The following is a 72,089-nucleotide window of genomic DNA, read 5'->3' on the forward strand; positions in this document are numbered from 1 at the left end:
TCTTATTTTTCATTTTTTGTTTTGATACTGCATTCTTTTCCAAAGGTTTCTGCTTTGAACATTCACCTTTTTCTGTAGAATGCAAATTAGTTTTCTGAAAATTTTCTTTTAATTTCAGAAACAATTTCTTTTTCTCAATTTTTTTCATTTTCATCATCAGATTTCTCATCGCAATCTTCAATTTTGACATTGTCAAAATTTATGACATTGTCACTTCTTGGAACAGAATTGATTGGTTTTGGACAAGGGTGATTCAAAAACTCTGATGAAGTCACAAAACCTTTCATTTTCTTTTCAAGCTCATCAATTTTAGTTCTTGAATTCTCAGCTTCATTTTCAAGCTGAGATATTCTTTCAAAATGAGACTTGATTGTCTTTTCATTTTCAATCTTAATGTTTTCAAGAACAGATTTTTCAGTTTCCAAAACATTTATTTGTTCTTGAAATTTTGTTTCATTTGCTTTCAAATTTTTGTTTTCAAGTTTTATCCAGAAATCTTCATTTTCTGAAGATTTCTTTTTGCTTTCAAACTCTTTTTCTTTCTCTTTCAAAACCTTGTTTTCTAATGTCAAACTGTTCAAATCATTTAACAGTTTAACATTTTCAGATTTCAGCTTCTCACAATTGCCTCGCATTTCAAGAATCTGTTTAACATCTGATTTCATCTCATTCTTCAAATTTTTTGATCTCCAATGCCAAACTTTCCACATCTTTCAAAAGTTTGTCATTGTCAGCTTTAAATTTGTCACATTTAGAACACACTGAATCAGACTTCGAAGATCCAAACTTCACAGATTCTTTATTCTTTGGAACTTGCTCTGCCTCTGTTTTGTATGTTCCTGCACAAAAGATTTTAACGGAATCAAGAGGATTCGCATTCTCATCAATGTAACAACCCCTCTTGTGATCGTATTTCAAATTTCTTTTTGCTGCCCAACATACATAGATTCTTCTGTTAATTTCATCTATCACATCTAAATTCAATTCATCTAGATTCATTTTTACTTTATCCATCAATTCTTTCTTCTTTTTATAAATTTCATAACTGTGAGTTTTAAAAGTTTGCTGATGAATACTTTTAGATGTAATTTTGAAAAACTTTAATCCCTTTTTAAATTTTTCAAAATTTCAATCCATTCTGCAAGTAATGCATCTGCAAACTTTGCTACTTTTTCAACATCAGACAAATATATCTCATGATTCTTTAACTGTTCTAGTAAGACATCATATCGGTTTTCTAGATCATCCAATTTTTCATCTTTCAAACATAAAAAGTACTTAAACCTTTTCTCCCAACCTTCCTTTTTCACATCTCTATAACTATTATCCACATACCCTTGATACCAATTATTAAATCTTTCAAAATAATAGTTTTCTTTTTCATCAAACATTTCTGCCATATTTCCAAAACAATCCCGACAAATTTCACATAAATGATCACTTTCAAACGAAATTAATTTTCACAAACTCAAACACACTTCAAGCGAAATAACACTTCCTTCAAGCGGAATAACACTTTGAAGCGGAATAAATTGGTTTCAAGCGGAATCACACCAATTTTCAAGCGGAATACCTTATTTCAAGCGGAACAACCGATTTCGCTTGAACCTTCTCAAGCGGAATCAGGTGTTCTCAAGCGAAATCACTTATTTCGCTTGAAATTACTACAATTTTTCAAGCGGAATCAGATGGTTTGTTCAAGCGAAATAAGGTTTTTGGTCATTTTTAGTCACTTTTAGCTTGAATTTGGGTCTCAAACTTTCAAGGGTTTGTTAAAAATGTATTTTACACGTTATATGTGAAAATCAGTTCATTTTAACTGTGAAAACTTGATTAATTTTGAAAAGAAGGTGTAGAAATCAGAATTTTCCAGCGAACACGAGCTAAACGGTAAGAACTCTTCCTCCTGAGCTCTGATACCACATGTAGGATCGTGAAACGACCTTAATGAGTCGATCAGAAGAGGTCTTAGACTGAATCAGAGGCGGAATTCATTAATTCAGTCTTTGTTTAGCTTGTATAACACTAGAATCACTATTAACTGTCTCTTGTATTGATTAGAACGCGATTACAGACACGGAGACACTTCGACAGCACTTCGGCGTCGAAAACAAGAATATTACATCTGATCTTGCTTGAAGGACTATTTATAGGCATGTAATTCCGCTTGAACATGCTCAAGCGGAATTACATCTCAAGCGGAATCACCACTCAAGCTGAATCACTTGATTTCGCTTGAAATGGAACACGTGATTTCGCTTGAAATGACCATGTGTCATTTCAAGCGGAATTACCTATAAAATCCCATTTCTCATTTTACGTGCACTGATCTATCAATTCTAACCTAAGACTCGAACGAAGATGAAGTCGACTGACAACTGCACCAACACCCTTGTTAACACACGTGGATGACAACCCACGCATACTATGTTTCCCTTTGGGGAAACCGTGAAGAATCCGAGTGTGTGAGACGAAAATAGGAGTTACATTCTCTCTACACAACAATATGCAATGTTGCAAATGAGGGACTGCCATGTATCCTTTTCCATAATAAGGTTTTTTTTAGCTAAGTTACCCTTTTGCACTCGTGAGCCAAGTTAAATCCATTCCATTTTGGGTTTTCAAATCTATTACCAAATACCAATTATTAAAATTTCTAATCTATTTATTAACATATTTGGGATGTTACAAATACACATATGTAAGTATAAAACTTATGAAATGTTTACTAACCAAAAAAAAATTCATTTGATAATTTATCCAATGTATCAAGTTATTAACTAATAAATCTAAATCCCTATTCACGGTTTCAAAGACATTTGTTCACACCTCAACTTTGCATTTTCAATACAAACTCCTCATATTATATTCTATTAGAGACTAGATACGTAAGGAAACTATACATACCTAAATCGAGTTAGACACCATATGCCCAATCAAATTCAATTATTTTGGAACAAAGGTAATTACTTTTCTGTTTTTACATTACAATTGGGATTTGAAATCGGAAAGGTACTGGATTCAAAATCGGATTCTGAATCTTTTCATAAACATATAAACCAAATATAAAGATACAAATTATTATGTATCTTTCTAACCAAATACGTTAAACCATTCATATACTAAAGAGTAAATTACAAAAATCATCCTTTATGTTTACACCAAATTGCAAAGTATCTCCTTTGTTTTCAAAAAGTACAAAAAGCACACTCGATGTTTGCAAACCCTGGCATGTTACGTCCTTTAACCATAACTTAGTTAGTTTTCATGGTTAAATCTGACCAAGAGGACCCCACATGAGGGTATTTTGGTCATTTTACCATATACTTAAATAAATAAACATAAATAAAACTCGGAAACTCTCTCTCTCTCTCTCTCTCTACAAACTCTCTCTCTCCCTCCCTCTCTCCACAATCTGGTTGTGCAGCACCTCCATCGAATCACCATCATCACACCGCCATAGCACCACCACCGCCATCACACCACCACCATAACACCACCACCACCATCACACCACCATAACACCACCACCGTCATCGCTACACCACTCTCTCTACAAACTGTCTCTCTCTTTAAAAGTTATAGTAGGTATTCAGATCTAAATCTTTCAAATCGGATCAGAAATCAAATCTAAATCTCTCAAATTGTGCTACACACAAATTTAAAATTACATCTGAATATAAATACACGTAGACTCATCGATGTCAGGCGACCTCTACGCTGTTCCTTCTCGACATCAGAAATTCCAAAGTTATTGTGTTGCGGTGCTGGTGGTGGTAAGAGGATTTTTTAGGGGTTTTAGGTTGTGTGGGGTGGATAGTGCGGTGGCAGGTTGTGGTGGTGGTGGGTAGGTAGTGGTGGCTGATGATGGAGGTTGAAGAGATGCTGGTGGCTGGGGGTGGTACTATTTGGTGGTTATAAGAGAAAGAGATAACGCCTGTGTGTGTTTCATATATATATATATATATATATATATATATATATATAGTAGGAGTTGGATACAAAGCCAATTTTTCCTACAAAGTGTAAGAAGCCACATCCTAATGGCATGTGGCAATTAGTTATTTTAATGAAAAGGGCAAGAATGTAATTTGATATTTATTTTATTTTTGGGATTTATTATTATAACAACCCTAAATAATATTCTAAAACACTCCGTAATCGAAAACACGAACTCGCGTAACACTATTTCAATTGAAAAATGAAAAAAATAAAAATTTTAGTTCTGTCGCGAGCCGCGACAGACTAAACAAAACCTTTCGCAGGGCGCGAAAGGCTCATAACTTCCCGGACACGCCTAGGGACACGTGTCATTGATGCGTGTGTAGTGTAATATATTTTAGATGTATATTTTAAGACCTTTTTACACTTTTAGCCAAGTTTTAAATTTATAAAACACGATATTCACTAACACTAAACACACATATGGGCAAGTGCACCCATCGTGGACGTGGTATAGTGTTGGTAAGATACCGAGGTCGTCCAAGGACACAAGAGCTTTTAGTACCGGTTTTGTCCTCAACGTCTAATCAAATAAAAAAGTTAGAAAAGATTTTTAAACTAAGAAAATAAAAACTAACTAAATGCTGAAAATAAAATAAAAATAAAAACAGATAGACAAGATGAATCACTTGGATCCGACTCGTGTATTAGTATAACCTTTGATTATTTTCGCACTTTTGCACTTATTTAAGAGATTATCTTAGTTATTCTAGTAGGCCCCTCTTTTGAAGGCGACGTTACCCTCAACCCAGTAGTTTGAGTCAGCAAGGATACAATCCTAAAGGGTCGGATTATTGAAAGATAATTAATTAAGTTATTAATGCATAATGTGGTAGGCCCCTCTTTTGAAGGCGACGTTACCCTCGGCTAAGTAGTCTGAATCAGCAAGGATACAGTCCTAAGTAGCCGGGTTAAAGTTTTAATAGTACTTTAACTTATGAGGGGGTCAAAGAGTTTGGACCCCCGCCATCCAATACCGTTGGGCATTGAAGGAGGTCCTACTAAATTTGACCCAGGTCCTTTGCAGGATCTATACACTGAACAATGGCAAGACTCTTACCAAACCGTTCCCTTAACCCCCGACCAGGTAGCCAACATACCTCCATATAGACCGTGGAGATATGAATGGTGAAAATCTTTTATTTTATATAGACAGTAAAATAATGCCAAGACACCACGGACAAACGATAAGGAAAGATCACCTTCAATATAAGCAACTAGTTATTAAAGTCATTAATACAAAACCAAATAAAAAGTGCAAAAGATTAAAAATAAAAAGTATTATACTAAACACTTGTCTTCGCCAAGTGATGTAAGAGACTTAGGTAAACATGGCCTTGATTGTCAAGAACTCTTACGATCAATCTTGGATCCCGAGACAACTCACACACTCTATGATGGACAATGGATGATGGTGGTGGATGATGGTGTTGTGATGGTGGTGGGTGGTGGATGAAGTGTGAGAGAGGTGGTGTGCCAAGGGATGAGTTGAAATGGCTCCAAGCACTCCTATTTATAGGCTGAACAGAAGCCTGGGCACGGCCCCGTGTCCGCTGGGCACGGCCCCGTGCCCGTCTGACATTCTCTCTCTTCATTAATTGTATTCGCAATTACAATAAATGCGCCTGCAACAGTCTGAGCACGGCCCCGTGTCCGCTGAGCACGGTCCCGTGGTGGGCGATGGAAGCTTCTACAGGTTTGTCTTTTGTGCCAAGGCTGACCATGACCCCGTGTTCGCTGGACACGCCCTGTGTGGAGCTGGACACGCCCCGTGTTCAGCTGGGCACAGCCTCATGCTCAGCTTTCTTCTTGTTTTTGCTTTGGGAGATGTTGTTGAGGAGTCGGGCATGCCACGTTTCTTCCTTTTCTTTGTATTTATGTTGGATTTGACTGCATTTTTGCTTCTTTTGTTCGTTTAAGCTCTTTTAACCTTGAAAATACAAAAGGAAGACAAAAGCACACTTTTTCCAACATTAGTACTTAAAAAGGGTTAGTTTTTTGCCTCATTTGTTGTAATTTATATGTTGCATTTTACACACATCAGTCATCCACGGGTTACACCTACCTCGGTGACTGGTCAACCCTAAGCCTAGCTAAGTGGCTTTCGCGAGCCGCGAAAGGCTTAGCTAAAGGCTGTCGCGGGGCGTGACAGGGTCTGAAAATTTGTATAAATAAAGCAGTCGAGCCACAGTTTCAATTTGTTAAATTCTCTTTCTCTCTCAAGCTTTCTAAACGAAAATTATACCCACAATACCCCTAATTTCACAAAGCTCTGCCCCGTTGTAAGTGTTTTAACCCCTGTTCACTTATTCGATACCCTGTCCGATCGATCTTGAACCCAGCAACGGATGTCAAGGCGCTGCCTGATAAAGGCTATGCATTGTAAACTACGTTGGGGTTCTGATCTCGTGATGTATTGATAAAGTTGAATTGGGTTATTATACTAACACGCATGCATTGTATATTTTTAATAGTAACTCAGGAAAATCACCAGAAAATTTTATCAGGAAGCTTATAGTAAAACCTAGGTTTACAATGTGAGTCATTCTCTCTTTTTATTTAAAATGCTTTACAAAATCCTATATGTTTTTCAGTTATACTTACAGTGATCAAGTCTTCGTATTCTACAAATTACTGCCAGTATTATGGCGTTTTGTATACATTACTCTATATAACTTCACCATTGGACAAAGGGTTAGCCAATGGGTGATATGACCAAAGTCACAGATCTGTCGAGTGATAAGTACTTTGGAGTTTTTGTTAGATAAATACATTGTAATCTCCATCTTGATACTGTAAAATATAACAGTGTGTCTTTTTACAAAATGGAATGTACTCGCTAATATATCTTGCTAACAAAATATTTTTAAAATGCGTTTCAGGTAACTTAATGTGGAGCTATTAGAAGCCAGCTATGGAGCACTGAAGGCTTAAATAAAGTGGCAATAATTACCTGAATAAAAGATGAATTTTATATTTTCAACAACTAGGGTTTATCCCTATAAATACATTATAAATGGAATATGGGTTTTAGCCCATTTGTTTAATATAAAAATTTGGTGTTTTACAAATTCTGAAATTATTTCCTACCTACGATCTTGATGATGTAGTTCCGCTACAAATTTAATAAACACCGATATCACCAGTCAGGCTCGCGGCACCCGCTCCCAGGGTGGGGTCGGGGCTGCGACAGAAGGTGGTATCAGAGTCACTGGTTTAAGCCATTTAGGTGTTCTTTTAATACCTAAATTTTAAACAATTGTGTTAGGAAATTTATATAACTTATGTGTAATTCTGTGTAAATAAATCTTAATAATTATATTATGATTATTATGTTATTTTAATGATTTTTGAGTTCACAGTATGAGTGATTAAAATACATCTGACGCCTAGCGTCACTTGTCCTATTCTCCGATGGATGAAGGACCATCTGAGACAGCATCCGGATACGTAGCTAATTCTGAGGAACCTTTTGTTTTTAGAGCCAAATCTGAGGAAGCCTTTCCACCAAAGAAAAGGGGATGGTTCAATAAAAAGAAGAGGGAAAAGAGGAGAAAAAGAAGAAACCAACAAGCAACAATAACCATAGCTGAAGGAACTGCTTAGATTCTAGTAGCTAGACCTCTGTGGGAAGAACTGGATAGGAGATTAGCCAATCTTGATATGTTCCAAACCGCATAAAATATACTCTACCTTAACCGTGTAGCAGAACCAGAACCTCAGCTATTACCCTTATACCCTGAGCAACCCATAGCACTAGTACCAATGTACCCAGAACCAAATCAAGAAAACCCACTGCCAATACCAGCTTTCAACCTAAATGAAATACCTAGGTTGCCAGCACCAAACCCACTAGAACAATGGTGGACTAACGACTGGATATTTCAAGACCCGATGAATGACCCATATCCCTACACGCCATACGGAGAACCCAAACCAGCTTACAACGAACCCGCACCAGCCATAATGCCACCCATGAATCAAGAAAACGTAGCAGAACTTCGCCACTATGGTGAAGATCTGATTGAGGAAGGAAATAGGATACGTTGCATAGGAGAGAATCTCGTCTAGAAATATGACGAGAGAGAAATGCGGTACTGAAAAACCATGACCTAATACTATATATATATACACACACACTTACTTTTATTTTAATTTGATATAATATATATAATATAAAATCCACTAAAAATATATATAATATATATATCACCTATATATGTATCGATGAATAAAATTTCTAACCTTTGGAATTTCAATTGTTTGTACTTGATGCATTATATATATATATATATATATATATATATATATATATATATATATATATATATATATATATGAAAAAGAGTAGAACGTCGCGATGTCTGACGATTTTGGTTCAATATGCTTGAATATCTGCTTGTTTAATTTATTCTGTGATATTAACACCTGATAATGTTTACAATTCAGATGTCAAATGAAGTAAATCAGGAAGTCCAGAATAATAATGATAACGGGAACCAAGTGGATAAGAGTGCCATAGAACACATAGTAGCTCAGGTAATAATAGATGCCATGCCATTTATTATCGATATTCTCAAAAAGGCAGAAAATAATAAAACCATAATAGGTAGTAAACGTACTCACGACGAGCCAAATCGCAGTGTGAATGGAGATAACGGACTTCTCATCAAAGCTCCAATCCCAAAAAGAAAGAGAACCATCTCATATGGTTGTTATTACAAAGAATTCTGTCATGCAAACCAATAGAATTCTCAGGCAACGAAGGAGCTATTTCAGCTTTACGCTGGATAGAAAAGACTGAAGCAGTCTTAAAAATAAATAAATGTGCAGATGAGGATAAGATCATGTATACTTCTAATCTTTTCAAAGATGAAGCATTAGAGTGGTGGAATACCATTCTACAATCAAGAGGAAGTGAAATAGTCTACAACATGGAATGGAACAACTTTAAGGAAATAGTTGAAAGGAAATTTTGTCCTCCTCATGAAAAAGAGTAGATTGCCAATATATTTTTGAATCATATAATGATTGGGGTAAATTGTAGGGAATTTACTACCAAATTCTTTGAATATGCTAGAATAGTACCAACACTAGCCTCGCGAGAACCAGTATTAATCTCTCGTTATATCTGGGGATTAATTAGTGAGACCAGAGATATGGTCAAAGCAGCTAGGCACAAACAATTGAAGAAACAGTGAAACTTGCTAACACTCTGACAGATGGATTAATACACACGCAAGGAGAAAATCAGAAAAAGAAATCTAGGTCAAAGGATTACCCAGGAACTTTGTTCTGGTATTTCCTTTCATGGGAAAGGAACAGGTTCATCTTCTTCACCTTTCTGTAAGCTCTGTAGACAGAAGCACACAGGGAAGTGAGCGGTATCCTGCAACTTCTGCAAGAAGCCAGGACATAAGGAAGAAGAATGTAGAATCAAAGCTAGTACGAGAATATGTTATAACTGCGGAGAGACAGGTCATATATGACCAAACTGACTAAAACTAGCTCCAGCAGCAAACAACAAAGCAAAGGCAACAGAAGGACCTAAGAAGAATGCCAGAACATCCATACTGACAGTCGAAGAAGCTAAGATGATCCCTGATGTAATTGTCGATACGTTTTTAGTTAATGATCTTTATGCTAAAGTATTATTTGACTCTGGTGCAAACCAAAATTTTATAAATACTTCTTTCTGCAAATTTCTCAATCAACCATTAACTTAAACTTCACCAAGACTGTACGGTGGAGACGGTAAATGGAAATTCTGTCAAAATAAGCAAAATCCGTCAGAAAGGAAAGATAGAATTTCTAGGTCATAAGTTTACCACTAAACTGTTACCAATGAATCTAGCCGGATTCGATGTCGTATTGGGAATGGATTGGTTGGTAGCCAATTATGCACGAATTTTGTGTGATCAAAATTCTGTAGAAGTTTGTACGCCAACTGGCAAAAGGATCACAATTAAGGGAGACAAGCCGACAAGGTCAACAAAATTTATCTCTATGATGAAAACTGCAAGCTACGCACAAAAAGGAGGAATAATGTATATGATTTCGGCCATCATTAGCACTAAAGGAAAAGAATTAAAAGATATTCATGTAGTATCTAAATTCTCAGATGTTTTTCTAGAAGAGCTACCTGGATTATCGCCAGATCGCGAGGTAGAATTTAGAATTCACATGATGCATGAATTAAAGAAACAGTTAGGCGAATTATTAGAAAAAGGTTTTATACAATCTAGTTCATCACCATGGGGAGCACCTGTGCTATTTGTCAAAAAGAAAGATGGATCGATGCGTATGTGTATTGATTACTGGGAATTGAATAAGATTATGATTAAAAATCGGTACCCACTACCGAGAATCGATGATCTATTTGATCAACTTCAAGGAGCCCGATTCTTTTCCAAGATCGACCTACGCTTAGGATATCATCAACTAAAGGTACAGGAAGAGGACATTCCTAAAACTGCTTTCGGAAATAGGTACGGCCATTATGAATTTACAGTCATGCCATTTGGTTTAACTAATGCCCCAGCAGCATTTATGGACATGATGAACATGATATGTAAACCATACCCGGATAAATTCATTATTGTTTTTATAGATGATATATTGATTTACTCCAGAAGTAAAGAAGAACATGCGGAGCATTTACATACACTTCTGACATTATTGAGAAAGGAAAAGCTTTATGCTAAATTCTCAAAATGTGAATTTTGGTTGCAAGAAGTGCAATTTCTTGGACACTTAGTTAATCATGAAGGAATTCATGTGGATCCTACAAAGATTGAAGCTATTACCAAATGGAAAGACCCTGAATCACCAACGAAGTAAGAAATTTTCTTGGATTGGCAGGATACTATAGACGTTTCATTCAAGATTTTTCTAGAATAGGCATTCCATTAGCCAAACTAACTTGCAAGACAGTGAAGTTTGAATGGGGACCAAAACAGGAAGAAGAATTCAAGATTTTGAAGCAAAGATTAACTAACGCACCAATACTTGCTTTACCATAAGGAACTGAAGACTTTGTAGTCTATTGTGATGCATCCAAGTTAGGATTTGGATGTGTGTTGATGCAACGTCAAAAAGTAATTGCTTATGCCTCTAGACAACTAAAGAAGCATGAAGAAAATTATACAACCCACGATCTAGAGTTAGGAGCAATAATTTTTGCCCTTAAGATTTGGAGAAATTATCTCTATGGTAGTAAGTTTATTGTCTTCACAGATCATAAGAGTTTAAGGTATGTTTTCAGACAAAAGGAATTAAACATGAGGCAAAGACGTTGGATGGAAATCCTAAGCGATTATGATTGTGATATTCATTATGATGCAGGAAAAGCTAATGTAGTAGCCGATGCTTTAAGTCGAAAGTACCATGAGAAGCCAAAAAGGGTACATGCTCTCAGATTAAACCTACAAGTAGATTTAAATGAACAATTGAAAAAGGTACAAGAAACAACAATCAAGGATGATGCTGAAGGTTTGAAAGGAATAATTAAAGAATTAGAAAAAGAAGCAGGCGGAATTTGGAAATTCCATTATAAAAGAATTTGGGTACCTATTCAAGGAAACCTACGAGGCCGAGTTTTAGAAGAAGCTCATAAATCCAAGTATTTGATGCATCCTGGAAGTGACAAGATGTATCAAGACTTAAGGAAAGATTTTTGGTGGATAGGATTGAAAAAGGATATAGCAAATTATGTTGCTAAGTGTTTAACCTGTTCACATGTTAAAGCTGAACATCAGAAACCTTCAGGATTACTTCAGTAATTGGAAATGCCAATTTGGAAATGGGAATTTGTAGGATCGATTTCTGACCCGAACGAGTCGATCAGAAGAGTTTATCTCTAAACGAACGGCGGAAACAGACGTGTAGAGGTCAATTCAGCTAGAAATACACTATAAACTGTTGTATGATTGATTTCAAGACGTTTTACAACCTGACAACACTTCGTTGCTCTAGCCGGAAAGTTACAAATGGTGAAAGTTTGAAACCTATTTATAGGAGGGACCCTTTAGTTTAAAAGTGACCCTTTAGTTTGAAAGTGTTTCAAACGGACAGGACACATTTCAAACTAAACCCCCTTCAAACTAAACCCTTTCAAACTAAACCCTTTCAAGCTAAACCCTTTCAAACTTTCATGTTCATATATAATAAACCGAGACTCGATATAAGACGAAGACAACAGATGAATGCACCAACAGACTCCCCCTCAGATGTTGACGGAGTCTTCAGTGTCGAGTCTTCGCATCTTCAATCTTGATCAGTCCTCTCGAACTCTTTGAAGTATTTGACGTTATAAGAATCCTCAAATCTTTCTCTTCTCTTTTCGTCATCATCAACAAACTCCCCACGAACAATCTCTAATCGGATGTCTTCAGACTCCCCCTTTCGATATGCTGGGATCGCGGCCTGGCTTGTTGAAATCACACAGTCTTCAGGTATCGGAACCTGGCACTCTATCTTCATATAACCTGCACATTCTCTACCCAAAAATAAATTTTCTGATGATAACTTGTAGCAACAATCTCACCAGCTAATAAACCTCTTGCAGGAATAATACAATCAAAGAATGATTTTACAATGTTAATCTTTGATAAACCACTTGAAGATATATTTAAATTTTTCAAAACAACACACTCTCCCAAAACCATTTGTTCATCATGTTTAGCACTCGGAATTTTGAAAATTAGCTCTCCAACACCAGTTGTCGAAAATCTTTTTGATTTTTTTCAAAATTTATGCTAAAACACACTAAAAATCTTTTTGGATTTTTGAATGTATAGAAATGAAATGCAGAGAAAACAAAATATTTACAAACAATATTTTTGTTAGTTTGTGTAAGAGGATCATATCAGTTTTGTGACAAATCACTAACACCATTAAGCTTTAAACATACTCAGTTCTAAACAATTTACCTAGATTGTCAGTATATTGGTCCACTTTAAATTTTCACACAAATTTCAATCGATTCGAGATACGATATTAGTGTTTTAGAAACTTAAACTTAATTGTGTATCACTCCACTCGAATATACTCCTGTATCCAGATCCCAATATTCAGTCTTACAGGTGAGTATACCACAGATGATATCTGTAAAGGGGTTATGTGCGAGGGCCGTGAGAGCTCAGGTCGATACTTCCATATACGCAGAGAGATGACGGCTTCGACTTTTGGTGGGTCCCCTTTAGAGGATCTTTTGATTACAACAGCAGCGACTATCAATTTTATTGTCTCATCAGCTTGCTGAGGGCGATGCTATGTTTCAAGCATTTTGCGAAAAGCATTATCTGGAGACTAGGTTAGTACTTCCATACAGCAGAAGTCCCGGGATAATACCCCAGATATCATTGAGTATAAAGACCTAGTATCTCAGAATACGGGACCTTTCAAACAAGATTTCGGGGGTTACCCATATATTCAAGAATAGTTACCCACGAATCAAGCAAGTTTAAATTAGGTTTATATCTCGTTTCAATTTACTAAATGTGCAAAAACCTACTGACACATCCGCAGTAAGATTGTTTATCTCTTTTAAACTTTCCAATTCTTTAGCATGTTGTGATAGTCCACTGATGTACTATCATTTCCTCTTTTTTACAACAAAACTCATTTTTGATCATGTTTTTGACTTTTTCAAATTTTCTGATGTTTTTGGATTTTCTGAAATCTTCTACTCCCCCTAAAATGCAAACACATTACGAAAATATGAAAACAAACTGTACAGAAACATGACCACCGATATTAAATCACATCAATTCGCCATTCACTTGGCATAAACAATCAGAACGCCCCCTATCAACAAACTATTTTCCCATTTAGATTTCAAAACACTTAAGTTTGTTTTAATCAAAATGGTTTTTCCGGAAAATAAGTTTGATTGATTTTATCACTTGTAGATTTATCAAACAAATGTTCGGGGATGTGGTTCATCATCTTGTCTTCCAACCAAAAGTAGGAAAATACAAGTACAACTTAATGTCCTTGATTTACCATACTCAATCAAATCATCTAACCACTTGTAATTATAACCATCAAACATAAACAAACCTCTTTACCGATTGTATGATTGACGTTACCGAATAAAATTCAAGAAAGATGCCGATTCATGCTCCACGCTTACCAACCTGGGAGCTCCGGCAAGTCCTGAGACTTACTGTTCATAATATGTACCATCCCAGTCACAAACCAGGGATGGTTCAACCTTTTCTTTCTTTGTTTTCTTCTCATAAAATTCTTTAACCCCTTTGACTTTTCGATCAATCATCTTTCCAAAGATATGTTTTACCTTGGGGTTAAAGGCCTTCTCAGCATCAACTTCCTGCTTGTCATTGTAAAATTGATTAGAAATTTCAGTTTTACCAATTTTCTTTTTATAATTTTCAGCCCGGAGTGATGGAAATTCCTCATCATTCACAATTGGAACTGGTTTTTCATCTTTTAAAACAGCTTCACATTTTGAAACATCATGTGGCTCAACTGATTTTATGGAATCAGTTTCATCACCAGAAAGCTCCTCTGATTTTGACCTATCAGAATCATCGCTAGAGCTTTCACCAACCTTCTTAACAACCTATTTCTGGTTGTCAGATTTAGCTCTCTTCTTGTAAAACTTGTTCGAACTTTTACCAATTTCAAATGTAGAATCTTTAAACAATTTTGTTCTATCAATTGGTGGTTCGAATTCAAGCACTTTCTCTTTGACTTTACGAAATACTCCCTGTTTTGATTGTATTGCCTTAGAACAATCTTTGGCAATATGTCCAACAATGTTGCTTTGGAAACAGGTTCTCGTATCTTTCTTCTGCTCAGTCATCTTCTTCATTTCATCTTGCTTCTTTGCAAGGAACTCATTGTTTGACTGCCTCCAGAATGCTTTCTTTTCTTCTTCTTCAGATGACGTTCCTGAAACAAATGTAATTTTGGATTTAAAATCACGAACATATTTTTCATTTTTCTGTTTTTCTGTTTGAGTAAAACCTAAACCTTTCTTTTTGAAATTACCGTTATGGTTTGATTTCTTTTGGAAACCAGAACCAGAACCGTAACCCTTTTTCTTGTTTAATTTTTGTTGTACTCTTGAGGTGTATTTTTTAGGTTTTTCATTAAGACATAAGTCTTTTATTTCAGAAATATTAATTTCTATGAGTTTGAAAACCTTGTTTATCAATTCAGTTTTGACACCTCTTATTGGAATTCCTCATCAGAATATAATTTGTCAGAATTATTCAAAGTGTAGGCAACTTTAAACAACCCATCATCCAAATTAGATTTTGATAATAGGAATTCTTTGTCATAGACTATTTTTCCCTGTTTTTCTGTTTGACCCGGAGTGCTTGACTCGGACTTTGACTTTGACGCGGACTCCGACTTTGACTCCTCTATCTCATCGTTTTCTAACACATGATCCACGACTTTCTTCATTAATTGAGACTGTTGATTAGTGTCAGACGATGTAAACACAACATCAATACTATCTGGTAGATTGACTGACGACTTTGACTCCCACTGTAAATTTGTTGCCTTTTTGACTCTTTCATCGTTTGGGTATCTTGGCAAATATCTATTTTCCAGCGGGGGTGGACACTTGTTATAACTGACACCTTGCTTCTTACCAGATGATGTCTTTTCGGTGTCTTTTTTCTTGTCATTCTTCTTCCTGTCAACAATCTTTTCATCAGCACCTTTTCCAGCTGCTTTCTCTTCAGTTACCTCATCATCTTCCCATACCTTCATACTTTCAACCGTCGGATAAATCCTGTCAATAACATAGGAAGTACATGAGTAACTTTTTAAAAAACGATTAACTCTTTCAGTTTCAATTCTTTGTTGCTCAAGCTTTTGTTCCAAAGCAGCATTCTTCTCAATGTAGTTTTTTACAACTTTCTGCTTTGTCATGAAGGCTCCCTGAAGTGTCTTCATCGCTGTAGCTTGTTCTTCACTCGTTTGGTTGTATTGATTCATCGTTTTGTTCAGCACATCATAAGACTCCTTCAGACTGTTCAAGTTGTAAATCAATGTGCTGTTCTGCTTCTTTACAGCTTCACAATTTTTACACTTCACTGGAATCTCTTTAGCATCAACTTCTTCCTCAACCTTGAATTTAGAAACTTCTTTCACCTTTTGTCTTCTCACCACTGGAACATCTTCATCATCACTGCTCACTGGTGTTTTGATCTTTTTCTTTTTCTTCTTTGCCTTCTCATCCTCACTGTCACTTTCTGCCAGCAACTTCATATCGGCTTTGAATTTTCTTGCCCAATACTCAGTATCATCATCACTATCACTTTCAGCAAGCAACTTCATATCACCTTTGAATTTTCTTGCCCAATACTCAGTATCATCATCACTATCCATGTTTCAGTAACAGGTTTCAAACAAAATCACTTTGAATCACCTCGTACAAAAATACTGGTGAATTTTCGTGCGAACTGAAAGTTGACACACTGTGCGAACAGCTAAGAACCGGATCAAATATGGATGACTTGACTCTTTTACTTGCAAACTGACGGACTTTCAAATGACCTGAGCCTTTGAGACTTTTGAACTCCAAACTGTGCGGATTTGGTAATGAACCGGTTAATTTTGATCTCGTGAATTATATAACTGCCGACAACATTAATTCCAACACATGAACTGATCCTTGTTTCTCAAAAATTTGATTTAAAATTCAACTTATTTACTATACACGTCAATTAACAAACAAATTCACGTGATTTTTTATTTATATATGAAGTGCCGAAACTTTTGATTACACCTTAATTCTCATTTAACCAACATCATAGTGGATCTGACAATTTGAAAAAAATTGGGCCACAACTTCACATGCAAACCGGCACATTGATTAGATCTATTAATCCACTAACCGACAAACTTTGACACCCCTTAATTCTTATTGGACCTTCAAAAAATGTTGGACTGACAACAATATCCACTGATGGTCAACATATTGACACATGATCATTTGGCCGATGTAATGAATCCCTTTGATTGGGCCAATGTCATGAATTCTTTTGATTGGGCCAAAAATTTATTGATATAGTCAAACACTATTGCTTGATTGGACCGATGGTATAGGATAATGAGCTATGGAAATGATAAAATCACATGCTCGTTTAATAATTCTCACAATTCTATGTACTTTCCAAACGGTTCACAGTTTTCAAAAACACTTTCAAACGGGCATCTTTTTCAAACGATAGCCTCAAACGGAATAGTTTCTTTCAAACGGGATCGGCAAGTTTCAAACGGTCACATGTATTTTCAAACGGAAAGTATCACTTTTAAACGATCATTCAAACTGAATAGGTATTTTCAAACGATAGGACAAGATTCAAACGATAAGGTGGCAGTTTTCAAACGGTCAGGCACTGCTACGTTCAAACGGAACCCATATTTCATGCCATTTTCCCCACTTTTACTTCGATTTTTGAACTGAAATTCTCAAGGCTTTGTTAAAACACCATTACGCACATATTGTGAGAGTTTCAGCCGATTTCAACCATGAAAACTTGTAATTTTCGAAAAAGAAAGATGTAGAAACAGAAAATGCAGCTAAATTGTATAGAACTCTTCCTCCTGAGCTCTGATACCACTTATAGGATCGATTTCTGACCCGAACGAGTCGATCAGAAGAGTTTATCTCTAAACGAACAACGGAAACAGACGTGTAGAGGTCAATTCAGCTAGAAATACACTATAAACTGTTGTATGATTGATTTCAAGACGTTTTACAACCTGACAACACTTCGGCAGCACTTCGTTGCTCTAGCCGGAAAGTTACAAATGGTGAAAGTTTGAAACCTATTTATAGGAGGGATCCTTTAGTTTGAAAGTGACCCTTTAGTTTGAAAGTGTTTCAAACGGACATGACACATTTCAAACTAAACCCTTTCAAACTAAACCCTTTCAAACTAAACCCTTTCAAACTTTCATGTTCAAATATAATAAACCGAGACTCGATATAAGACGAAGACAACAGATGAATGCACCAACAGAATTGATAACAATGGACTTTGTTACCAAATTACCCAACACTCGAAAAGGTAATGACAAAATTTGTGTAATTGTAGACAGATTGACTAAATCTGCCCATTTCTTACCAATGAAAGAAACTTTCAGTGTGGAACAACTAGCTAAGCTATATGTGAATGAAATAGTTTCATTACATGGGATTCCTTTATCCATTGTATCTGATAGAGATAGTCGTTTTACTTCTCATTTCTAGACAAGTTTCCAAAAGGCAATGGGAACCAAATTAAATTTAAGTACAGTTTATCATCCTCAAACAGATGGACAAAGTGAAAGGACAATTCAAACTATGGAAGATATGCTTAGAGCCTATGTGATAGATTTTGGAGGAAGTTGGGATGAACACTTACCTTTAATAGAATTTTCTTACAACAATAGCTATCATACAAGAAAAGACTAACAAAATAACTCAAGTCAAGGAAAGACTGAAAATAGCACGAGACCGTCAAAAGACTTATGTAGATAACAGACGTAAACCGTTGGAATTTCAAGTTGTAGACAAAGTACTGTTAAAAGTCTCGCCATGGAAAAGAGTCGTAAGATTTGGTAAGAGAGGAAAGCTAAGCCCAAGGTATGTTGGACCTTTTGAAATTATCAAACGAATAGGCCCAGTAGCTTATCAGCTACAGTTACCTGAAGAGATGACAGGAGTACATGATGTATTTCATGTATATAATCTAAAGAAATGCTTAGCTGATGAATCATTGGTGATACCTCTTCAAGATATAGAGGTAAATGAAAAGCTTAAGTTTGTGGAGAAGCCAATGCAAAATGAAGATAGAAAGATCAAGAATCTCAAGCATAAGAGATTCGTTCTGGTCAAAGTAAAGTGGGATTCAAAGAAAGGGCCAGAATACACATGGGAGCTAGAATCTGAAATGAAAAGGAAATATGCTTACTTATTCCAGTGAATCTCAAGGACGAGATTTAAAACAAGGTAGGGAGGATATAACAACCCTCAAAATATTCTAAAATACTCCGTAGTCGAAAAACCAAACTTGCGTAACATTATTTCAATTGAAAAATGAAAAAAATAAAAATTTTAGGTCTGTCGCGGGCCGCGATAGACTAAAGAAAACCTTTCGAAGGGCGCGAAAGGCTCATAACTTCCCGGACACGCCTAGGGACACGTGTCGTCCACGTGTCACACCTGCACCGATGACTGGTCAACCCTAAGCCTAGCTAAGGGGCTTTCACGGGCCATGAAAGACTTAGCCTAAGGCTGTCGCGGGGCACGACAATGTCTGAAAATTTGTATAAATAGATCAGGCGAGCCACAGTTTCAATTCGTTCAATTCTCTTTCTCTCTCAAGCTTTCTAAACGAAAATTATACCCACAATACCCCTAATTTCACAAAGCTCTGCCCCGTTGTAAATGTTTTAACCCTTGATCACTGATTCGATACCCTGTCCGATCGATCTTGAACCCAACAACGGATATCAATGTGCTGCTTGATAAAGGCTATGCTTTGTAAACTACGTTGGGGTTCTGATCTCGTGATGTATTGATAAAGTTGATTTTGTTTATTATACTAACACGTGTGCACTGTATATTTTTAATAGGAACTCGGGAAAATCACCAGAAAATTTTATCAGGAAGCTTATAGTAAAACCTAAGTTTACAATGTGAGTCATTTTCTTTTTTTTTTATTTAAAATGCTTTACAAAATCCTAAATGTTTTTCAGTTATACTTACAGTGATCGAGTCTTTGTATTCTGCAAATTACTGCCAGTATTATGGCGTTTTGTATACATTACTTGATATAACTTCACCATTGGACAAAGGGTTAGCCAGTGGGTGATATGACCATAGTCACAGATCCGTCAAGTGACAAGTACTTTGGAGTTTTTGTTAGATATAAACATTGTAATCTCCATCTTGATACTGTAAAATACAACAATGTGTCTTTTTACAAAATGAAATGTACTCGACAGTATTTCTTGCTGATAAAATATTTTTAAAACGCGTTTCAGGTAACTTGATGTGAAGCTATTAGAAGCCAGCTATGGAGCACTGAAGGCTTAAATAAAGTGGCAATAATTACTCGAATAAAAGATGAATTTTATATTTTCAGCAACTAGGGTTTATCCCTATAAATGGAATATGGGTTTTAGCCCATTTGTTTAATGTAAAAGTTTGGTATTTTACAAACTCTGAAATTATTTCCTAACTACGATCTTGATGATGTAATTCCGCCGCAAATGTAATAAACACCGATATCACCAGTCAGGCTCGCGACGCCCGCTCCCATGGTGGGGTCGGGGGCTGCAACAATTATATTCTAAACTAACATATAAGAAATTTAAGGAAACCAAATATCTCATTGATTTCGAACCGACTGTTATATTACGATTGAAACCATGTTTATCAATCCATTCGCAATTCATCATCTTCTTTTAAAGCACATCCAATTCGTATTTCATCTGGTTTGTCACCTTGTGTTTTATCACTAAAGCACACTAGTATAAACACATCCAGTATCCAACTTCAAGTGTAGTAAAACACAATACTATGATCAAACTTTAAAAAAAAACACCTTGTCTTCAACAAAACATACTGAATACATGTATACGCATGATCTAATAACAATGTACCTTTAATACATCAACCCTTAAAACAATATCAATATAAAAAACAACTCCTTTACCAAGACACTCACTTTGTTTGTCACATTGTGTTTTATCACTAAAACACACTATTATGAACACATCTAGTATCCAACATCAAGTGTAGTAAACCACAGTACTATGATCAAACTTTAAAAAACAACATTGTTTTCAACAAAACATATTGGATACATGTATATGCAGGATTTAATCACAATGTAGCTTTAACACATAAATCCTTAAAACAATATCAATGTAAATAACACTGTCTTGACACTGTGTTTTATCAGTTTCTAGTTTTTTCACATTGTGTTTTATCATCGTCTTGTGTTTTACTACACTTGAAGTTGGATACTGGATGCGTTTCATAGTAGTGTGTTTTAGTGATAAAACACAATGTGACGAACCATATGAAATACGAATTGAATGTGCTTTAGAAGAAGATGATGAATTGCGAATGGAATGATAAACATGGTATTGATGTGCATATATTTCAATCCGAATTTGTAATCTTGATCCATGATTCTAGCTATTTTTGGTACGAAAGAGGGTTTTCTATAACTGGTTTTAGTGAGAGGGAAAATCGCGAGATTGTAGGGGCTTGTGTTATTTATGACAGTTATTTGATTGATTTAAAACAAGTAAAATGACCATACTACCCCTAACCTATTATGACAATTAATTAATGACACACAAATATTACAACAATACCACTGACTTGATCTCAACCATTAAACACACCTATCGGATGGCCCATATCGCTTCCTACACTTTGCGCAGGAACCTTACTATATATATATATATATATATATATATATATATATATATATATATGAGTAAATTCCAAGTTTTATCCTTTATGTTTGTACCAAATTTCAGGCGGTGTCCTTTAGCGCATAACTTGACGAGTTTTGTAGTTAACGTTTCAAAATCTTGCCCGGTATGTTCTTTGAGCCTAACTTAGTTAATTTTTCTTGTTGAGTCTAGTTACACAAAGGTATCTTAGTCTTTTTACCTATTTATTATAGTTACTTATACAAAAACACTTTTTAAAAATTATTTTACACATTTAAAAGCTAGCTCAATACTTCCCCGGATCCACACAAACCTCCTTATCACTCCATTACCTTCACATTCAAAACTACAACAAAATCCAGATTCTCACATCTTCACGTTCACTTTCCTATATCTCACCTAATCAACCTTAAAACACAACCGTTCAACAAAATCACTTTCAGGATCTCTAAAGTCTAAGCTAATCCACTTTACCCGCCATTGAAAGAAGTCCCCTAAATCTCTAAAGTCTGCCCTAATCTGTAGATATAGAAAAAACCCTAACAAAAACAAAATCTCTTACCTAATCGCCACCCATCACTATTATTCTTCTTCACAACATCATCTTCTTCAATGCGTCGGAAGGAATCAACACCCATCAACACGGCTGAAACGCTATCTCCATAGCCGATAGGCATCAACTCAGTGAAGCATTTGATTTATAAAATCAGGATAAGAACTGTGATATCTGACCATCTTTCTCGTTTCAAATCCTGCAACTAGCATGAAATCCGATCAGATCTAACCATATGCGGCGGTAAGTTGAAGATGTGGTTAGGGTTTTGGTGGGGTTCATTAGCGGTGGATGGTGATGGTTTGGTTGTTACAGGTTGTTGTAATAGTGGGTGTGGTAGTGGGAGGTGTTGGGTTGGTGGTTATGGCCTGTGGGTGAAGGCTAGCTGAGAGTGAGAGAGTTTGAGACATATAAATGTGTTACAATATAGTTAACCTTTTAAATATAAATGTGTTATAATATAATTAACTTTTTAAATTTGGTTTTTGATTTATTATAATACTTTAACTAAATGAGTAAAAAGACTAAGATACCCTTGTGTGACCAGACTTAACAAGAAAAATTAACTGAGTTAGGCTTAAAGGACATGCTGTGCAAGATTTTGAAACAATAAGTATGAAACTCGTCAGGTTTTGCGTTAAAGGATACCGTCTGAAATTTGGTACAAACATAAAGGATAAAACTTGTATTTTACTCTCTCTCTCTCTCTCTCTCTCTATATATATATATATATATATATATATATATATATATATATATATATATATATACGGGATCAGGAGAAAACGCCCTAATGTGTGAGAACGGTGAGAACGTATACTGCACAACACGTGGCGCAGATGTAATTAGGGTCTAAGGTGTTTTTTTTCTTTTCAATATTCTTGTTTGCCCGACGCTTCAGTTTTGGCGTCTAAGATAATTTTGGCGTTAACTAGCTTCATTACTTACTTGGCGTTTTACTGTTTTTTTTATCTGTGTCGTTGAATTAATTCTTTTTGTGTCACATAGTTAACTTATTTGGCGTTATGGCGTTTTCCAGGTCACTTTTTTGGCATTCGTGGCGTTTGTTAATAACAGATTATGATTGATTAATATTTATAAGATTACAATAATACGAAAATAAAAAAAAACTAATAGTCTTCTGTGGATGGGATTACATCAGAGTTGTACCCATCGCTTTGTTCCTCACTTTGTTCAGATTCATCATCATCAAGTTTTAGATTGGCGTATAACACCATCATTTCGTCTCCTCTTTGCCGCAGCCTATAATTGAATATCATTGTAACCCTGGACTTTGCACCATTCGAAGGTCCTAAATCACATAGTTGTTCAAGCAGATGTAGCCTCTCTGTCTTTAACATATCCTCCATCGGCATTGAATATTTCACCCCATGTTGATAAATCACTTCAACCGTTCCTGCTTCTTCATGCACCACCCAACTGCTAACTGTTGGTAGAGGACTGTCGTCAATATCATCATCATCATCATCATCATCATCATCATCATCATCATCATCATCTTCTGCCTAAAATTTTCTCTCCAATCTTTTTATTACTGTTCGAGTTCTTTCACAATCGTTGGCCCTTGGAACCCCAAGGGCTAGAATATCCCTCTGAACCCCTTCAGACATACCAAGTATGGCTTTGATTGTCGTTACCTTCACCCTTTTCCTATCAGAGAACTTTAGGATGAATCGTCTCTCCGACCTTTCAAACCTCCATGCAATAACCTTAACCATTTTTTAAGTTTTTGACGTTTTTGGACAACATGCGGCATTTTAGACAATGTTTTTGGCGTGTTTGAGTCGTGTTCTCATGGTCTACTTTTATATTGACTTTTTTCCCGCGCAGTGATAGGTAATTATGGCGTTTTGAAAAAGATAAATAAATTCAATTCCCCAAGTATTTTGCTTTCGATATAATAAATGTTAGTAATTATGTTTCCGTCGTTTCATTTTACTGTTTTGCAGTTGCCGTGTTTTGTTTTCAGATTCATTTGTTTTATGGTGTAAAACGTCCCATCTTGACGGATGTAATTATGGCGTTTTGTTTTCCAATGGCGTTTTGATAAAGATGACACTTTTTGTTTTATTCACTTTGCACATTGTTTTAACCTTTTTTTTACATTTATTATAATAGTACCTGTTTAAAGTAATTTTATTATAGTTTGGTAGTTTTTGGGGCGTTTTATGGCATGATGGCGTTTCACAAGCATTTGCCCGTTTGGCATTTTATTATATTTTTCATTACAGGATTAATGTATTGTTGTTCTTAGCTGAAAATTACATAACAAACAACAGAAAAAAAATTTAAAAAAAAAACAAATAGAAGCAATTTATGATCTAAATCTTGAGTGTCATTAGACTCTTTCTTCTTTTGAAACTAAAAGAACTGTCACAAATAAATGGCGTTTTGGGTTTGGCATGGTTTATTTTCTTTGTTCGTGTGTTGAAGTGTCTTTGTGGATATTGGAGACATAGATCGACTCCGAGTGGGTGGATGCTATCTGCCGTCATCTTCATTATAATCATCAAGGCCAAAGTAGCATTTACACTAGGATAGGTCTCTTCTACTCATCCAAACCTTCTTCAAGAACAAAGAAGATAAAATGACATATGGGTGTCATTAGTCCCTCTTTCTTAAAATTTGTCCATCTCATGCAGCAAAATCTTACTCCCCTCACCTAACAAACTATTCAGCGAATCTTCATGCAGAACATTGCTGAGTATCAAAGAAAAGATGTTTGCCAACGTTGATTTCTCTCAACTTTTTGGCGTTTTACAGTGAGTTGTATTTTTAGGAACCATTGTGTTTTTGTGTGTTTTTTTGGTGTGATAAACGAAAGGTGGTGAGACATTTCTATTTATAGGATTTTTTTGGCGCGTAGTTTAGGCGAGATATTATTTTATAACAATAAATGCAATTAACATTTACCCGGATGTAAGACTTGGCATTTATATATTATGGCGTTTTACATTTTATGACATTTTTGTAGCCTGAGAGCTTAAATAAAAACACAGAAAAAACTACGCAGTGATAAAATTGGCGTTTTGTATTTACTTGGCGTTTTGTATTTCAACGGCGTTTTATGTGAGAAAGGATGTTTTACCTTTTTTACCCTTAATGAAGCACGTCCACGTAATATAATATGTTATTTACGAAAACGCCATCGCGCCAATCTAGTCCATAGATTGTTTTGATCGAACGATCCATAACCGTTCTTAGCGTTCTTACACTTTCCCCGTTTTCTTTAATCATGACCCTATATATATAGAGAGAAAGTATAATGTACAAAACGCCTTAACGTACGTTAACGTACGCGACACAAACACAACTTGCGTGATAATATATAAATAACATGCGTGATTATTTTTTGTTCAATTAAACGTGCGTGATTTTGCTCCCATGCGTGATTAAAATGCTCCCATGCGTGATTAACTACTCCCATGCGTGATTAACTACTCCCATGCGTGATTAACTCCCTGATCTGATGGTTACGCTTGTCGCGTACGTGAAGTAGGATAAACCGTGAAGTATGTTAACCGCTCCTTATATATATATATATATATATATATATATATATATATATATATATATATATATATATATATATATATATAGTGGAGGGTTCAAATGAGAAGAATTTTTTTGTAAGAAGAAAAAAGAAGAAGTTTCAACCAATAAGAATGCTTCATTTTACTTCATTTAATATTTGTATTTAGTTTTAGTATAAGGGTATATTGGTAAACTTACATAGATCATTAATTTGTATTCTTTCCCTTTAATAACTTGCTAAATTAAATTTGTAACTCCTTTTCAAAATATATACTTTTTTCCAAATTAAAAAAAAAACAACTTAATTTAAAGTGTAGAATAAATTGCTAGTTGTGTAGGATAAATTACGAGTTGTGTAGGTTATATTTCGAGGTGTGTAGGATAAATTTCGACCGTGTGGGATAAAATTCTATAATGTGTAGGGTATATGTAGGAAAATTTTGATATGTGTAGGTTTTGTAGACTATATGTAGGATAATTAATGATTAGTTGACTAATTAATTAAAGAGAGAAAAATTAATGATATGAGTAATAAATGAAATAGCATTTTACTAATATGTCCTTTCTTCTGTTTTTTCTCACATTAAATTTCTTCTAAAATGAACCTTCCCCTATATATATATATATATATATATATATATATATATATATATATATATATATATATATATATATATATATATATATATATATATATATATACTACTTTATAAAGCATACATGAAGGATAGGAATGTAATTTAACAATGTACTTAAAACACCCTCAATTCACAATGTACAACACTTAAAGCATCAAGAAACACAACATAATTTACCCATCAACTGATTCATCTTAGCCGTCCATTTCTTTCACTTTTTCACACGGATTGTGATCTGGACGGCTCATATTGAGCTCACACGGATCAAGGGTTTTATTTTCATTCGATTTACTCTCACAAAACTTCATCAACCTTCTCTCTCTCTGCGACTCATGAACAGATCTAGGGTTTTTCTTTCATTCGATTTCAAATCCATGACCCCATCCTGTGATGGTGTGGTGTGCAGTGTTAAAATCCGCCGATTAGGGTTCCGGCAGTGGGATTCTCGAGCAGATTGGTGGCAAATGAGACAAGCATCTGGCGGTAGATGGTGGTTGAGGTAGGTTCCGACAACCTGGTTGAGGTAGGGTTTGAACTGGTTTTATTTTGAGTTTAGGAACGCAACTATTTTGTTTGGTAGGTGTTGTTTCATGCTATTATGTTGTTTCTGTTATTTCTGATTTGTTTTAACATTTAATTATATGGAGTTCTTTACATGAAACAAGAGCTAACAAACCCAGAAGCCAGAATTGTTCTTGCGTCTTGCGAGTTGAAGGCTATAATATCGAATTAAGGATTGATTTTGGTGTGTAACATCACTGTAAGTCTCTGAATCCAATTTCTTGGTGTTACGTCACTGACTACTAGAAAGTTCAGTGCAAGAAGTTGTTATAACATGTTGTTTGTCGATTTTTAGGATCTGGGGCTTATTGCAATCAATAATCCATTGTAGATTCAAGGCTATAATTGCTATTTAAGGTTTGATATGGAGTTTACTGTGATTTTAAGACTGAAATTATTGTTTGTGGCTGATTTAAGAACCTGATTAAGAAACAATTGTCAAGGTGAGGTTTAATATTTAAGTTCATTATATTTCTGATTACTATAAGAGTTTAAAGTGCTTAAAAGATATTTTTTGTGGTAATTTTATAGGTCTGTCAAAAGCACACAAGAACAAAAAGGGAATTCAGTAAAAAAATTAGGTAGTTGGTTGTTAAAAGGATGCATAAACTATTTTTTCTTTTTATCCTTTTAGCAAATAGGACATTTAATCACAAAATCATGAGATTTTACCAAGAATTAAGGTGATATTACTATATTAGTGATGTGCAATTTCTAGGGGTGTGTGTGTGTCTTTCGTTTCTAGGGTTCGTGTCGTCCTTGTAGATTTTATTGTTGGGTAGTATTGGATGGTGTCTGTGGGAGGGGCTGTTTGGTTGTTTTAAATGCATGTGGTCCTTTTCTTGTCAAATTTAATCTCTGCTTATCTTAGTTTGGTTGTTTTTGTTAATTGGTTTGCTAGAATCCAGATTTAGGGATATGATACGGATACAGGAACGGGTATGCTTTTATGGGTTGGGGGTCTATTTTGGTGTGGGTTCGGTACATATTTTGGTGTGTGTGAGTATTGGTGTATGGTCAGTATTTGGTTTGTTTCAAGGGGCTCTTTCAGGTTGCTGATTTGGCAAGGCTCAGGGAAATTGCTTGGGTATTGTATAGATACTAGCCCGTTTCAACGAATGTTAGTTTTTGAATATGCGTCGAACGGAACATTGTATGAGCATCTCCATTGCAAGTCTATTTTCATTTTGTTTATGTCAAAATACATGCCTTTTGACGCTGTTCGAAAACAAGCTGGGTAGGTGGGTTGGCCCAAAATGCGTTTTATTCGTTTTTTTTAATGAAGCGTAGTGCTTTCATTTTTATGGCAGATGAAGAGGGGTGCCACTTAAGTTGGTCAAGGAGAATGAATATTATGATAGGCGTAGCTAAAGGTCTAAGGTATCTTCACATGGAAATCGAGCCACCCATTTACTATATCCAAGCTAAACTCAAGTGCAGTGGTATCTTACGGAAGATTTTTCACCAAAGGTATACTTCAGTAACACAATTGTTTAAATTTTGATGCTATGATTATATTATATGTAAATGTAAATATTTAATAAAAGTAAAATAACATTTGTTTTTCTGTCTTGAAGCTTGTTGACTTTGAAAGTTGGAAAACGTTTGTGACGAGATCAGAAAGTAGTGCACATTCGATTACCCACGAAGGCGATATATGTGTCCTTCCTGAGGTGCCTGCACACTTCTGGAAAATGCTGGTTATATCAGAAGCAGGGCAGGTGGAGCATTCCAAAAAGGAGTACGAAAACCCTTCGCTTTTGTGATTTGCGCCCCTGATTTTAGACCTTGTTGCTTTTGTACACTTCGTGCTTTTTTAAACCAAGGTCAAAATATCCAAACCCCAGGTACACTTGTGATTTCGTATTGTAGTTTTTTATTTGTTTTTTAAATCTAAAATTAAAGAGTTACCGTTTAGTTTATTTGTTTTGCGGTTTTTTTTTTATTTGCAACTCTCCCTTGTAATCTGTGTCTTTTACTAAGACTTGATAATCTGTGTCCTTTACCATTTAGTTTTTATGTTCTTACTTTATCATGTTTATAAAGTGAAAGACCTGGATGTTGTCATGATAAATTTGATATTATGTTCTTTTTCTTGTTAAGAAGAGGTGGTTTTACCCGATAATTCCCTCTGGTAGAGGTGTTAAGAAGAGGTGGTTTTACTGGCATGATGACGGGTCATGTTGGCTGGATGATGGTGACCGTACACATCAACAAGTGTGCGCTCTTCTGCTATGCAGAAGACTATTGAAAGTTTGAAACCACAACTCACTGCAAGCTAGGTATCCCACATTTATGATCACAAGTATTTTCTTTATTTGTCAAAATATGCAGGCAATGTACAAGTTTACATAGGGATGAGCACGGTACCCGTTCGGTATCGAAAGTACAGGTACCGAAAAACGGGAAAATGGGTACCGGTACCGGTACCGTTATTTACCGGTGTTTTACCCGTAAATATACCAGCTCTATTAGTTCAAAGGTTTCTGATATGGGTATCAGCAAACGTTTACCTGCTGATTTTGACTTTCAGGTCCAATATGCTAATTTTGGTCTGCAAAAGTTCAAACTTATAGGGATATGAGGCTGATTCTCTTCAAGTAATGTTTGAAAGCCATATACATCAAGTGCTATGTTAGAATAAGACTAAACGAGTAATAATCTTTATAAGGTTCAAATTTTTAAAAATAACAAGTTGAACCTGAAAAAAGTGATCCAATTCATATAAAGTTCGTAATCGTTATTCAAAAAATATTATGTTTGTAGTTGTGAAGTTAATCTTTCTTTATTTTGTATGCAGAGTTGATGCATTTGGGGTTTAGTTCTCTTTTATTAACTGTTTTCCAATCAAGAATTGTCAAGATTTGTGTATAAGAGAGTATCATGGAACACCTTCTTCCATGCTCGCTGCATGATAAAGAAGAGGCGTTAAACCCCAAACCCGAGGGTACTTCTCATGTTCGTCATTTACTCGCAGAAGTAGTGGTTGTCGGCTACTGTGCTGGAGCAGATTGGGCGTGTTAATACAGGAGATTTGGAACTCCAAGATAGCTCTACCGATGCATTAAAACTTCGGTTTTGGGTATCCTATCGAGGACAAACTTAGCTAGAACTGGTCAGGATAAATATAGAAGACGAAGGCTTTGCAGAAACTGATTCCCAATTCAAATAAGGTTAATTACTTTGCCCTACACTTTTTATTTATTTATTTATTAATGCAGCATTTCATGTTTTTAATTATGGTTTTTTTTTTGTTTTTTTTTTTGAAGACTGATAAAGGCATCAATGTTGGATGAATCATTTGAATATCTGAAGTAGCTTCAGCTCAGAGTACAGGTTTTGCAGTTCTCAAAATCAAGAAATCTTTTGTACATTTTGATTAAATATTTATAGATAATTAAACATTTTAATTGATATTTAGATGTCAGCGAACGGGGTGAATTTTCAATGTCTGTACCACCAGGAATTCCAGCCACATCAGCTTCACCGTTCAAGAATGGCGCCACATGAACCTGAATATGCATGTGGCGTCACCACAAGCCCTAATGAGTTTTCCAATCTGAGACACTTTTTAAAACTAAGCTCATACCCATAATGATTCTGGACTTATTTCCTCACCGACGTATAAATTCAGACTATAAATGGGTCAAAAAGTCTCTTATTAATTTCGGTTTTGATTAGCATGTTAGAAGATGAGTCGGAGGAAGTTAAAGATAATGCTGCTCAAGTGCTTGCTTGTTTATACAAGGACCTGTTGTGTGATCGAATGTCGGGTGCGCTGAGGCGGTGTCCTTTTGCACTAACCCAACTTATTTTTTCTGTTAAACTCTTAACACGTGCCACTCACATGAGGGCACATGTTAAGAGTTAACAGAAAAATTAACTGGGTTATGGCAAAAGGACCCCACCTGATGAGAATCAATAACATAAAGGACATCCAATGTAACTTCGTTAGCTAAAGGACAACGCCTACAATTTGGCTCAAACTTAAAGGATGTAAAATGCAATTTACTGTCTTTTTACGATTAGAAGCCGATCTCACACTCTAGAATCATAGCTGGAACTAGAGCGTCCACGATACTCAACAACGAGCTTTGCAAAAGATGTAGAATTATTTTCCAACAATTTTAAAGGTGAATCATATTCCTCAACCAGTCCTGCAATAGAATCAATGATTTTAAGATAACAGAGAACGTAACTAACAACGAATATAACTAAGATTTATCAAACCTTGCTCCAAGACTAAAACCATGTCACTGTTGAGCACAGATGTGATCTGATGTGCAATTGTGATGATAGTTGAGTCAGAAAAATGCAGACCAAGTGTTTTTTGTATTGTGTGGTCGGTTGATGTGTCCACTGATGCGGTAGCGTCATCAAGCACTTAGATCTTGCATTTTTTAAGTAGTACTCGGCCTAAACACACCAGTTGTTGTTGACCCATGGTCCAGTTCTCTCCGTAGTTATTAAAGGAGTGAGGCGCACTCATGCACACTCATAGAATTACTAATAAGTGTTGTGCTTTCCGTTGTATCACGAATTTGGTTTTGGTCATGGCTCAAAACCAAACCGCCCCATACATAGCCCTAAACTCACCAACCTAAGTGATGTTTCCCGCCGCATCGCGCGGGTAAACGGCTAGTATATATATATATATATATATATATATATATATATATATAGGGTAGGGATCCTGTACATTAATCCAGAAGTGCGAGAAGTGTGAGAAGTGTATTATAACACTATATATATAACACTATATAACACCATATAAACACCGTATAACACTATGTAAGACCATATAACACCATATAACACTATATAACAATATATAACACTATACATCTATCATAGACATGCTATCAGACAAAATATAGTGTTATATTTGTTATATAGTGTTATATAGTGTTACATAATGTTATATGGTGTTACATAGTATTACTCGGTGTTTATATGGTGTTATATAGTATTATATATAGTGTTATAATACACTTCTCATACTTCTCACATTTCTGTATTAATGTACAGAATCCTCTATATATATATAAAATAAGTTTTAAAAATTTTATTGTTATGTTTGTTTATTTGAGTAAAATAAATAAATATGATAATGGGTAAAAAGACCAATTTGCCCTCATGGTGAAATACTGAATGATTATTATTGATGGATTCAGTTACAATATATATAGACATCATAACAAAATCCTAACAACCTAATGGACCCGTGGGCTAATACTACTCTAATTTTTACTATCTAATACTCTCCCGTAGTATCTGAGCGGAAGGAAACCATAAGCTTGGATTGGGAAAAAAAACATAAAAACAATAATAATAAGATAAACGATAAACATGCTTCGGTCCATTCAAGAACCCAAACTTTTGCCAATAAATCCGTATTTTGCCCATCCATAGTCTTCAATGACAGATCCCCTAATCCTGCAAGAGGCGTTCAATGCGGCAGTTCAACGGCAACAGAGTAGAAATCTGACTAACTAGCAGCGCATACGGTGGACCGTAGTCTTGCAGGCGGTGCAATGGTGGACCGAAGTCCAATGGGCAGCGGACTGAAGCCGATAACAATAAGAAGGAACCGGGGTTCAAATAAGCAGCAGACAGGCGACTATAAATAAAAACAAAAGAAAGCGGCGACGGCATGGCAGAAAGAAACGGTTTGAGGAAGGACGACGAGTCTTTAGTGGTAGATGCGTTTAAAAAAAACGACAACACGTTAACCATAAACAAGTGAGATGGTCATAAAATCAGGATCAGTTCCTTTTTGTGTGTAGATGGTATATAACCTCCAAAACACGATAACCATAAACAATCAATTTCTCCTTTTTCTCATGTCTCGTTGAATGCATGTGGCAATAAACATAGTCAAAACAAAATAACCTTATGATATAAGCACCACACCAACTTCACAATTGGAAAAAAAATCTGTTCGGCTTTAAGTGGTTGGCAAAAGGAACAAGTGGCTTAAGAGTTGAGTCTTAAACCAATAACGAAGCTTTATTCAATGGAAAATAGTAAATAGAAAAAAAATGAAACTGAAAAACGAAGGTGGGACAGGGCGGCGGCAGTGGCGACACACCACCCTGTCTAGGGTTTGCACTTTGTGACGATGGCTAAGGTTTGTATTTTTTTTTTTTTTTTTTTTTTTTTTTTTTTTGTGGTGGCAGGGCGGAAAAGTGAAAGGTAAACAGAACCCTAAGGCTCTGATACCATGTTAAATAGTGAAATACTGAATGATTATTATTAAAGGATTCGATTACAATATATAGACATCATAACAAAACTCTAACAACCTAATGTGCCCGTGAGCTAATACTACTCTAATCGATAATGTCTAATAAATATATTGGCAAAATATATGAAGGTTTGATGAATATCAATGTGCCATAAGTATATTTTCAAAACATGCAACACATGGATCAATTTATTGGAATGGGCTCAGTTTAAAGAATTAATTAATAGAAATTGGGTCATGGCCCATTAGTTGTTTCTTTTAGCCTTAGCTACGGTCCTTAGCAGCTATTTGGTGATTTTGGTCATTGAAGATATTGGCCCAATGCTTGCAAAACTTTGAATCCGACTATGCTACAGAAAACGCCTTGCTTGCTACATTGATGGCTTGGAAATTTGTGATTGGTAAAAATGAAAGGGATAGTCATATATAACTTATAAAAATCGATATAATATGATTGTTACCCAATAAATAATTTTAACATCAAATATATTTATTATTAATTACAATATTGAATATTTTACTTAAAACTTGCATTGTGATATTAGAGTTTGAAGTGTAAAGCGAGAGAAGACATAATTATAGTTTATAAATTGTATTTAGTAAAATGAATAGATATAAAATTTCAAGTATTTTAAATGAGCATATTAACTGTTAACTATGTTGATTAATACGATATTTAATAAGTTTCAGAAGTATATATGAAATTACCACACAGTGAAAATAGAGTTACAAAACAAACTCAAATTACCACATAGTTTTCCACGAGAGAACAACATCCACGAACAAACTAGTGGAAGAAATAAAGGAAGAAACTTTCGAATGGATGAGGCAAAGATCAAAGAATGTCCGGGTGTCTTGGAGCGATTGGAGAAGATTTAATATCCAAATGTAAAACTTGATTTGTTTTAGCATGAACCGTCCTGTAATTTGACATTGTGTATTTTGCTTGGTGTAGTGGAGATCTTGGATGTAATCATGTCTCCATAGCATCTTGCTATGTTGACTTGTTGGTGGAATGAATGAAAGTAATGTTTTGTTGTTCAAAAAAAAAATTATTTAGTTAATCACAATATACCTTAATAATAAGAAATATAAAAGTTACTTTAAGTTGTTAATAAATATTTTCCCCAGAATCAACTAGTCGAAATTACAGTATAGACTAACGTATATTTTGTTTTACAGGTCGGGAAGATCGCGTGATACACAACCATATACTAGTGATCGCATGATACAACACCGCAAGTGAGGTGTATCACTTGGTGATGGCTTTCTCTGTGATGTATATCACATTGGTCATGGGTGTGTGTCAACCAGTCATATGAACATTGGCAATTAAAAAAAATTCCCCACCTATTTAAATTTAATCTTCTTTCAATTTTCACACATACCCACTTTAGAAATTACCTCTCAAACTCTATAAAAATTCTCATTTTACTTCTCTCAATTCTATAAAAAATTCTTTATTTTTATAGTTTTAAAAAAATTCCAATGGAGGATATGGAGTACCCAAATACATTTCCGTCCGACTCGTCTAGTCTGCCCGACTCTTTGGGTTGTATCATGGAATTTTTGCAAAGATTTGTGAGCACACGGAGCTTGAAGATACGAGATGATCAAAGGAAAACCGTGTGTCATGATCTGGTAGCGACAAATGAATTTCTAATGACTGATTATTTTGTTATAAATTCAAAGTATAATGCCGAGAAATTTAGGATGAGGTTCCGTATGTCGAAAGAATTATTTATATAGATTATGGGAGATATTGAAGCTGAATTTGAATGGTTTCAAGAAGGCTACAATGGTAGGGGAAAAAAGAGTTTTACGGAGATACAAAAATGCACATCCGCGGTTCATCAACTTGCAACCGATAATGTTCCTGACGAATATCATAAGTATTTAGCTATGTCTTCTAGGACTTCTAGTGAATCTCTTGAATATTTTTGTAATATCGTAATTAAGTTATACGCTAAAGTCTTTTGTACGAAGGCCAACTAAACACAACATTTTACGTTTGTACGCCGTACATGAAGTTGGATGACATTTTCCGGGGATACTCGGTAGGATCGACTATACACACATGAGTATTTATTTTTCTTATCGGTTGTATTTTATTTAATTTGATGTATTTTAAAAATGTTGGTTTTTTAGTTTTACTTAAAAACAAAAAAAAAAATAGTGACGGAATATGATGGGTGTTGAAGTGTGAAGAATGAAATGTAATATAATATGATGAAATGATATGTAAAATGGTAATTAGGTTTAATAATGTAACTATAATAGAATATGATGAGTGCCCCTAGCACCCTTACATAGTTAGGTCAGGGGGTGTAGTTTGGCGCCTCCCGCCACATCATGAACTTTAGCGCCCCCATCTGGTTAAACCACTCCGTCTTCGTTAAAGGGGGCACAATTCTTGGCTTCCGCCAAATGAGTAGCGCGCACGAGAGATGAAATCAAGGGGGCCCATCTAATGTAAACCAATCAGATTTTTTTATTTATCTTTTTTCAATATAGTTAAAAGGGGGCTTTATAAAGGGCGTTATTCCATAACGTGTAACTTAGCAATAAGGCCGTCTGCTTATGTGTCACCTACATGACGTTTACGTGACGTAATAAAGCCCTCTAAAGCTTTAAACCACACCGTCTAATCTTACACTTAACTCCAAAACGCATCTTCCGTTCTATGTGTCAATATAGAATAAAGTTTTGGTTTATTTTTATTTATATAATTAAAGTAATATTTGATAGTTGGTGATCGTATGGATCGGTTATTATGATATTAAGTGAGTTGATAATGGTACTGACACCTAGGACAGATGAAGCTTTGGGCAATGGAAACAGGCATTTAATGCCAAAATAAGTGAACCCAATGAATATGCATAAGTGCAAAATAAATTATGGAAGCCTCTGATCAATAATTTTGTAAACATGTTATCAACTCTTTTCAAATTTGAATTCGTTGTGACCAAAACCGGATCGGACTGCTGGCCAGACTGGCTAAACTATTATCGGTTATGTTACGAGCTAATAGACTGGACACTAATTACTGAATGGTTTGTTTATATAATGGTCTCTGAGTTTTGGTCACGTTTCCCAACCTTTTGTATCTAGGTCCATTTGGTTTTAATTATGTTGTCACTTTCATCTAAAAGCAAAATCTAATCAGATTTTTCAGTTAACATCTAACCTTTTTTTGTCATTTTCCTCCCTTTTAATGAAGGGCAAAATTGTCAGACTTTTTTAATTTGTTATAATGAAACATTAAAAGACCATTTTGCCAGACATTAAAAGGGGGGGAAAGACAAAAAGCTGGAGGTTAACTGAAAAAACTGACTAAATTTTGATTTTGGATGAAAATTGCAACAAAATTGAAACTACAGGGACCCAGATTCAAAAGGTTTGAGTTTTGTAATAAAGTGACAAAAATGACTAAACCTCAGAGACCATTTTGGCGGTCTACTCTATAATAAACTAGGTTAGTTCCTCGTGTGTTACACGGGTTGAACAATTTAAACTATATAGTATAGATATTTCCTGTAAATGCAAAACAAAGACAGAGACATTTACATACCATATTGACATAAATGAGTTAATATAAATGTAACCCATCAACTCGTACATATTAATTAATGTCGTAGAGTTCAATAAAACGGCTCTAATGTCGGTTGAATGAGGTCAATCAAAGTCTATTTGATACCCTTTGTACGACTTCTTATTTTTTTAATCTTTGTATTTGATTCTAAACCTATTATTAATATTATTGATAATAATTTTAGTTATATAGATCAATAATATATATATATATATATATCAATAATATATTTAGTCTAACATATTAATATTATTATGAATATTATGAATTTCGAAACTTGTTTAGCTAGGATTTAAGATTCTATTGAAGTTTTAGTTTAACAATAGGTTATTGAATTAATAATAAGAATTTGTATTAGATTAGATTAAATATTATTATTATTTGTATTAGATTAGATTAAATATTATTATTATTAGTATTATTAATAATTTTAATCAATTAAATAAGAGAATGACAAGTGTTCCAAAACAGGTTTCTTTTTATTATATAGTATAGATTAAACAAATCTTATGAAAACTAAAGTAAAATCGTGGAACAAACGATGGATGTCTCCTTAAACTACACGGAGGAGTGGGTAAGAGCTATGTTGTCAAAAGCGCAAAAAGCGCGCGCCTAGGCGCCCGGGCGTAGCGAGGCGCATCAATAGCGCCTGGTGGCAGCCTAGGCGCAAAAATGGGTTTTTTTACTGCCTGAGGCGCAGCAGAAAAAAAACAACGAAACTGAATATGAATAAAAACGCTTTCGGAGCTGCATTCGTGTCCGCAGGTGCGGGCACGCATGAGTTCAACCAAATTCCAGCTCAGAAACTCATTTTTCCACCGCCCCCCCCCCCCCCCCCCCGCGCGCGCGCGGGTAGGACTTGTGGTAAAACATGTCATAAAGCTACAATAAAGTAGTGAAGGCTTTACCTTATAAACAACCACTCACTTTGTCCCCACACCGATGTGGGACAAAGTATTTACCACCTTTTGAGACTTTTATTCACACACCCAAAACTTACAACATATAAGTCCTAAACTTTTGCTACTAACTATTAGCTCTATGATCTTAAATGGCATGTATATTAGTTTTTTTAATTATATATGTGGAATCTTATTTATTTTCAAATCATAACATATTTTTTATATTTTTTTCTCTATGTGCGCTTTTCTTAAAAAGGCCCACGTTTTTTATATTCGTTTTAACTGCAGATGAAGCGAGGATGATTCCAGATGTAATTGCTGGTACGTTTTTAGTTAATGATATTTTTGCTAAAGTATTATTTGACTCTGGTGCCAACCAAAGTTTTATTAATACTTCATTTTACAAACTCCTAAATCAATCATTAACTAAACTACCACAAGAATGTCTAGTAGAAACCGCAAATGGAGAAACCATTAGAATTTCTGAAGTCTTGCAGGGAGCAAGAATAGAAATTTTTAATCAAAAGTTTATTGCAAACCTTTACCCAATGAATCTGGTAGGATTTGATGTCGTATTAGGAATGGATTGGTTAATAGCCAATAAAGCAAATATCTTATGTGATCAAAAGTCAATACAAATAAAATCACCAAGAGGTGAAAAGATCACAATTAAAGGAGATAAGCCATCTAGATCCACTAAATTCATCTCTGTGATGAAAACTGCAAGTTGTATAAGGAAAGGATCTATAGTGTATTTGATTTCTATAATCACTAACACTAAAGGAAAAGAGTTAAAAGACATTCCAGTAGTGTCCCAATTTTCAGATGTCTTTCCAGAAGAATTGCCAGGACTACCGCCAGACAGGGAAGTTGAATTCAGAATTCACCTGTTACCAGGGACAGCACCGATTCCCAAAGCACCTTATCGTTTGGCACCCGCTGAAATGCAAGAACTGAAGAAACAATTAGACGAATTGTTGGAAAAAGGATTTATACAGCCAAGCTCATCGCCATGGGGAGCACCGATTTTATTTGTCAAAAAGAAGGACGGATCAATGCGTATGTGCATTGACTACCGTGAATTGAACAAAGTCACGATTAAGAATCGGTATCCATTACCGAGAATCGATGATTTGTTTGATCAACTTCAAGGAGCTCGATCTTTCTCTAAAATCGATTTAAGATCAGGATATCATCAACTAAAGGTACAGGAAGATGACATTCCTAAAACCGCATTCAGAACAAGGTATGATCATTATGAATTTACTGTCATGCCATTTGGTTTAACCAATGCCCCAGCCGCATTTATGGACATGATGAACCGAATATGTAAGCCATATTTGGATAAATTCATAATTGTTTTCATAGATGATATTCTAATTTACTCTAAAAGTAAAGAAGAGCATGCAAAGCACTTGCACTTACTTTTAAGTTTATTAAGAAAGGAACAGCTTTATGCTAAATTTTCAAAGTGTGAGTTTTGGTTAGAACAAGTACAATTTCTCGGACATTTAGTTAACCATGAAGGAATTCATGTAGATCCAACGAAAATCGAGGCAATTACCAAACGGAAAACCCCAGAGTCACCAACTGAAGTTAGAAGTTTCTTAGGATTGGCCGGTTATTATAGAAGATTTATCCGAGATTTTTCTAGAATAGCCATTCCTTTAACTAAGTTAACCTGTAAATATGTTAAGTTTGAATGGGGACCAAAACAAGAAGAAGCCTTTAGAATTCTTAAGCAAAGATTAACCCATACACCCATACTAGCATTACCAGAAGGAACTGAAGACTTTGTAGTCTTTTGTGATGCTTCTAAGTTAGGATATGGATGTGTGTTAATGCAACGTCAAAAGGTTATAGCTTACGCATCTAGACAGCTTAAGAGTCATGAAGAAAATTATTCAACCCATGATTTGGAATTAGGAGCCATAATTTTTGCCCTTAAGATTTGGAGACACTATCTTTATGGTAGTAAGTTTACCATATTCACAGATCATAAGAGTTTAAGATATGTCTTCGGGCAAAAAGAATTGAATATGAGACAGAGACGCTGGATGGAGTTGCTTAGTGATTATGATTGTGATATCCAGTATCATGCAGGAAAAGCCAATGTGGTGGCTGATGCTTTAAGTCGAAAATATCACGAAAAGCCAAAAAGGGTACGCTCTCTTAAATTAAATCTACAAGTAGATTTAAACAATCAGGTTAGAAAAGCACAAGAATCAGTAATCAAGGAGGATACTGAAAAATTAAAGGGAATGATTAAGGAATTAGAACAAGGAACAGATGGAATTTGGAGGTTCCATAAAAAGAGAATGTGGATACCTAAATTAGGAAATTTACGTCACCGTATATTAGAAGAAGCTCATAAATCTAAATATACGATGCATCCAGGAAATGATAAAATGTACCAGGATTTAAGGAAAAATTTCTGGTGGATAGGAATGAAAAAGGATATAGCAGCCTATGTTTCTAAATGTTTAACTTGCTCACAAGTTAAAGCTGAACATCAGAAACCCTCAGGTTTGTTACAACAATTAGAAATACCAGTTTGGAAATGGGAATTGATAACAATGGATTTTTTTACCAAATTGCCTAAAACCAGGAAAGGCAATGATACAATCTGGGTGATTGTAGATAGGTTAACCAAGTCAGCTCATTTCTTACCAATGAAGGAAACCTTTAGTATGGAACAATTAGCCAAATTGTATGTAAATGAAATCGTTTCTTTACATGGCATTCCTTTATCAATTGTTTCCGATAGAGATAGCCGTTTTACTTCTCATTTTTGGTCAAGTTTCCAAAAAGCAATGGGAACCAGGTTAAATCTAAGCACAGCTTATCATTCTCAAACGGACGGACAAAGCGAAAGGACAATTCAGACAATGGAGGACATGCTTAGAGCTTGTGTAATTGATTTTGGAGGTAATTGGGACGAACACTTACCTTTAATAGAATTTTCTTATAATAACAGTTATCACACAAGTATCAATGCTGCACCATTCGAAGCACTTTATGGACGAAAGTGCAGAACCCCAGTCTGTTGGGCAGAAATTGGGGAAAAACAATTATCTGGACCCGAGATAGTACAAGAAACAACTGATAAAATCATTCAAGTCAAGGAACGACTGAAAACAGCACGTGATCGACAAAAGAGCTATGCCGATAACAGACGCAAACCATTAGAATTTCAAGTAGGAGATAAAGTATTATTGAAAGTCTCTCCCTGGAAAGGAGTGGTAAGATTCATCAAAAGAGGAAAGCTAAGTCCCAGGTATATTGGACCTTTCAAAATTCTTGAAAGAGTAGGACCGGTAGCCTATCAGCTACAACTGCCAGAGGAAATGGCAGGAATACATGATGTGTTTCATGTATCTAATCTCAAAAAGTGTTTAGCTGAAGAATTACTCGTAGTACCTCTCAAAGATATAGAGGTTAATGAACAACTCAAATTTGTAGAGAGGCCTCTACAGATTGAAGATAGAAAAATTAAAAATCTCAAGCATAAGATATTAGTTCTGGTCAAAGTGAAATGGGACTCCAAAAGAGGACCTGAATATACATGGGAACTTGAATCAGAAATGCAAAAGAAATATCCACACTTGTTCCAGTAGATCTCGAGGACGAGCTCTAAAACAAGGTGGGGAGGATATAACAACCCTCGGTAAAACCGACACCCTCATAATATTTCTGACACCCTAATATATCCTAAAAACATCCCAATATGTCTTTATATGCACCCCGTATGTGAAAACCAAGCCCAAAATACGATATAGCATGTTAAATAAATTAAAAACAATAAATAATAAGTTGAGGCGGGCCGCATGGGACCTCACCTCAATTTAACGCGGGCCGCGAGAAGGTGAACCTGGATTCCTTAGTTCATTAGCTTAGGCGGGCCGCGTATAAGTTCACTTAAGTTAATGCGGGCCGCGAGAGCTCGTGAAACGCGGATACACCAGATGCCGACACGTGTCAATATCGTGGCGGACCTACTCAACGACTCAGCTAAGCTAGTACGTTGACCAGCTTTGACGCAGGCCGCGTAAGCCCTGCTTGTCTTTGACGCGGGCCGCGAGCAAACCCAGATCAGGCCCTATAAAAGGAAGCCTCGGGCTTTCACTTCCGATCGTCCAAAATTTCTTTCTTTCTCTTAATTTTTGAAGTAGTATACACTATACCCGGGCATTATACCCCCTAAAATAGCGAGGTTCTGCTACGATGTAAGTATTATAACCCCTGGAGACGTATTAGATACGCTGCCCGATTGATCTAGGGTTCCGTAACGGCTGTCGTGGTTCTGCCCGACGTAGTCGTTGGAATGCCGTCTCGGGGAGGGTATTACTAATGTTAAAATGGGTTATTATACTAACACACGTGTATTTGTGTAAATTATAGATATTCACCAGGAAACCCTAAAGAATAACCTAAAACAGCAATGTGAGTAATCTCTTTTTGTTAAATGTTTTTACAAAACCTTACATACTTTTCTATGCGAATAACAGTTATTGAGTATTTGTAAGAATACAATTATCGTGGGTATGTTGGGGTTTTGTATACAAAATTGGTTACAACCTGGTTAAGGAGTAACATTTCCACAAGTCGGGTGTCGACAGTACCAACGGGTGATAATTGATATAACTTGGAAACAAATGTAATTGCGGGATCGCCCTCAATACTGTTCACTGTGATTTTTATTTAAACTTGATTAAACTGGGATTCACTCACCAGTATTTCCCACTGACAAAATGTTTTTAAAACGCGTTTCAGGTAACAAAATGTGAAAGCCAATTAGAAGCCAGCTGGACAGCACTGGAGGCTTGGAAAAGTGGCAATAAAGTTACCTAATAATAAAATGGATGTTTTTATTCAATAAATAGGATTTATTCCTATGAAACATGTGTATTGAAAAACTTGGGTTTTACCCATATGTTCAATATTATAAATCATGGTGGTTTACTCTGATTAAAATATTTCCTAACTACGGTCCTGATGAAAATTTCCGCTGCTAAATTGGATAAATAAATGTGATACCACCGAAACTGGCTCACGGCCGCCCGTTCCCGGGAACTAGGGACCGGGGGTTGTGACAGAAGGTGGTATCAGAGCTATGCCACTGATTCAGCCACAGAAGTGTTCTGCTGACATCAAAATTCAAAGTGTTAGGAAATAAATTATGGAAATACGTGTATAATTGTATTTCTTGCTCTGTGTTATCTGACAATTTGTTAGTTTACAGTATGAGCGACCAAGGACCTTCTGACGCCTATCGTCAACTGTCTGGTTCGCCTAGGAGCGAATGCACCTCCTCTTCTCAGCCTGCCCTCTCAGGGTATTCTGCTGACACAGAAGAAGGAATCTTTGTGTTTAAGGCTCAGTCTGAAGAGCCATTTCCTCAGAAATAGAGGGGATGGTTCAGTAGGGGAGCGCACGAGCGTAGGAAAAGAATGAAAAAGTTGCAGGAACAGCGAGTGTTAGCCGCAGCAAAAAGAGAGACTGATGCTTATAATCAGGACATGCTCAATAGGGGTATCGCTAATATCCATATTTTAGCAACCACTGCTGCTGACCCAAACCTGGAACAAATGCTAGCACCACAACCACAAAATCCTGACCAACCCATGGAAGTAGAAAACCAGATAGAAATGCCTGATTACAACCCAGAGGAGATACCTAGGGTACCTGCACCTGATCCTCTAGACCCAAACAACTACGACCCCTGGTGGGACGATGTTAGGGACTACGTGCAACAAAACCCAATACAGGAAAATGTGCCAACGCCCAACTTAGGAGCTTATCCAGGATTAGATCCTCAAGATCCCTACAACATTAGTGACGCATATGTTAGGGAAATTTTAGAGAATCCATACCCGTACCAGGCCCCTATGCCTCCGTATCAGGAACCCGTACCCCAGTTTCCAAACCCAGTCCTAGAACCTGCACCCCCAATGAGTGCAGAAAATGTCCAAGAACTTAGGACTTTTGGGGAGGAAATTTTAGAAAGCAGTGATCGAATGCGACAGGTGGGAGAACGCCTCGTATGGAAATACGATGAGCGTAATATGGATTTTTGGATGAATCCATATCAGTGAAGGTGATGGTAGAAACGGTAGTAGTAATAATAATAAAATAAAATATATGTGTGTATGTGTTAGAAAAAAAAACAATACGGATGCCTACTATTAGTATTGTAGCTTTACATTTCAGTCAGTAGTGTAAATTAAATTTCAGTACTAGTGTGTAATGATGCATACTATATAAATAGAGTAAAAGTCGCAATGCTCGACGCTTTTGGTTAAAAGTGCGTGTCATGTGATTGGCTATATTCAAATATTAATTGTGATATTAATATTTGGTAAATTGTTAAAATTCAGATGGCCGACGAGGAAAATCAAGATAATCTGAATAACGATAACCAGAGTAACATTAACGTGATTAATGAGAATCCGGACAACAATAACAATGGAAACCAAATGGATAATAGTGCTGTTCAACATATAGTGGCACAAGGAATTATAGATGCAATGCCATTTATTATTCAAACGGTTCAAGAAGCGAATAATAAAAGTAAGCATAGCAGTAAGCGACCAAGTGAACCGGAACACAGCGTGAACAATGGACCCGTACTTCAAGCGCCCATTCCCAAAAGAAGAAGAACCATGCCATATGGTTGTTCTTACAAAGAATTCTGGTCCTGTAAACCAATAGAATTCTCGGGCAATGAAGGACCCATTGCAGCCTTACGCTGGATAGAGAAAACTGAGGCTGTTTTAAAAATAAGCAAATGTGCTGAATGAAGATAAGATAATGTTTGCTTCAAATCTGTTTAAAAACGCAACCTTAGAATGGTGGAACACTAACCTCCAGTCAAGAGGAAGTGATAGGATTTATAACATGGAATGGGAGGAATTTAAAAATATGGTAGAAAGGAAATTCTGCCCTCCCAATGAAAAGGAACAGGTAGCAAATAAGTTTCTGAATCTTAGAATTACCGGGGTAGACAGTAAGGGTTACACTACCACATTCTTTGAATATGCTAGGATAGTACCAACCCTTGCATCACCTGAACCGGTATTAATCTCCCGTTATATCTGGGGATTAATTGGAGAGATTAGGCATGTAGTCAAGGCAGCTAGACCCCAAACTATAGAAGAAGCTGTAGAACTAGCCAATACCTTGACAGATGAGTTAATCCGTACTAGAGAAGAAGACCAGAGGAGAAACCTAACCCAAAGGCTTACCCAAGAATTCCGTTCTGGGAATTCCAACCGTAGAAATATAGGTTCTACCTCTGCACCATACTGCAGGAACTGCAAGAAGAAGCATTCTGGAAAATGCTCCACTTACTGCAATTACTGTAAGGCGCCAGGACACAAGGAAGAAAATTGCAGAAGAAAAGCCAGTAATGGAATGTGCTACAACTGTGGAGAAAAAGGTCATATTAAGACCAACTGCCCAAAATTGACTCCAGCTGCAAACAACAAGAATACTAAAAATGCTAGAGCATTCGTTTTAACTGCAGATGAAGCGAGGATGATTCCAGATGTAATTGCTGGTACGTTTTTAGTTAATGATATTTTTGCTAAAGTATTATTTGACTCTGGTGCCAACCAAAGTTTTATTAATACTTCATTTTACAAACTCCTAAATCAATCATTAACTAAACTACCACAAGAATGTCTAGTAGAAACCGCAAATGGAGAAACCATTAGAATTTCTGAAGTCTTGCAGGGAGCAAGAATAGAAATTTTTAATCAAAAGTTTATTGCAAACCTTTACCCAATGAATCTGGTAGGATTTGATGTCGTATTAGGAATGGATTGGTTAATAGCCAATAAAGCAAATATCTTATGTGATCAAAAGTCAATACAAATAAAATCACCAAGAGGTGAAAAGATCACAATTAAAGGAGATAAGCCATCTAGATCCACTAAATTCATCTCTGTGATGAAAACTGCAAGTTGTATAAGGAAAGGATCTATAGTGTATTTGATTTCTATAATCACTAACACTAAAGGAAAAGAGTTAAAAGACATTCCAGTAGTGTCCCAATTTTCAGATGTCTTTCCAGAAGAATTGCCAGGACTACCGCCAGACAGGGAAGTTGAATTCAGAATTCACCTGTTACCAGGGACAGCACCGATTCCCAAAGCACCTTATCGTTTGGCACCCGCTGAAATGCAAGAACTGAAGAAACAATTAGACGAATTGTTGGAAAAAGGATTTATACAGCCAAGCTCATCGCCATGGGGAGCACCGATTTTATTTGTCAAAAAGAAGGACGGATCAATGCGTATGTGCATTGACTACCGTGAATTGAACAAAGTCACGATTAAGAATCGGTATCCATTACCGAGAATCGATGATTTGTTTGATCAACTTCAAGGAGCTCGATTTTTCTCTAAAATCGATTTAAGATCAGGATATCATCAACTAAAGGTACAGGAAGATGACATTCCTAAAACCGCATTCAGAACAAGGTATGGTCATTATGAATTTACTGTCATGCCATTTGGTTTAACCAATGCCCCAGCCGCATTTATGGACATGATGAACCGAATATGTAAGCCATATTTGGATAAATTCATAATTGTTTTCATAGATGATATTCTAATTTACTCTAAAAGTAAAGAAGAGCATGCAAAGCACTTGCACTTACTTTTAAGTTTATTGAGAAAGGAACAGCTTTATGCTAAATTTTCAAAGTGTGAGTTTTGGTTAGAACAAGTACAATTTCTCGGACATTTAGTTAACCATGAAGGAATTCATGTAGATCCAACGAAAATCGAGGCAATTACCAAATGGAAAACCCCAGAGTCACCAACTGAAGTTAGAAGTTTCTTAGGATTGGCCGGTTATTATAGAAGATTTATCCGAGATTTTTCTAGAATAGCCATTCCTTTAACTAAGTTAACCTGTAAATATGTTAAGTTTGAATGGGGACCAAAACAAGAAGAAGCCTTTAGAATTCTTAAGCAAAGATTAACCCATACACCCATACTAGCGTTACCAGAAGGAACTGAAGACTTTGTAGTCTTTTGTGATGCTTCTAAGTTAGGATATGGATGTGTGTTAATGCAACGTCAAAAGGTTATAGCTTACACATCTAGACAGCTTAAGAGTCATGAAGAAAATTATTCAACCCATGATTTGGAATTAGGAGCCATAATTTTTGCCCTTAAGATTTGGAGACACTATCTTTATGGTAGTAAGTTTACCATATTCACAGATCATAAGAGTTTAAGATATGTCTTCGGGCAAAAAGAATTGAATATGAGACAGAGACGCTGGATGGAGTTGCTTAGTGATTATGATTGTGATATCCAGTATCATGCAGGAAAAGCCAATGTGGTGGCTGATGCTTTAAGTCGAAAATATCACGAAAAGCCAAAAAGGGTACGTTCTCTTAAATTAAATCTACAAGTAGATTTAAACAATCAGGTTAGAAAAGCACAAGAATCAGTAATCAAGGAGGATACTGAAAAATTAAAGGGAATGATTAAGGAATTAGAACAAGGAACAGATGGAATTTGGAGGTTCCATAAAAAGAGAATGTGGATACCTAAATTAGGAAATTTACGTCACCGTATATTAGAAGAAGCTCATAAATCTAAATATACGATGCATCCAGGAAATGATAAAATGTACCAGGATTTAAGGAAAAATTTCTGGTGGATAGGAATGAAAAAGGATATAGCAGCCTATGTTTCTAAATGTTTAACTTGCTCACAAGTTAAAGCTGAACATCAGAAACCCTCAGGTTTGTTACAACAATTAGAAATACCAGTTTGGAAATGGGAATTGATAACAATGGATTTTTTTTCCAAATTGCCTAAAACCAGGAAAGGCAATGATACAATCTGGGTGATTGTAGATAGGTTAACCAAGTCAGCTCATTTCTTACCAATGAAGGAAACCTTTAGTATGGAACAATTAGCCAAATTGTATGTAAATGAAATCGTTTCTTTACATGGCATTCCTTTATCAATTGTTTCCGATAGAGATAGCCGTTTTACTTCTCATTTTTGGTCAAGTTTCCAAAAAGCAATGGGAACCAGGTTAAATCTAAGCACAGCTTATCATTCTCAAACGGACGGACAAAGCGAAAGGACAATTCAGACAATGGAGGACATGCTTAGAGCTTGTGTAATTGATTTTGGAGGTAATTGGGACGAACACTTACCTTTAATAGAATTTTCTTATAATAACAGTTATCACACAAGTATCAATGCTGCACCATTCGAAGCACTTTATGGACGAAAGTGCAGAACCCCAGTCTGTTGGGCAGAAATTGGGGAAAAACAATTATCTGGACCCGAGATAGTACAAGAAACAACTGATAAAATCATTCAAGTCAAGGAACGACTGAAAACAGCACGTGATCGACAAAAGAGCTATGCCGATAACAGACGCAAACCATTAGAATTTCAAGTAGGAGATAAAGTATTATTGAAAGTCTCTCCCTGGAAAGGAGTGGTAAGATTCATCAAAAGAGGAAAGCTAAGTCCCAGGTATATTGGACCTTTCAAAATTCTTGAAAGAGTAGGACCGGTAGCCTATCAGCTACAACTGCCAGAGGAAATGGCAGGAATACATGATGTGTTTCATGTATCTAATCTCAAAAAGTGTTTAGCTGATGAATCACTCGTAGTACCTCTCAAAGATATAGAGGTTAATGAACAACTCAAATTTGTAGAGAGGCCTCTACAGATTGAAGATAGAAAAATTAAAAATCTCAAGCATAAGATATTAGTTCTGGTCAAAGTGAAATGGGACTCCAAAAGAGGACCTGAATATACATGGGAACTTGAATCAGAAATGCAAAAGAAATATCCACACTTGTTCCAGTAGATCTCGAGGACGAGCTCTAAAACAAGGTGGGGAGGATATAACAACCCTCGGTAAAACCGACACCCTCATAATATTTCTGACACCCTAATATATCCTAAAAACATCCCAATATGTCTTTATATGCACCCCGTATGTGAAAACCAAGCCCAAAATACGATATAACATGTTAAATAAATTAAAAACAATAAATAATAAGTTGAGGCGGGCCGCATGGGACCTCACCTCAATTTAACGCGGGCCGCGAGAAGGTGAACCTGGATTCCTTAGTTCTTTAGCTTAGGCGGGCCGCGTATAAGTTCACCTAAGTTAATGCGGGCCGCGAGAGCTCGTGAAACGCGGATACACCAGATGCCGACACGTGTCAATATCGTGGCGGACCTACTCAACGACTCAGCTAAGCTAGTACGTTGACCAGCTTTGACGCGGGCCGCGTTAGCCCTGCTTGTCTTTGACGCGGGCCGCGAGCAAACCCAGATCAGGCCCTATAAAAGGAAGCCTCGGGCTTTCACTTCCGATCGTCCAAAATTTCTTTCTTTCTCTTAATTTTTGAAGTAGTATACACTATACCCGGGCATTATACCCCCTAAAATAGCGAGGTTCTGCTACGATGTAAGTATTATAACCCCTGGAGACGTATTAGATATGCTGCCCGATTGATCTAGGGTTCCGTAACGGCTGTCGTGGTTCTGCCCGACGTAGTCGTTGGAATGCCGTCTCGGGGAGGGTATTACTAATGTTAAAATGGGTTATTATACTAACACACGTGTATTTGTGTAAATTATAGATATTCACCAGGAAACCCTAAAGAATAACCTAAAACAGCAATGTGAGTAATCTCCTTTTTGTTAAATGTTTTTACAAAACCTTACATACTTTTCTATGCGAATAACAGTTATTGAGTATTTGTAAGAATACAATTATCGTGGGTATGTTGGGGTTTTGTATACAAAATTGGTTACAACCTGGTTAAGGAGTAACATTTCCACAAGTCGGGTGTCGACAGTACCAACGGGTGATAATTGATATAACTTGGAAACAAATGTAATTGCGGGATCGCCCTCAATACTGTTCACTGTGATTTTTATTTAAACTTGATTAAACTGGGATTCACTCACCAGTATTTCCCACTGACAAAATGTTTTTAAAACGCGTTTCAGGTAACAAAATGTGAAAGCCAATTAGAAGCCAGCTGGACAGCACTGGAGGCTTGGAAAAGTGGCAATAAAGTTACCTAATAATAAAATGGATGTTTTTATTCAATAAATAGGATTTATTCCTATGAAACATGTGTATTGAAAAACTTGGGTTTTACCCATATGTTCAATGTTATAAATCATGGTGGTTTACTCTGATTAAAATATTTCCTAACTACGGTCCTGATGAAAATTTCCGCTGCTAAATTGGATAAATAAATGTGATACCACCGAAACTGGCTCACGGCCGCCCGTTCCCGGGAACTAGGGACCGGGGGTTGTGACATGTAAGCAGTGGTGAAGCTGAAAAATTTCAACCGGGTGGTCGGAAGGTAAAAGACCTAAAAAAAATTTTCTATCGCGTAGTTTCGACGTGTATGTTCGGGTCGGACGTCGGTGATTCGATTCGGGTCATGTCAAACAATAATATCAAATAAAAAACGTTCTCAAATATTAAAACATAAACATTGTTTAACAAATAAATGAACAAAGACACCAAAACATTAAAAAGGAGAGAGGAAGGTGGGTACCCGTTTCTCCTGGATGAAGAATTATAGTTTTGCCCGTCTTCCTTTAAGATTTTTGAATTCTTCAGTTATGGACTCCGAATTAAAGTTCACAGCAATCTCCTTTTCTATGTAAATTACCATACTGTTTGCTAGATACTGATCTGACATCTTATTGCGAAGACGATTCTTAAATATTTTCATTGCTGAAAATCTTCTTTATGTTGTTGGAGTCGAAATTGGAAGCGTCAGGATTAGCTGACACACTCTTTCAACCAATTGTACATATTAATTTCTGATATTCCACAAGAGTTTTGCAAAGTTCAGAAAGAGTTGATACCCCCACTTAGTTTGGGATTATTTATTCTTTCACCTTGAAAATTATCCATTTGACCATGTAATGGATTCCTCTCTTGCTCTGTAAAATCGTTAGGATAATGTTTCTCAACAAGAAGAACAATCTGGTCAATATTAATTTTTTTTAACATAAAGGCGCACTAAGAGATAACAACTCTATCGCTTGCTCATTGAATCTGCTATCCAACTCATGTAGTTGTTTGTCCAATGTCTCTATAAACAAATATACCCGGTAATAATGTTCAAATGTGACATGAAGCTTTTTGACGTTTAATCTCATTGTTTCAATCAACAATTTCCTCTACTTGTTCTTCATTCTTTATTTTGAAAAAAGAAGTTATGATTTTATTCTTCCCCATAGCATAATCTAATAACACAAGTTAACAAAACAAATCATCTTAAATTTCAAACTCTAATTGTTACAGAAAGATTCAACAAGTTTAGGACAAAAAATCGGATCAATATCACCCATAATTTCAACCTAAATCACATAAATTGAAGCCCCTAAATTAAACCTAAAGATAAAAAACACATACCTTGAAGATTGAAGAAGTCGAACAAGACCACAAGTAGCGCAGCCCTTCTGTTCCTCGTCTCCTCGAAGTCGAACAACACCAGCCTCTTCTATTCTTCTGTTCTCAGCAGTCAGTGCTGGTTTTTTGGTTTATTTTTTTATTGTTCGTAACCCCCAAATCCAACAATTTGGGTTTTTTTTATAGAATGTTAGGTTGAGCTTTTAATTGGGCTTTATATAATGATTTTTGGGCTATAATAAACATACCAATCTGATTTGGGCTGAATAGATCTGATTTTGGGTTTTTTATTAAATATTTTATTTGGGCTATATAAATATTTTTTTATAAAACCGGGGGGTCGAAAACGTATATACCTAAAAACTTTTATACGAAAAGTACATACGTAACACTAATGCGTGAAAAGTTCAGGGGTCCCCCCCCCCAATTTTTACATTTTTTTACCACTTCTCTACTTCTTCTATCATATCTCTATATTTTATAAAATCAACCCACTTAATCCTCTACAATGCATCCTTTTAACCGTGAAAACGACCCAAACGACCCCTTTGGATACCAAGAAAACCCCAACCCTAGCCCGTCACAAACCGTCCACCACCAAACCCGACCCAAATACGCGTTACATGCGGCCATCCACAACAACAGCCACAAGGTTTAGTATACTCACCGTGTCCCGATCTAGCCGGAATCACATCGTATATAGGAAACCGTGTATACACAAACTTTCCATAAGATGATTCATCTATTCCAGTTAACCTTTCCCAACCCGATTCCGTGCCCGAAACTCAACCGCAAGACGTTGGTGGTTCCTCATCCAAACCGGCCAAAAACAAAAGCCACGAGAAAAAAACGGATGAAGAGAAAGCTATAGCGGCCGCTTAACGAACACAATTAAAGTTGACGGTTCAAGAAGAAACTACTTTGCCAAGATGTTGGACCGACGAATCGCAAAATCCAATTAATGGTGTTTTTTAATGTAACATATTTAAGGCTTACAATATTATTGTTTTAAGTTTCATTATAATTTTGTTTATAATGTCTAAAATATTTATGGAATAGGGAATTCACGACACAAAAAGGATTTTTGGGATTCCATTAAGAAATCATTTCATACGCAAATGCAAAGGGCAGAGGTGTATCGTGAAAATGATAGCCTAAAGATCTCCAAACGGATAAAAACTAATTATGTTCAAGATAAAAAAAAAAAATCTTTGAAAACTATTTATTATTCAAATTTGAAGAGATGTAATGTGTAAGCAGTTATCTACCATTATATGATTATATCATGCATATTTTAAATTCATATTAATTACGGTTATGCCATCTATAGGTTTGATTTAATCAAAGCATAATATTCTTCGTGAATTATTAATTACTCAAGCGTGAATACATTTTTTTGTCAACCATTAAAATATTACAGTAAAACATATAATCACGAATGAGTAAAATACTTTATATGTTTTGATGATTTTGATACAATATGTATATAGACTCGTGTGTGGGTGGGTGTAATTATGTGTGTATTTTTGGTGTTGGGCAAACAAAATCTTATTTAAAGGGTAATTGTTAGAATCGCAAAACCAAATGTGCTGGTTTGGTAAAAGAGAAAAGAAACATTTTGACAAGTTAAAGCCTCGAGAGTTAAAGCTATGTACAATCTTCTAGGGGGTTTATTTGTCTCTATATATCTTATGCAAGGTCAGACATAATTTATATTATATTATATTTACGGTCATGGCTACGGTGTGCTAGACATTATGGAGACTTAGGAACCATGCAAATTTTAATAACAAAAGGTGTCAAAGATAATCTATTTATATAATAAAAGAAATCATTTATGGGACACATATTACTCATTAAAGTCATCTATTTTTTAGTTTTCCCACATATCTATTCTACCTAATTATCAATAATTAATTTAATTAAAAGATAAATTATACAATTGAATTTAATCTAAATTTAATTATTAATTTTACACTCATATCTTAACTTCATAAAAACAATTCGTATACGAGATACTATAATATTTTGAAATTTTTATCAGATTTAATTATTTATCCTTGAAATCTAATTTAATTAAAAGATAAATTATACAATTGAATTTAATATAAATTTAATTATTAATTATAACAAAAAAAGGTTTTTTATTTATTTATCGCAAAAATAATATTCGTTGATGTAACAAATATTACTATACAATGTTTTTTTGTCATTTATTAGAATTTTCATTTGCACCAATTTTTGTTGAGTTTATCATACGCCTTTCAACTTTAGTAATAATATGTTTAGTCCATTAATCTTAATAATTTTGTTTCGTTTTCATTCCTTAGACTTTATTATAATTACTATTTGACCCTCAATTTTAGTTTTCCCTTTTACACTTTATTGTAATTACTATTAGACCCGAAACTTTTAGTTTTTTTTACTTATTTATTTTCATTTTTTTTAGTTTTTTCTCAAGGTAATGTTTTTTTAACTTTCGTATGTCCCATCGTAAATATGTTATTTTATTCACGTTCTGAGGTATTCGTTTTTATGATTATAATGAGTGTCAATACCATTATGGACTGAACCATCAAATTTAATTATTTATCCTTGAAATCTAATTTAATTAAAAGATAAATTATACAATTGAATTTAATATGAGGTTGATGATGATGATGGTTTTGATCATGATGATCATTATGATTATGCTGAACTCGACCCTGAAGTGCAAAAAGCCATGTAAATCAATGATTAGAATGAAGAGGCTTTCATTCAAATAGGTGCGTTTTTGAATAAAAATCAAATATAAAAAAAGTTAAAAAAAAACCACCCAAACGCCGAGCTTTGTCAAGCGCTGAGTATTATTACCTTTAAGCGCTGAAGCTTTGGCCAAAACTCAACGTTTGATGTGAAAATAAGATGATGGGTGTGTGTATAGCATGTTAAAAAAAAATCAAGACATTACATAATTACCCTATGAGTTTTTCAATTCGTGTGGTGAGGTGGGCACCCCTCAAATAATAATTAATTTGTTGATTTCCTAACACAAAGTTTAGAAGGTTCGCATAATCGCAAGCATGTGGATTAAGACAAAGAATCTTTTGGCTCTACTTTAATAAATATATGTTCTTGGTGTTTGTAACGGAAACAAAGAACTCAGATTATATATTATTTTAATATCCTTTCATAAATATATATATATATATATATATATATATATATATATATATATATATATATATATATATATATATATATTATTTTAATAACCATCGATTCTGCCTCTAATAAAAAGATTACATTAAAATTTTAAAGAGTTAAATGTTATTTTAGTTCCTGTGGTTTGGCCATTTTGCCAGTTTAGCCAAAAGGTTTCATTTTTAACATGTGGGTCCAAAAAGATTTCACAGTTGTCATTTTAGTCCACTTGGTTAACTTCATCCATTTTTTCTGTTAACGAGAAGGCCAATTCGGTCATTTTATATGGCTAAATTGCCCTTTTAGTTAACAGAATTACATACAAAATGACCAAATTGGCCTTCTCGTTAACAGAAAAAATGGATGAAGTTAACCAAGTGGACTAAAATGGCAACTGTGAAACCTTTTTGGACCCACAGGTTAAAAATGAAACTTTTAGACTAAACTGGCAAAATGGCCCAAACCACAGAGACTAAAATGGCATTTAACTCAATTTTAAATTTCTTAAAGGAAAAAGACTACTGTTATTTTTTTAGTCATACGATTTTTTCATCAGATTATTAGTTATATTCTAATTTCATATAAAAATGCTCTTATTGCTTCGTTATTTCGACAAGCAACTGAAGTATATTTCAAATAGAAAGGACGAAATAATTTTTGTATTTAGTTATTACTCAAATTAGTTTTGCTTACTATTTAAAACATGATATAAATTTAAGAATATTTTACAACAGATAAAAGTAACTTAATGATAGTTTTTATTTCAGTTATCATATTATTAATAGTTTTTTATATAATAATTAATATTCTATAAATTTTATCTTTCAACAAGAGATTAGTAATTCCTCTCAATAGGAAAAAAAGAAGACTTCTAATGTGGTAGGAACTATTGAGGGATTTTTGTTAGGATTCAGTGGTGTCAATTTTACTTTTTATCAAAACGGGTTTGACATATTTTATTAACTAAATATATAATTAATAAATACGCAGCAGAATAAATATAAATAATTAACACCAAAAGTGAACCGAACAGGATCATGGTTACAAACATGCAAATACGGTATATAAAATAATTGATCTACCGATGAGAAAAATTATACCCTTGTGGTTAATAATTAACCGTGTGAGACACCAAGGTACAACGAACGAGTGCTAGACACAAACACGAACCGAGCAGCGGCAGGTTTGGCTTGGCAGTTTGTCACAATACAAAAGAAAAGGAAATAGGGCAGCACCTTCTACAAAGTGGTGGCCGTATTTCGGTTTTGACAGCAACTTCTCTTTTTGATTGTCTCAAAATGAATTCCTTTTTTTTTTGATTACGGCAAAACTCATATATATTAATTAAGGATAATTAATTAAATATATATGGTAATATATTTAAGTTAACATCCCTAATTATCTCTTAGGCCCTAAAACCCAATATAATAAGTTTAAGCCCAGATGCGATACGAGGCCCGAAAACAAAGTTTAATTAAATAGGTAATTAAACGTTATATTATTTATAACCCGTATAAATAATAAATTCCGTTTCTCGTGGATATATAATTATTCTAGATAATTATATATTTCGTTCCGTTAATTGTTCGTGGTCACCAGTTAACCAAGTTAAGTGGATTTAATATTCGTTGCCCAAGTTGTAACTCTTACGGGTCATAGCTCGGTCAGCAACGTTGACTTATCGAACCCGTACATATAATTCCAACAATCTCCCACTTGGACGGCCTTCGATAAAATGCTCAACGCAGACAGTCAGCGGTGCTCTAACTGCACATGGCTGCCCCCAACAAGGTATGACACTTTAAAGTCATTAACCAAAACACCTTGCCATTAGTAACAACTTACTATTGCAAGACAATAGACTTATGGTAATTGTTGTCATTCATCCTTTCTGTAAAAGACATAAATTGAATCAATGAGACATGGATTAAATTCATTCTCATATGGTGTTCAATTATTATTGTTCTCGATCAAGAGTCAAAGTGGTCCGAACAAACACATAGTAAGTTTGGGTAAGGCCTTACACTTTACCAGTTTGAATCAACGAGGGCGCCACAATGTCTAACTGTTACATATCATGTAAGAGTACAGAATCCCATATTGACTACATACAACTCCCACTGAACTTTAGAACTATTCCCAATTAAAGCCTTTATGACTGGCAGTTACGCGACAGCGGTTGACAGTAATCAAAGAATAGTCCTTGGTAAACGGAAGTTCTAATATGTATCTCAGGTCAAAGGATACTAAATGAGTATACCAATATCAAAGCATCTTATGACTAAGATCCATGAAGATGATTTGATGCGAGTTACATCCAACGTCATTCTCAATGAGGTCTGTGAATTTGGAAGTCAACTCCTTGAGTCCAAAGTCAGAATAGTCTTAATTCAGAATCGTTCCCACGAGTCTGACCGACTACGGATAGTTTAGAATGCAAGATTCATGGATTAAACGTATTAAAATCGAACACAGTTATAAGATTCAAAACTGCATTTAACCAGTAAATCAAAAATGAATTCAAAAGTACAACTGTTAAAAGTTCGTACATCCAAATACTAAATCAAAACGTACAACTAGCTAATCTAAGCCCGATAGCATCCATGTGCTGATCATGCTTGTCCTGAGTCATGGGCTTAGTAAACGGGTCTGCTAGGTTTTGATCTGTGTCCACTTTGCTTATTACGATGTCTATACGTTCCACAATTTCCCGTATGTAGTGGAACTTTCTTAGAATGTGCTTGGCCTTGTGATGAGACCTGGGCTCTTTGGCTTGAGCAATAGCACCTGTGTTATCACAGAATATCTCGATGGGTTTCTTAATGCTTGGAACCACATCGAGGTCGGTTATGAATTTCTTCATCCAAGCAGCCTCCTTTGCAGCATCTGATGCGGCTATATATTCAGATTCGGTGGTTGAATCCGCCACCACACTATGCTTGGAGCTCTTCCATGAGATAGCTCCTCCATTTAGAGTGAATTCGAAACCTGATTCTGAGCGAGAATCATCTCAGTCAGTTTGAAAACCGGCATCAGTGTAACATCTTACAGTGAGCTCTTCTTCTACTCCTCCAAATACTAAGAACATATCTTTAGTTCTTCTCAGATACTTCAGAATGTTCTTGACAGCAGTCCAATGGGCAATGCCAGGAGCTTGCTGATAACGACTAGTCATGCTTAAAGTATGCGAGACATCAGGTCTAGTACATAACATAGCATACATGATAGAGCCAATCGCTGAAGCATATGGAACTCCTTCCATTCGCTTAATTTCAATGTCCGTTGAAGGAGATTGGGATTTGTTCAACACAGTCCCTTTAGTCATAGGAACACCTCCTTTCTTGGAGTGTTCCATCTTAAAGCGTGTCATCATTTTGTCTATGTATGTACTTTGACTTAGCCCTAGAAGCCGCTTAGATCTTTCCCTATAGATCTTGATTCCTAGAATATAAGCTGCTTCTCCAAGATCTTTCATTGCAAACAAGTTCCCAAATAGTGTTTAACTTCGTTAAGCATATGGACGCTGTTTCCAATGATCAGTATATCATCCACATACAGGATGAGGAATGATATAGTGCTCCCACTAGCCTTTCTATAAACACAAGGCTCATCTTCATTTTTGACAAAACCAAACTCTTTGATTTTTTGGTCAAAACGAAGATTCCAGCTACGAGACGCCTGCTTGAGTCCATAAATGGACTTATTCAGCTTGCACACCCTATTAGGATATTTTGGATCAACAAAACCGTCTGGCTGAACCATATAGACATCTTCAGAGAGATGCCCATTAAGAAAAGCGGTTTTGACATCCATTTGCCATATCTCGTAGTCATAGTACGCGGCTATGGCAAGCAATATCCTGATCGATTTAATCATAGCAACGGGCGAGAAGGTTTCATCATAGTCAATACCCTGAGTTTGAGTGAAACCCTTCATAATTAGCCGTGCTTTAAAGGTGTGTACATTTCCATGCATATTGGTTTTTCTCTTGAAAACCCATTTGCTCCCTATTGCCCGAGAATCGGGGGGTAGCTCAACCAAGTTCCAGACTTGATTATCACGCATAGATTGCATCTCAGCGTTCATGGCTTCCAGCCATTTCGCAGATTCAGGATCTGAGATAGCAGATTTGTAGTTAGTAGGTTCGTCATTAGACTCATCTACTACCAAGACTTCAGCACCTTCGAGATGCCAAAAGTATCTGTCAGGTTCTTTACGAGTCCTGCTACTTTTACGAACGCCTGTGTTCATGTCTGATTCATCAGCAACAATTTCTTGTTGTTCAGACGTTCCGACTTCATCAGCGGTTGTTGTTGGTTCTCGAATTTCTTCAAGACCAACCACATTATTTCCAGTTCCTCGATTAAGAAGTTCTTCCTCGAGAAAGTGCCCCTTCCTTTTGATGGAAATAACATTTGCATCAGGATGGTAGAAATAATATCCGCTTCTTTTATAGTATCCGACGAAAACAACCTTTTCGCCTCGAGGATCGAGCTTATCATCAGCATCACTTGTGATGTATGCATCACATCCCCATACTTTTAGGTATTCCAAATCGGGTTTACGCCCATGCCATATCTCATATGGGGTTTTGTTTACCTTTTTAGTCGGAGCCAGATTGACAATGCGAGCGGCAGTCATAAGAGCATGACCCCAAAAGGAGTGAGGCAAGTTAGTTCTATACATCATCGATCGAACCATATTAAGTAGGGTTCGATTTCTCCTCTCGCTCACGCCATTAAGTTGGGGTGTGCCAGGTGGAGTGGGTTCTGAAATTATTCCACACTCTTTGAGATGATTGAGGAACTCTAAGCTGAGGTATTCGCCACCTCGATCTGATCGAAGTATTTTTATCTTTCTAGTAAGTTGGTTTTCTACTTCGTTTTGAAACTCTTTGAACTTTTCAAAAGTTTCATGCTTATGCTTCATAAGATAGACATAAGCATATTGATGTGTGTAAAATGCAACATATAAATTACATCAAATGAGGCATAAAACTAACCCTTTTTAAGTACTAATGTTGGAAAAAGTGCGTTTTTGTCTTCCTTTTGTATTTTCAGGATTAAATGAGCTCAAATTAACAAAAGAAGCAAAAAGGTAGCTAAATCTAACATAAATACAAGAAAAGGAACAAAAGTGGATTGCACGACCCCTCGACAGTATCCTCCCAAGCAAAACAGAGAAGGCAGAAGACTGAACACGCCCCGTGCTCAGCGAGCACGGGGCTGTGCCCAAGAAACAGCAGAAAAGACAAACCTGTAGAAGCTTCTATTGCTCACCACGGGGGCGTGCCCAAAGTACTGCAGGCGCATTAATTGTAATTGCGAATTACAATTAATGAGGACAGATAGTGTCAGACAGGCACGGGGCCGTGCCCAGGCCTCTGTTCAGCCTATAAATAGGAGTGCTTGGCTTCATTGCAACTCATCCCTTGGCACACCACCTCTCTCACACTTCATCCACCACCCACCACCATCACAACACCATCATCCACCACCATCATCCATTGTCCATCATAGAGTGTGTGAGTCGTCTCGGGATCCAAGATTGATCGTAAGAGTTCTTGACAATCAAGGCCATGTTTGCCTAAGTCTCTTACATCACTTGGTGAAGACAAGTGTTTAGTATAATACTTTTTATTTTTAACCTTTTGCACTTTTTATTTGATTTTGTATTAATGGCTTTAATAACTAGTTGCTTATGTTGAAGGTGACTTTTCCTTATCGTTTGTCCATGGTGTCTTCGCATTATTTTACTGTTTATATAAAATAAAAGATTTTCACCATTCATATCTCCACGGTCTATATGGAGGTATGTTGGCTACCTGGTCGGGGGTTAAGGAAACGGTTTGGTAAGGGTCTTGCCCTTGTTCAACGTTTAGAGGTCCTGCAAGGGACCTGAGTCAAATTAAGTAGGATCTCCTTCAATACCCAAAGGTATTGGATGGCGGGGATCCAAACTCTTTGACCCCCTCATAAGTTAACTACTATTAATACTATAACCCGATTATTTAGGACTGTATCCCTGCTGACTCAGACTACTTAGTCGAGGGTAACGTCACCTCCAAAAGAGGGGCCTACCATAATTCGCATTAATAACTTAATTCATTATCTTTCAATAATCCGACCCTTTAGGATTGTATCCTTGCTGACTCAAACTACTGGGTTGAGGGTAACGTCGCCTTCAAAAGAGGGGCCTACTACAATAACTAAGATAATCTCTTAAACAAGTGCAAAAGTGCGAAAATAATCAAAGGTTATACTAATACACGAGTCGGATCCAAGTGATTCATCTTGTCTATCTGTTTTATTTTTATTTTATTTTTTAGCATTTAGTTAGTTTTATTTTCTTAGTTTAAAAATCTTTTCTAACATTTTAATTTGATTAGACGTTGAGGATAAACCGGTACTAAAAGCTCTTGTGTTCTTGGACGACCTCGGTATCTTACCAACACTATACTACGTCCACAATGGGTGCACTTGCCCATATGTGTGTTTAGTGTTATTAAATATCGTGTTTTATAAATTTAAAACTTGGATAAAAGTGTAAAAAGGGCTTAAAATATATATCAAAAATATATAACACCTCGCACACATCAAGTTTTTGGCACCGTTGCTGGGGACACAAGGATTTTAAGAAGGCTTAAAATCGACGGCCTAATCAGTTTTTCAAAACCTTTTTAAAACGCGCGCACATTTTTCTGCATTTTAGTTTAGTTTGCATTTACAGTAGCCTGAACACGGGGCCGTGTCCACTGAACACGCCCCCGTGCTGCATATTTTTAGTTAGATATCCAGATACAGAGTCTGAACACGGGGCCGTGCTCATTGAACACGCCCCCGTGCTCAACGAGACCAGTGACTTTAATTAAAACGCCCAGATACAGACCCTGAACACGGGGCCGTGTCCAGCCTTCTGTTTCCGTCTTTGTTTTTGTTTTCTGGTCCCGAGACTCAGTTGTGGTCTGTTGAGTGATTCTTATGGATCAATACTCAGGAGGCTATAACTACACCTATGAGGAGGATGATTATATGAGAGACTATTGCACTAATTGTGGTAACCCGCACTCGGTACAATATTGTAACTTGTTTCAACCATCCACTTCTTACAACCATTATGAGGAGCCCAGGTACGAGCCATCAACTTCATACATATCCTATGAAGACCAAAGGTATGAACCTTCTCCCTCATACTCGTATTTTGATGAACCAAGATATGAGCCTTCATACTCATACTTTGAAGAGTCAAGATATGAGCCTCCACCTTCATACGCTTATTATGAGGAACCATGGCGTGAACAACCCACCTCATATGAGTACTATGAAGAACAAAATTTCGACCCTTATCCATCATATGCTTATCATGAAGAACAATGGTATGAACCATCTACTTCATATGGGTATTATGAGGAACCAAGGATTGAATAACCGGATTCAAGCCATGAGGATCCCGATCCTTACTCTATCACCGACATAGCCGATAGGATAATAGAAAAACTCAAATTTATCGAAAGATGCATAAAAGAATCTCGCGCAAGGGAAGAGGAGTCCCGCGCAAGAGAAGAATTAAAAAAAGAAGAAACGGTAATTGAGGAGTTAAAAATGGAAGAACAAATAAGTGAAAAACCGATACATGAGCTAAACAACGAAAAAGGTGAGGCCAATAACGTTAAAGTTCAAGAAGAGTCTCTCTTGTCACCTTCTTTTGAAAATCATTGTTTAGTAACCACTCATGCTAAATTTTTAAAAGAGTTAAACACTAATACTAAAATCGAGGATATGGTAAGTGTTAAGTTAACTAATGATCAAACTTCACTAATAAAAGAAGATCCTTTTGAATTAACATTACACCGGTTCCATGTTTTTTTTCAAAATTCATTTGTTAGTAATGTCACCGTTGATAAAGATCTTTGTGTTAACATAATGCCTAATTACATTTTTGAAAACTTAAGTATTAGTGATTTTGCTCCACTCCAAATACCCATTTTTCTATCCAATCGGAAAGTAATAAAATCCATCGGTGTAGTTGAGGATGTCTTGGTTCAAACAAATCAAATGGTTATTCCAACCGACTTTGTCATCCTCGGTGACACTCCTCTTATCTTGGGAAAACCTTTTGTAAAAACTCATGAAGCTTTGAAAAACCGGGAATTTAACAATCTACCTCTTCAGTTAGGGGCATTCAAAAGGAGCATAGATTTTGAGCGTTCAATGAAATATCCTTTTGGCAATAATGACCCCCTAATTGAAGATGAGGATGAGCCACCCGATACAACTGAAGAAGTTGACCACTTTGTTGAAGAAGAGGTCGCCATAGAACAAACTTTTAAAGTTATTGATCTTGATGAGCCACAAAATAAGGTGTCTCCTAAAGACCCACCTCTTGAGCTCAAAGAACTTCCGAAAGGTTTGGAATATGCTTTTCTAGACAAAGATGGTAATTTACCTGTAATTATTTCGTCTAAATTAAGTAGCGTAGAAAAATAAAAATTAGTTAATCTTCTTAAAAAACACAAAAATGCGATTGCTTGGAAACTTGTAGATATTAAAGGAATAAATCCTTCCATGTCCACGCACAAAATTTTAATGAATGATGACTACAAAACAGTAATACAACCACAACGTATAGTAAATCCCAATGTGCAAGAAGTGGTTAAAAATGAAGTCATCAAACTACTTGACGCCGGGCTAATCTATCCTATCTCCGATAGTCCATGGGTAAGTCCCGTCCAAGTAGTCCCGAAGAAAGGAGGTATGACGGTAATAACTAATGAAAAAAATGAATTAATACCAACAAGAACCATCACAGGATGGAGAGTTTGTATAGACTATAGACGATTAAATGAAGCAACGAGGAAAGATGACTTTCCTTTGCCCTTCATTGATCAAATGTTAGAACGACTGTCCGGTCATAAATTTAACTGTTTCTTGGATGGTTTTTCAGGTTATTTTCAAATTCCGATAGCACCTGAAGACTAAGAAAAGATGACTTTCACATGCCCCTACGGAACTTTCGCCTATCGACGCATGTCGTTTGGTCTATGTAATGCACCGGCAACATTCCAACGTTGTATGGTGGCCATTTTCCATGACATGATAGAAAAGACAATGGAAGTCTTCATGGACGACTTTTCTATCTTTGGAGATTCATATGACCAATTCCTCGATAACCTTGAACGAATGCTATCCCGATGTGAGGAAACTAACCTCGCCCTTAACTGGGAAAAATGCCATTTCATGGTAACAGAGGGAATAGTACTCGGTCACAAAATCTCGAGCAAAGGAATGGAGGCTGATCCAGCAAAAGTAGATACTATTTCTCGATTACCTCCACCCTCCTCCGTTAGAGCAATCAGAAGTTTCTTAGGGCATGCCGGATTTTATAGAAGGTTTATCAAGGACTTTTCAAAAATTCAAGACCTCTAACAAAATTACTTGAAAAAGATGCACCTTTCATCTTTGACAAGGAGTGCAATCAAGCATTTCTAACCCTCAAGGAAATGCTAGTCAATGCACCTAACATGATAGCACCTGATTGGAAATTTCCTTTCGAAATCATGTGTGATGCAAGTGACTTCGCTGTTGGAGCAGTCTTGGGACAAAGAAAAGAAAAGCATTTCCACCCAATTTATTATGCTAGTAAAACACTTAACGATGCCCAAGAAAATTACACAACTACTGAAAAAGAGTTACTAGCTGTGGTATTTGCTTTTGATAAATTCCGTTCTTACCTTGCTCTTTCTAAAACTGTAGTCTATACAGATCATGCAGCTATCTGATACCTTTTCAAGAAACAAGACGCCAAACCCCGTTTGATCAGATGGATTCTACTCCTCCAAGAATTTGATATTGAAATCAAAGACAAAAGAGGAGCAGAAAACACTGCTGCAGATCATCTTTCACGCCTAGAAGACCCAGCTTTGGAGGCAACCAGGGACGAACAGATCAACGAAAAATCTCCCACAGAATCCTTGGAAATGGTGGAAAGCAGACAAGAACCATGGTATGCCGACTACGCTAATTACTTAGCTAGCGGTATAGTCACCAAAGGATGGCCACATCATCAAAGAAAGAAATTCTTTGCAGATGTAAAGCATTACTTTTGGGAAGACCCTTATCTTTTCAAAATATGTGCTGACCAACTCATCCGAAGGTGTGTCCATGGTGGCGAAGCACGAAGAATTCTCCGCCATTGTCATGAAGGTCCATATGGAGGACATCATGGTGCCGCTAGTACCGCACGAAAGGTATTTGATTCAGGATTTTATTGGCCAACCATTTACAAAGATGCGCAAGATCTTGTAAAGACATGTGATGCTTGCCAAAGATCAGGTAATATTTCTTCCAAAAACGAAATGCCTCAAAATGGCATTCTTGTTTGTGAAATTTTTGATGTGTGGGGACTCGATTTAATGGGACCCTTCCCACCAACAAAAGGAAACAAATATATACTTGTGGCGGTTGATTACTTGTCTAAATGGGCCGAGGCCGAAGCTCTTCCAACAAACGATGGAAAAGTAGTGGTAAAATTTCTGAAAAAATTATTCTCTCGTTTTGGAACACCAAAAGCTTTGATAAGTGATAGGGGTACCCATTTTTGCAATCATCAATTGGAAAAAATCTTAACAAGATATGGGGTATATCACCGGGTCTCAACAGCATATCACCCTCAAACGAATGGACAAGCCGAAGTGACTAACAGAGGTTTAAAACGAATACTTGAAAAAACTGTAGGGTTAAATAAAAAGGAATGGGCTAATAAATTAGATGATGCTTTATGGGCTTTTCAAACTGCTTATAAAACCACTATAGGCACAACCCCGTATAAGCTCGTCTATGGAAAAAGTTGTCATTTGCCAGTAGAAATAGCTCACAGAGCCTACTGGGCAATAAAAAGTGTAAACCTAGACTTAGAAACTGCAGGTAAAAATTGATTCTGTCAAATAAATGAATTAGACGAACTAAGGAATTTTGCATACTCTAACTCTGAAATTTATAAGGAAAGAATGAAAAATTTACACGACAAATATATTAAACCGAATGAATTTCAGGTAGGAGACCAAGTTCTGTTGTTTAATTCTCGACTTCGATTATTTCCGGGTAAACTAAAATCTTGGTGGTCAGGACCTTTTTCCATCACCCATATTTTTCCTCACGGTGCAGTAGAAATTAAAGCTCAAAATGGGATTCCATTTAAAGTCAATGGCCAACGGCTGAAACTCTATCGAGGATCCATTGAGGAGGAGGAAGAAGAGATCTTGCTTCAAACGATCAATGAGTAAAAAGTGTCCACATCATACCTGGTATGTTACAAACAAGTGAGTATACATCGAAACCGGTAAGTCTCCTAACCATGTTTTCGGAAAAAACGGGCACTCACACGAGCACACCTAAAAAAAATAAAAAAAAAAATTTCAAAAACTTTGCTCGGCACGGGGCCGTGTCCGCTGAACACGGGGCCGTGTCGACGCAACTGTCGGGATAAAACCCTCTTTTCATAACAGTTACATCATTCCACACGCCCCGTTTCCCCGAAAAAGCTCTGGTCCAAGGCGATTTTCTGTAGATTTCGACGTTACCTCTAGATCTAACAAAATCAAGGTATGATTCTATCATCATTAGTAGTAAGATTAGTTACTTGCATGTAGTTAAACATCAAAAATTTGGGGAAAAATCTAGGGTTCTTAAAGTTCATCCGGATCGAACCTTAAATTTTTGATATAATCTGTTAGTATTAGTTTAGATTAGTGTAATGGGAAGTAAATACACTTGTATTGTTGATAGATTTGCCCGATTTCTCACAAAAAACCTTAAACCCTTGTTTTTGAACCGAAAAAGATAAAATTGAAGGGGTAAACGGTTTGTTTTAGGAAAAACGGCACTTGGGGTTTAATTTTCGGGGGAAACCGCACCTACCTGGCCAAAAAAATTTCAGATTTTCGGGACCGGGTCGAAAAATGAAGTTTTTGAGTAACAGACGCCTGGACATGGGGTCGTGCCCGCTGAACACAGGGCCGTGTCCAGCTCACTGTTTGCAGTTTCTTTCGAAAATTTCACTGTTTCATGCTAACTTTTGGTGTATTCTTTCAGATGTCGAAGTTCACAAGATTTAATGCGAATGAGCTTGATGCTAGGGCAAGATACGAGATACTTCAAACAAGACCCGAAGAGTACCCAAGGCAAGCGTGCACGGACCTATTGACCTTGGTGAACCAGCTCGACCGTTTCAACAACCTAGTTACCGGACCACTAAGGGTTGCCTTGACCACTCGGCTTCGGTCGGTGCATCAATGCACCATGGAGTTCTATAGTACTTTTACCTTCACTTCAAGGTGTGACCCGTTCGACAATGAAGGGGTTGCATTTCGATGCGGTGGGACAATGTACTCGATCTCTATGGCACAATTTGGAGCAATAGTGGGACTGTATTCGGAAGAAGATTCGGGAAACGAGGAAAACACCGGAGGATTACGAGATTTGGATGAAAATGAGCGCCAAGCCGCATGGGCCCAAATCAGTGAAGGACACTACAACCCCCAGCAGCACAAAGAGTACTAACCTGAGGGATCCGCTTTATCGCTACATTCATAGGCTCCTCACTTACTCTCTCAGCCAAAGACATGACAGTAGCGGGGTTGTTGGGTTGAAAGATTTGGTAGTCCTTCACTGCATCCACAACCGAAGGGCCCTCGATGTTCCATATCTCCTGCTTCGAAACATGCATCTGAACCATCTTGCTCGTGCACCAACCCCTATCTTCTTTGGGGGATGGGTGTACCGCCTCTTCAAGCACTTCACGCGCATTCCTAGGTCCTTTGAAAGGAGCCCATGGTCGGGACGAGTTGATTATCACATTTGCCGAGCCATGAACCTAATTTACGAGGCAGAAGACGGGTCGGTGAGCTTTCAAAGGATGCAAGGCCATGCATGGAACCCACAAGAGGCCCTAGTCCTTCACGCTCCACCTCCTCACTACCAATATCAACCCCATGGTGATCCGGGTCAATCCTCCTCCCAAGGAGGCGGTTTTCCTAACCTTCAAAGTTTACATGATCTTTTGCAGGAAAACATCATGTGCACCAGGAACACCTACAACCTTGCCAACAATACATACCACCGGGTCGGAGCTATCGAACGAAACATCACCGATATACAAGACGACATCGGGAACATCCGGGAGTATATGGCAAGTCATGGGGACGGAGGTGATGACAGCGATGAGGATATGGACTAGGAGGTTGGAGGAGGAGCAGGAGCTGGTTGATGGCGAGCCCACAGGTTAAGGTCCCTTTTATCTATCAAAACAATTTCCGGCCTGCGTGCCGAGTGTTAGACAATTTACTTTCCTTGACTACTTTTTATTTTCTGCTTTATTTTTCTTTTACTTTATGGTTTGGATGATTAACTATGGTAATTTAGGATGTTTGGTATTGCTTGGTATGGTGTTTAGTGATAAAACAGATACAATTGAGGCTTAGAGTGCTAATCATTAGCACTAATAAAGCCAGGACAGGAAAACCGGAAGAAGAAACCTGTTTTACAGCCTTGCAGACTTCCCACACGGGGTCGTGTCCAGCCGACACGCCCCCGTGCCCATCGCCCAGACCTACTGTTTGGCAAATTTCTGCAGATTTTTGGTCAGACATGGGGTTGTGCCCAGCGAACACGCCCCCGTGCTCAACTTCTGTAAGTTCTCGTTACTGGCACTTGAACACGGGGCCGTGTCTACTCAACACGGGGCCGTGTCCAGACTGCCAGTAACATAAATTTTTGCTTTTAACACAATGTTACACATTCAATCAACCTAAAAATCTATTTTTGGGACACATTGAGGACAATGTGTAATTTAAGTGTGGGGGGGGGGGGGATGCTAAAACCTTGAATTTTGCAAGTCCTAATAACAAGCCTTACACAAAACTCTATTGGAACCGCTAATCACCCCAAATTTTTTCAAAAAAAAAAATCATTTTTTCTACTTGTCTAAAGTTTAAGTTGGGAATTCTAAGACTAACAAGGTTATATTTTTACAAGTTTACAACCGATAGCGTCGTGATAAAAAGAACCAACATAAGAAAACTATGAAACGGCATGACAAGCCTAGTTAAAATTCGATTATATAGACTTGATCACATAAAAACCCATTCCCACAAAAGTGAGTTTTGAGCCTTTATTGAGCATACAAATATACATCTTTACGCTAAATGCTCATTTTTCGTTTCTTGTGTGAATAGCCGCTTGGTTCTTACGACTCTAGAACTTGCCACGACAATTCATTCCCGGTCCTTACCAACTTAAACCCAAGTAAGTAAATGATGGAGGCATTAGGACTAACCCTTTTTCTTTCAACACCATTATTTTTATTTTTCTTTTCACCTACCCAAAAACTCCCCCTAGTTAGCCCCTTTGAGCCTAAACCTTTTCATTTCTTAACCCAAAAACCCTTTTTACCTACCAAAAACCCTTTTTATTTTTACCCTTTATTTTAGTAACAAGCTCGGTTTTCGTGTGACTAAAAAAAAAATTTACGATGAAGTTAGTAATAAACAAACAAAGCTCCTCAAACAAAAGCTTGTTTGAAGAAATACTTCATTAAAAATAAAAAGTCACAAAAACAAAATGTTTTACGAAAACCGACGCTTTTTACGACTTTCGCCCTTTTCTACTAACCACTAACCCAACTACCCACCTTTAGCCCAAGCCTAACCCTTCACCCAAAAAGTCCTCTTGATATTTACAAAGGTATAAAGTTAAAAAGGAGGAGGATTGGTTGCTTGGCAAGCTTATGGTAGGAATAAGTTCCATGCCGCTCTGGAGTGATTCACTAAAAATACACCTTCGGCCGAGTGTGAGTGATTTCTCCCGTAAGGTATGTGAACTTGTATATAAATGGAATTTTAGAAAGGTATGTTATGCCTTAATAAATAATTTACCTTATGAAAAGTTTTTAATAAATCATGACGAATAGGATTGTAAATAAATAAAAATAAAACTCAATAAAGATCTTGGATTCCCGACACTCTATGACAAGCCAAAACCTTCTCTTCTACCCATTCCATATGGGAGTGTAAGCCACATATTAAAGAGTTTTGCTTGAGGACAAGCAAAAGTTCAAGTGTGGGGATATTTGATGTGTGTAAAATGCAACATATAAATTACATCAAATGAGGCATAAAACTAACCCTTTTTAAGTACTAATGTTGGAAAAAGTGTGTTTTTGTCTTCCTTTTGTATTTTTAGGATTAAATGAGCTCAAATTAACAAAAGAAGCAAAAAGGCAGCTAAATCTAACATAAATATAAGAAAAGGAACAAAAGTGGATTGCCCGACCCCTCGACAACATCCTCTCAAGCAAAACAGAGAAGGCAGAAGACTGAACACGCCCCGTGCTCAGCGAGCACGGGGCCGTGCCCAAGAAGCAGCAGAAAAGATAAACCTGTAGAAGCTTCTATTGCTCACCACGGGGGCGTGCCCAGTGAACACGGGGGCGTGCCCAAAGTACTGCAGGCGCATTAATTGTAATTGCGAATTACAATTAATGAGGAGAGATAGTGTCAGACAGGCACGGGGCCGTGCCCAGCGGACACCCGTGCCCAGGCCTCTGTTCAGCCTATAAATAGGAGTGCTTGGCTTCATTGCAACTCATCCCTTGGCACACCACCTCTCTCACACTTCATCCACCACCCACCACCATCACAACACCATCATCCACCACCATTATCCATTGTCCATCATAGAATGTGTGAGTCGTCTCGGGATCCAAGATTGATCGTAAGAGTTCTTGACAATCAAGGCCATGTTTGCCTAAGTCTCTTACATCACTTGGTGAAGACAAGTGTTTAGTATAATACTTTTTATTTTTAATCTTTTGCACTTTTTATTTGATTTTGTATTAATGACTTTAACAACTAGTTGCTTATGTTGAAGGTGACTTTTCCTTATCGTTTGTCCGTGGTGTCTTGGCATTATTTTACTGTCTATATAAAATAAAAGATTTTCACCATTCATATCTCCACGGTCTATATGGAGGTATGTTGGCTACCTGGTCGGGGGTTAAGGGAACGGTTTGGTAAGGGTCTTGCCCTTGTTCAACGTTTAGAGGTCCTGCAAGGGACCTGGGTCAAATTTAGTAGGATCTCCTTCAATACCCAAAGGTATTGGATGGCGGGGATCCAAACTCTTTGACCCCCTCATAAGTTAACTACTATTAATACTATAACCCAGTTATTTAGGACTGTATCCCTGCTGACTCAGACTACTTAGTCGAGGGTAACGTCACCTCCAAAAGAGGGGCCTACCATAATTCGCATTAACAACTTAATTCATTATCTTTCAATAATCCGACCCTTTAGGATTGTATCCTTGCTGACTCAAACTACTGGGTTGAGGGTAACGTCGCCTTCAAAAGAGGGGCCTACTACAATAACTAAGGTAATCTCATAAACAAGTGCAAAAGTGCGAAAATAATCAAAGGTTATACTAATACACGAGTCGGATCCAAGTGATTCATCTTGTCTATTTGTTTTATTTTTATTTTATTTTTCAGCATTTAGTTAGTTTTATTTTCTTATTTTAAAAATCTTTTCTAACATTTTGATTTGATTAGACGTTGAAGATAAACCGGTACTAAAAGCTCTTGTGTCCTTGGACGACCTCGGTATCTTACTAACACTATACTACGTCCACGATGGGTGCACTTGCCTATATGTGTGTTTAGTGTTAGTAAATATCGTGTTTTATAAATTTAAAACTTGGCTAAAAAGTGTAAAAAGGGCTTAAAATATATATCAAAAATATATAACACCTCGCACACATCACATATCGACTATAATCGTCGATGAAAGTAACGAAGTATCTTTCATGGTTCCTTGTCATGGTTCTAAAAGGGCCACATACATCAGTGTGAATGAGTCCTAGAAGACCATTGGCCCGTTCACCAACACCAGTGAAGGGATGCTTTGTGAGTTTGCCAGCTAAGCAAGATTCACAATCATTAAAGGAGTCTTGTCCAGTGGATTCAAGAATCCCCTCGGATTGGAGCCATTTTATGTGTGCCTTACTTATGTGGCCAAGTCTACAATGCCATAGAAAGGTTTCATTAATACTAGGTTTGTTACGCTTAGAAAGATGATATATGTTATTACATGTTTGAACATCAATCTCATAAATACCATTTCGAGGTTTAGCCTCAAAATAAAAGACATCATTCAAGTAGGCAGAAATAGAAATACCATTAAAAACGTACTTGAAACCTTGTTCAAACAAAAGGGAAACCGAAATAATGTTTCTGGTTATACCAGGTGCAAACAAACAATTGTTTAAATTAACTACAAGGCCAGAAGGACATGAAAAATGAAATGTGCCGGTTGCAAGAACGGGCACTCTTTTCCCATCACCAACGATGAGTTCCATGTCGCCTTGTTTCAGCTTCCTCCACTTTTCAGGCTCCTGCAAAACATTAGTGATGTGGTAACCACACCCGGTATCAAATACCCATGTGTTGCTGGAGACAGTAAAAAGTTCAATAACATAAATGAGAATACCTGAAGAAGTGCCAATGTTATTGGCCTTGTTCGCCTTCAGCTTGGCTAGATACTGTGGGCAGTTCCTTTTCCAGTGCCCCATTTGGTTGCATTCAAAGCACCGACGCTCCTGAGGAGGGGGTGGTTTAGCAACCTGCTTGTTGTTGGTGGCAGATTTGGCAGCAACAACAACCATTTTCTTGCCTTTGCTGTTATGAGCCCTTTTCTTGTTGTTGGGCTTCTTAACACCACCAGACTTGACCATCAGAAATTGGTTGGTTTTATGTGGAATGTTCATCTCGGTCGTTTTAAGCATACCATGTAGCTCAGGCACAGTCTTCACCCAAGCATTCATATTGTAGTTTATAATGAACTGGTCATACGAGCTAGGGAGAGAGTTCAAGATGAAGTCCGCTGCCATTTCATCTTGCAGGGGATAACCAAGTTTGT

The 72,089-nt window shown here is 36.4% G+C and overlaps 2 long non-coding RNA genes across 4 annotated transcripts; one reads left to right on the plus strand and one right to left on the minus strand.

Annotated features, from left to right (window-relative positions):
- The first annotated feature begins 26,515 nt into the window (after positions 1 to 26,515).
- On the plus strand, positions 26,516 to 30,770 carry LOC110908739. Of its 3 annotated transcripts, XR_004878220.1 has the most exons (11): positions 26,516 to 26,716; positions 26,841 to 26,953; positions 27,050 to 27,197; positions 27,286 to 27,335; positions 28,065 to 28,224; positions 28,332 to 28,601; positions 28,861 to 29,036; positions 29,555 to 29,701; positions 29,784 to 29,927; positions 30,024 to 30,090; positions 30,176 to 30,770. It is a non-coding gene; the product is annotated as an uncharacterized LOC110908739 (long non-coding RNA). The 3 variants fall into 3 exon arrangements; XR_004878219.1 differs by having other exon boundaries at positions 28,858 to 29,036; positions 29,555 to 29,927; XR_004878218.1 differs by having other exon boundaries at positions 29,555 to 29,927.
- Positions 30,771 to 71,329: 40,559 nt separating this feature from the next.
- LOC110905616 lies at positions 71,330 to 71,755 on the minus strand. The gene is made up of 2 exons (XR_002573275.1): positions 71,661 to 71,755; positions 71,330 to 71,565 (listed from the first exon to the last, which is right to left on the minus strand). It is a non-coding gene; the product is annotated as an uncharacterized LOC110905616 (long non-coding RNA).
- Positions 71,756 to 72,089: the final 334 nt, after the last annotated feature.

This window comes from Helianthus annuus, chromosome 14, assembly GCF_002127325.2.
Source record: "Helianthus annuus cultivar XRQ/B chromosome 14, HanXRQr2.0-SUNRISE, whole genome shotgun sequence".
Taxonomy (NCBI): Eukaryota; Viridiplantae; Streptophyta; class Magnoliopsida; order Asterales; family Asteraceae; genus Helianthus; species Helianthus annuus.